This window comes from Schistocerca americana, chromosome 5 (genome assembly GCF_021461395.2).
Source record: "Schistocerca americana isolate TAMUIC-IGC-003095 chromosome 5, iqSchAmer2.1, whole genome shotgun sequence".
Classification (NCBI taxonomy): domain Eukaryota; kingdom Metazoa; phylum Arthropoda; class Insecta; order Orthoptera; family Acrididae; genus Schistocerca; species Schistocerca americana.
Window position 1 is genome coordinate 319,274,585 of NC_060123.1, and position 72,089 is coordinate 319,346,673.

Genomic DNA, 72,089 nt, shown 5'->3' on the forward strand with positions numbered 1-72,089 from the left:
TTCTATGAAAAATATATACTCTACTTACGATGATATTGCCGTTGTTGAGTTACCGCCACTGCTGCAAATGTAGCGACTGTTGCCGCTGTTGCTGCTGGTGCCACTGCTGTTGCTGTTTCTGCAGCTGTTGCCTATCGGCCTCTTCAATTACCGGCTGGATATATACTGAAACAATACGAAATTCTTAGTGACAAAAGAGCAGTCACCGATTATGATCCCTAGAAATCATCTACAGACTCTCTGGTCACGCCATTACTCCAAAGATGGAATATTTACCTACAATGGTGCCGATGTTGCTGCTGCTGCTGGCACTGACTCTGCTGTTGCGGCACAGTATTCATTTCATCCACGATTTGGTGTTGGTTAATACGCGCTATAAAACGAAATGTGTTCAATACTACGAAAGTCTTAGTGGAAGAGAAAAGTTACAGTTACCGATCTGAATCTGTACTTACCAGGTTATTCCCCATCCAGCTCTAACGTCTCTGCCGTTTGCCATCACTCACACTACCGATGGTGGTTGATCCAGCTGAACACTTCATCTTTCACTTAAATTGGTAATACGCATCCAAAAAAGGAGCAAACTGACGATTAATGCACAAAAACGAGAGCAAGACAATAGGTCTCACACTGCGGTTGTTGAAGGCGAAATGAGGGCGACAGAGGGTGGAGTAGCCTTCATATGTCCTCTGGCCCTCCACCTACGACTTCCCCCAGTGAGTCAATAGAACGGCAGAATCCTATTCCAACTGCAGATAAATGCTGGTCTGAGCGCGCTGGTCATTTCGGTGCCAGTCTGCGAGCACTGCCTGTGTCCTGCTGGTTATGGGGTTTTTGCTGTTCAACAAAACAGAACGTAAGGTTAAATGTAGCTAACGCGCGCCCCCATTTCGCGGTAACTACACGTTCAGCTTTCTATCTATCTAGGGTTGCCATAATTTCTGTCCGAGGAACCGGGATATTTCTCTTAAACTGGCTAAAAATGGACGTAATTTGAGAAAGAGAAATCGGGCCAAAGCGGGCTACTTCTCTTAAGCTTAAAAAAGTGAAAGTTGTTAGCAAATGAAGCTTTTAGCTGTGAACAGCTGCAGCTATAGCAAAAGTAACGGAACTTTGAAAGAACATTGTGTATTTCTTTGACCGTGTCGGGCGCTAACAGGTATTTCACAATTGCTGTTGATTTTGTTGTACCCAGAGTCACATTTTCTTCTTTTTTTCTGCAGCTACGGGTACATTCAAAAGTTTCGAGCTTAGCGTGAAACTATAGTTCACCGAATTCACACATTGATAATTTCGCTGCTTTTACTAACTGATCCTGTTTGAATGAATGAAACAAAGTAAGTGTCTCTTTCTTTAGGTCCTTCCAGAGTGTACGACTGATTCGTGCTTTACGTCAGCTAAATGATCCTTAATATTTGCTCTTCCCCCATCTACAGTAATATCGTAACACTTACAAATTACACATTCTGCATCATAGCCATGCCTCCCTCGTTTTATGAAGAATTATTCACCTGAACATTTTTCTTCGAATGAAAACTTCCTCTTCTGCATTTTGAGTTCACTGGAAACAATCAAAAACATTCAGTACTAATTAACCACGATACGAGTCAGAAAAACAGAATCACGTCGCTGGAAATCTTAAATTTAAATGAGATACGGGGCATTGATGGTGGCCTATCAATGTGCCATCCCACTTGGACTCATAGTGATTAATGAAGGGCTCACTCTTTGAAATGAGTTCATCTCTATTAAAAACGTGAGGTAGTAAATAAAATCTGTGCGTTATATATCACTTACAAATAGCACAGGTTGTGTAGGGAACGTTGTAGGCATTAACAGTCCCTTTTCCCAGCGAATTTGTGGTTCTCGAGGCTAATTGTTGAGGAAGTAAGAGCTATAAAATATTTATTATGACACGAGGCTAGAGCTCTGTCCTTGAATATGCAGAGTTTTGCAGATACTACCCCTCTTTAACAGTCATAACTAAAGCATAACCATACTTTGCACAATACACTAACTACCATTCCTCATATTCACTATTAGAACTACAGTGTCACCTTATTCACAGACATCCTGTGCACACTTGAAGTTGAATAACCGAATAACAATGGATTCATAGTGGTTATTCATTTAGATGCAGCTGGTGCGTTGAAAGGGACAAACAGAAATCTATTGTACTCTTGGAATAAAGCATTTTTGCGTTCAAGCCTACAGGAGGTATCTGCACTACATGGAATGCCTTTTTGAAAATTCAGCTTCCGCACACAAAGGTTATAGCGTCCAAACAGGTATGTCTCTATAAGTCGCCTCTTCTCGAACGTGTAACAAACAAAATCTTTGTATGGCGCTCTAACAGACTCTTTTGGTTTTCCATGGCAAACTCAATTTTGTCGGCTACAACAACAGATACATCTATCGGAGATCCTTCTCCTGCTGCAAAGTGATTAACAGGTACGGTGCTTAGCAACAGGAACTTTAAAAGTGCGTAGGCTCGATACACAGCAGCTTTGCGGTTTCGCCACCCGTCTGCTTAGTCTCTGTAAATTAACTCCAAATGGAAGCACTCTAATATATATTGCACTCGCAATGAGCTCTCAGTCAGGGGAAATTTGTGTGATCTGGGTGGTGGCAGACAGGTCTACATTACCTATGCATGGAATGCACTGACATAATCTCCGAAATGGCGGTCTAAATATTCAGTGTGTCCCATTTATCTTGACCACCATAAATAACTGTTTGCCCAGATGCAAATTACAAAATGCTAAAAGCAAATGTTCTTATCCGTCAGGGGACCACAAATCAGCATGATTGCCTTCGTTGTAGCTTTGTTTTTTACAAAGATATGAACAGTGGTATGACTCTTTCAATTGGCACCCTGTATTTTTTATTCGGTAATTCATTTCCTCTCCTAAAGACCTATTCAAAAATGTATCACAGTGTACTATACACTGAAACACAACGTTATTAATTACATAACACAACACTGACTTTGAGCCCGGGATCACAAATTCGTCAACTTGCTGAAGCTGTCAGAAAACAAATGAAAACCAAGTGAAACATAACACAAAATTGACTTTGACTCTTCAGTACCATTGCCCAAGAGTAGAACATTCGAAGGTGCTCAAAGTGGTGATCTTGGACACTGATACACTGGTGAACTCGTTGAATGAAAGAATTATTTACTGCTTCCAGTGTTGCCTGCTGATGAGAATTAGTAACGTTCTCTTGCAGCACGCATTCATACTGCTTTCTGAAATGTGTATGTTGCAGTGTAAAGTTAATGTGGCTTATGTTTCAGCAAGTGCAAACAAAATGGTTTTGTCCGTTCATAATGGAGGTACATATTCAACACATCGATAGCCGTAAGGGTATGAGAAAGATTTTACGTGGAAAAATATGTATGGCATAGATATTGGGACTCGTTCCAGAACCACAGCTGTCGAGAGGAGACATTTCTAGTACATCTCCGGTGTCAGACTGCAGCAGCAATCATAACATTTCATTTTTATTACACTGATAATATATGTGCCTATTACCAATATTCTTGTGAGTGTGGAGACTGCCATAGAAAGCGTAGCAGCAATCAAGCAGGCCGAAACTGGAATCAGTACCTCAGCAGACACCTTTATTCCTGGCTGAGGCTTGCCCATCCTTTGTACACCAGCTCTGAAGTCTGATAAAGCTTCTGATTTGCCGAGGCTATTGACCATACGGCTTACAGCTCCACCTGGACAGTGAATAGTGAACTAATACCCAGATTGCGATGAATTGCCTTCGGGACCATGTGTATCGCGTATATACTCCATGGAAATTTGAGAAACTTCAGTATTATGAGTGTTTGCGCTGAGAGTACCGGTCGCATTCGAACTCCTTCTACCCAGGTCCTCCTGACGTGCGGATCCTCCACGGCCTCTCTGTGGCTGCACGCCCTTCTGTAGCTGTGCCCATAGGCTGCGTTTATGGTGGTAGTTTCCTCTGGCCTCTGAGCGCTGGCGCTGTACTGCGGCACGGTGCTGTAGGCATCTGGAAGATGAGTACGTGGGATGTTGTTTCCAACTATCTCAGTCAGATAGCCGTGAGTGGACCATGTTTCTTAATACATCACAGTGATATCTGTTATCGTTACTATCCTGTGATGCGGTAGACCCTTTCCCCCTCCTTCTTCATCCTGGTGGAGCTGAGAGAACAACTCTTAGGAATTCTGAAGTATCTTTACAAACGAAAAATACACTTACCAGACTTGTAGTGGACGGGAACCCTATAATCATGATGGTATAAATTCACGTCGAAATTTTAAATTCCAACTACTGTTTCATACATCACCGCATCCATTCGTGGTGTCAAATAATAATAACGTTCATTATGTAATGAAATTTCTCGTCAAAAACATAACAATATTGTTTATGCATGCAAACTACAGCACAGTGTCGATCTTTATTTATTTAGAGTAGTTTTAAACTGTATGAAGCAAATTTTTCAAACGTCTATATTAACGATTTAATTAATATTTCCTGTGGCATATCTGCTAAAGCACCATTTATGACAGCTTCAAGATGTGGCACTCTGCACCAGATTTAATAGCTCCTGAAGCAGTTTCTGAAGTGTACCGCAAGAAAAGTGAACCAGGAAGCCTGGGGCAATTTAAAGTCACTGATAGAATGAGATATCTCATGCTAGTCCCTATGTCATTGAAATGCCTGCGCTAGCTGGTCAGAGCTGGTTAGGTTGTGGAAAGGGGCCAAAGTAGATTACTGTCAGTTGCACTCAGCATACAAACTTGATTAGCAACACACAGTACTATAATAACAAACATGCAAAACACTCAAAACTTCAATCGATCTCCTGGACTAAACTTAGATCGGCTGAAGGCCACATTTAAAATGGAAGACACAAGGCCTAAGCAAAAATTGAAATACAAGGTTCTTCTAGAGGTTTCACCCAAGAATATTTTATAAATCTTCAATCTAATGGGCTGAAGGCCTTAGCAATTTAATTTTAATGGAGCTTGGCTGGAGGTCACACATTAAGCAATAAGAAGAGTTTCATTCAAAAGTCAGAAGGCCTTATCTTAAGACATTGAATGCAAAATTCGGCTGAAAGCTCACACAAAAGCATCACAATCTTATGCCTTAAGGGCAAGACCAGAACATTAATTTGAGAGATATTAAAACTCAGCTGAAGGCCACACATCAACACAATAATTTAACGGCTTAAGATTTGATGTAAAATTCGGCTAAAAGCCCCATATAAGGAATAACAATCTTATACCTAAAGGGAAAGAGAAGAACATTAATTCAGGATATATAAAAACTCGGCTGGAGGCCACACATCAGCTAAATAACTGAAACTCAAACAGGGAAGTTACTATGTGACAGACACAGAACGGCGCTCAGAATTTCCAAGGGTCGGCCTGGAATTGTAACACTAACGCCTGTACAGAGGAGACAGGCAGCCTGACGAAGAATCTCTTAATCGGCAGGCAACTCAACCGAGAGATAGGTGACCGACATATCAACCAAATCACTACCGCTCCACACAACCAGCAAAACGACCACAATATTTCAATACAACGACATACAGAATATTGGCGCCCACAACGACCAACAACACCTGAGCTGTCGAATTGCAATCTGCACTGGGCAGCAACAACACGACGAGGAAAATACACTGTCGAAAATTACGTCAACGATCAGGGCAGGTAACCTGAACGTCAACGGCCACAAGGCAGAAGATACCGGTGGTGAACTTCAATAACAGGGAATAAATTAAGTTAAATTCCACAGGAAGGCAGCTGGAATCCTAGCCGACTTAAATACACACACGTTGTTGCACGCCGGAATGTCCCAAAAGCGACAACCAGAATCAAACGAAGAAATGTAAACAGTTGAGGCTCGAAACTAAGTTAAGTGAAGACTCAAACTTCATGTGCAAGATCGGTGGGCGACGAACTTCGTTGCACTTGCAAGCAGCACCTCACACTCCAACCGCACGTGCACGCCGCCAGCGGCTCCAGCCCCACTCCACGCGACGGGGGTTTGCTTGCTGCTCCACACCAACCGACCGACTAGACTGTTGGTCCGTCCACGACTGCTGCTCTGTGCCTGAACGCTCTGCTGGTGCGCCTCTAACTCACTGACTTCCTTCGGATGGACGACGTCCTGGAGACACCGGCTCGGACCCAACCATGCAGAGCGAACACAACCGACATCTCTGAACAGGAAGGAACCGACCCAAATACAAGACGTTGATGAGACGACCGACCGAACGATCAACCAAAGGTCGTCCCCACGGGAATTGGCTCTGTAGATCTCACTGGGGCTCCGTCCCCGACTGTACTTGTGCAGCGTTCAAACTCCATCTGATTTCCAGACACACGACGATCTAGACATTCCATCAATTGCCCAGAGATAGTACGAAAGTGAAGTTATCGATAAGCGCTGCTGCTGTCACTCACAGGCAGGCAAGACAGCAATTCAGTGACATCAGTAATGTAAATTAAAAGGACGAGGCGGCCATACGGTAAAAACAAGAGGTTAAATACGGATGGTATGAACATGAGCCACTCAGGGCTCAGTCATCTGAAAAGCAAAATACGTTTTCTTCTTCTCTCTCTGTAGCTCTCTGTGTATGCAACGATCATTTTTTAAAGTGTATTTCGAGTCAGCCTACTTCTGGTTTTGTGACATCGCAATTTGTATGTGTGAAATAGCTACCACATCCTCATTTGAAATAACTTCCTGGAATTCAGCCAGGTAACACTCTCAGCGACCGCCGATATTTCAGCGGGAGAACGCCCCGGCATTTTCAAGGCAAACTGCAACGGACAGGCGACGTACATTCAAATTTAAAACCTCGGTTCTCGGACTGCTGCAGGAAAGATAACAAACACACACTGAACCCTAGTGCCACCAAAGGTGACCAAAGTCAGAGCCATCGGTAGTGAGACTACGAACTCGGTCCGGAGCTCGTCGTCGTGCGGTAGCGTTCTCGCTTCCCGCGCCAGCGTTCCCGAGTTCGATTCCCGGAGGGGTCAGGGATTTTCTTTGCCCCGTGATGACTGGGTGTCGTGTGATGTCCTTAGGTTAGTTAGGTTTAAGTAGTTCTAAGTTCTAGGGGACTGATGACCATAGATGTTAAGTCCAATAGTGCTCAGAGCTATTTGAACCATAAACTGACTCTTTACCTCTGTTTTTTGACAAGGGAGAGAGCCGGATTCCAATTAAACAAAAACCTCCATCCCTGTTAACGAGGTTGCTCGCTAATTTAATCTCAACTGCCTCCTTAATAACACTGTCCCAATAGCTGGACGTGCATGCCAATATCTCGGTGTTATTATATAACATGGGGGGAGCAGTATCCAAGGAAAGTGCGGCAATAGAAGATCTACTTGGCTGCTGTAATCGTATGTGCCGTTTATGCTCAGTACATCGGTCGCCCACGGTCCTGATAGTTTAACCAATATATGCCCTGCCGTAGCTACAAGGAATGCGATAGACACCAGCCTTACGAATACCAAGATCATCCTTAACATAACTCAAAAGACCTCTGATTTTAGATGGAGGTCGGAAAATACATTTCACATCGTATCTCCGTAAAATACGAACGATCCTGTTGGAAGTGTTTCCTACATAAGGCAAAAAGGCAGTAGGCTTATGTGTCGACTCAGAATTATCATCAATAACCCGACGTACAGTTGGTCGATAGCGCAACGCATGTTCAGTCTGTCTATCACTATAACCATTTTGACGAAACGTAACTTCAAGATGGGACAGATCAGCTGACAAAGTCTCAGCGTCGGAAACGACATGTGTCCTGTGTACCAAGGTACGCAGTACCGCTTCACGCAGAGCCTGATGGTGACACGCCGGCCGCGGTGGCCGTGCGGTTCTAGGCGCTTCAGTCCGGAATCGCGCGACTGCTACTGTCGCAGGTTCGAATCCTGCCTCGGGCATGGATGTGTGTGATGTCCTTAGGTTAGTTAGGTTTAACTAGTTCTAAGTTCTAGCGGACTGATGACCTCAGATGTTGTCCCATAGTGTTCAGAGCCATTTGAACCATTTGAACCTGATGGTGACAACTATTAGCCTGTAAGTACAAATCGATGTGAGTATGTTTCCTGTAGACTGCTTGTCCCAATGATCCATCATCCTATCCAACACGTCAAGAAAGGGAAGGCAACCATCCTCTTCCACCTCCATCGTAAAACGAATGTTGGGGTGGATGGAGTTCAGATGTTCTAGAAAGGCATTCAAATTCTCTTTACCATGCCAAACAACAAAGGTATCGTCAACATATGTAAAGAAACAGGCGGGTTTCAAAGGAGCCGACTCCAATGCACGTTTCTCGAAGTTTTCCATAAACAAATTTGCGATCACAGGAGACAATGGACTACCAATCGCTACTCCATCTGTCTGCTCGTAATACTGGTCACTGAATAAAAAGTAAGTGGATGTCAACACAGACAGAAAGAGGTTAGTTAATTCAGCACCGAACCTAGCCTCAATGAATCGCAACAAATCAGACAGAGGAACACGAGTGAAGTGAGAGACGACATCGAAACTCACTAAAATATCAGAGTCATTCAACCTCAGTCCCTCCAAAAGACGTAAAATATCTGCTGAGTTCCTGATATGATGTTTACACCGACCTACTTGTGGACTCAATAGAGAAACAAGATACTTGGCTACACGATATGTCGGAGCACCGATGTTACTCACTATAGCACGGAAAGTAACCCATTCCTTGTGAACCTTCGGAAGGCCATATAACCTAGGCGGAACAGCACTATAAGTGATAAGACTCTTGATAGTGTCCTGCGACTAACCACTTTTCTTCAGGAGGTTGCTGGTCTTTCAGCATTTTTTGTGGGGTCAGCATCGATTCAACGGTACGCTGAATCAGACAGTAAACGTTGCATCTTCTGTACATAATCCTGTTTTTTAAAAACAACAGTGGCATTGCTCATGTCCGCTGGTAAAATAACAATATCAGTATCAACTTTGAGAGAGCGTGAAGCAGCCCACTCTGCTGCTGTTTCATTACTCTTGGGTGGACGAGCTCTGGTCAACACACGGCATGTCTCCCTCCTAACCTACTCTGCAGCGTCAGGAGGTAGTTTGCAAACTGTCTGTTCAATTGAACTATCTTTGGTGGCACTAGCGTTCAGTGTGTGTGTTATCTTCCCTAATCAGTTCGAGAACCGAGGGTTTAAATTTGGATGTACGTCGCCTGTGCGTTGCAGTTTGCCTTGAAAATGGCGGGGTGTTCTCCCGCCGAAATATCGGCGGTCACTGAAAGTGTTAGCTGCCTGAATTTCCAGAATTTATTTGAAAGTTGTATACGCCAGGAGAAATTCAGGTCTCACATCCTCCTTATATCCCCCCTTATATGTGACTGGAAATTAATTATTTACTGACTTCAGCAGCTTTTCTGGAGCGATTCCCTGTCAGGTATTAGCTTTGGAAGGAAGGCATATCGTGTACGCCGGTATCCGACCGGTTGGTTCATGCGTACCGACCACGTGAGATGGCTGTGGCCACCGACAGGAAGTGTGCTTAGGATTAGCTCATGCCCGAGTGCATCTCTACTTCTCAGGTCCTCACCAGTGAGGCACAACCTGGCAGTCGACTCGGGTCCAGGGCAGCCTGCGTGGGTGGCGAGACACGAGAAGTTTTTCAGATATGTTGCATGGGGGCTTAATTATAAATTTAATGCAAATTTTTATTTTATTTTTTAGTAGCTGTCTGTCCGATTACGAAGTCTCATTATTTAAGACATTGAAATAATGAAAAAAAGGGAATTTTTTTACCTTCATATATATTGACGAAAAGCACTCTGATCATTACAGTATCTCCATTCGAACAACATCTGCTGTATAGCCCATCAAACAACTGCATAAAACATGGAACAAGCACTGACTACTGCCACATCTCGACAAGCACTCTCCACCACGACTTCTCGACAAGAACCGCCAGTGGAGGCGGCGGAATAAAACTCTTTGGCGTAATCTCTGGCGCTGTGGCTCAGTGTAGCCACCTTTCAATGTTTGGATCTGTCAAGAAATGGTTCTAAGTGAAAAGTTAATATTAGTAAAGGGGACACATATCTGTGCTTATAACTACCCCTCCTGCGTGGAAGGGGTCAGCTTTGTATTTTCAGATGGGAACACTTCTTTTTCACTGCATATTCGGATTCTACGCCAAAAAGTACGTATAGTTCAATCAAACCATTGTTTTCCATCCGTGTTAGACGGTACTGTTTCGGGAAATATCAAATGTGCCTGTTTTTGCAATTGAGAACTGACGCATTTTTGTCTGTGGTTCATTAACGATATAAATGTAAGCTTTTGTGTTCTAACCGTTGATATTTTGTGTTCGCAAATTTGTTTGTAAAGTATAATATAGTTTCCTTACACGATTGGAATGTAAAGGGAGCCGCAATTGCTTAAATATTCCACATATTTCAATCGATTTCCTGCCAAATTCTTTAAATAAACTATATTTCATACACAGCTTGTATTCTATTAATTTTCTTAAGTAAACAATATTACACACATTGTCCAAATTATGTGAAAAATATTCCGTACATTGCGATCGATCAATCACTATTTACGGAAGGCGAGGAGGGCAAGGAAAACTAAAGGATATCGATTTAATTAATAAATTAATTAATCAATCAAATTGTTACAGTGGGGGGTGAGGTATTCGAATAATCAGAGGGAGCTCATGAATACTGAAAGTGGCACAATTGAAGTATTTTCCAGCATTTTTTCAATCCATTTAATGAATTAGTCAATTAATTTGATATCAGAAGTGATACCAGGTTTCTGAGAGAGTGAGAAGAGTTGAAGGGGGGGGGGGGGGGTGACATGGAAAATTACTTAACCAAACAATAGGTTTAGGATGCATTATCCCCAGGTGGTCATAATCCTCTTATTAGAGCAATAGGTTCAGGGCTTGTCAACCAAAAGAGAACAATAGGTTTGCCCCTGAATATATGCTTGCCCGTGAATATATGCTTGCCGCTGAATATAGTCAAACCGCACCAACAAACTGCACTGGTGTCAGCTTTGTCTTTCTTCTAGGGTGGTAATAGTTGCAAACAAAAATGCATCATGTCATATAAATTATAAAGACAAAGCAACGATCTAAGGATATTACAATGCAGAAATATAGCAAATAATCAGAATCAGAGTTCGTTACACTTATTTTGTTATAATAATTCTAAATTTATTCCTTTTAACATTTAAAACCATCTTAAAAATAAAATGGGAGGCACTGTATTTTTAATATATTGTTTAACCTACAATTAGTGAGGCCAGCCATATGGCGTGTTCGTATTTTTGAAATATTCCAATCAAAATGTGCATGTAATAATATCCAGGCAGCATAAAACCTCGACCACCATACTCTGTTGTTTTGTACCTTGGTGTAATTAAGCAAACAAAACGGAACTACAAAGGAAAGTAAGTGTTCCACTCATAACTGCGACTAACACGTCATTACAAGTACAGCGACCATACAGTGAAATCACTTAAGTGGCTTTATACAAATCACAATATTTAGGATATAAACATTTAGCTCAATGTTTGAACACTTGCATGGTGCTCGAGGTCTTGGTGTGAAAGACATAATGACAGGATCATAGGAAAAAAACTGCTTATTCCTTAAACCTGCTGTGCAATGCAACGAAAATAAACTTGCTATATAATATAATCAATTATTCTACTCACAAAAACCACCAAAAAGTCTTTACAGTCATAACAGCTGTACAAATATGGTTATGTAGCTTGCTATACAGAAATCACACTATATTAAGCTATTAGCCTATAGCCTGAGGTTTAGGTATTAGCATAGTGCTCGATGTCTAAGTGTGAAATGGGCAGTGACACGTACAAACTGAACGGATAACTTAGTCCCAAATACTTCGGAAACCAACTGATTGATTATTCACACTTATTCATGTCATCCACTGCTTTGCAACACGGCTTATTTTAATACAGTGTTATACAGAATATTAAGGTTACCATTGGATATCAGAAGCGTAGAATAGAACAGGATTTGGCAGTATTAATGCATACCGTTGTAGCTAATGGCTATTCTGAGGGCATATCGAAGATCGTTATGGCACGCTAAAAAGAAGTTAAGCAAAAGTTATAATGGTGGTGATGTTTCAGGTCAATGCAAAAAGCTAAAACCCAAAGGACAAAACTGAACTGCACTTCTGGAATTCAAATGTTATTCCTGAATTTAAAACTTCCAATACACTACATTTAAGACAAAAAACTGACATGAGTGATAACAAGTATAACGAAACGCTTGTTTACACATTAAACTGTGGCTGGTGCAGTGGTTTTTATGTTGCGCAAGGGTAGGTCATTTTCTACGTGATTTAAGGAGTACACTAAAACATACTAAAACCACTTTTGGTGATCATCTCAGAGACAGAAAGCATACATTACTGATATTCGTCGTAACATAGCAGTCTTCAATAACGTACCCAAGTACCCAAAGGGAAAAGATTAGATATCTTAGAAAACCTATGAATTTATACTAACAAGGAAAAGGGTCCAAATAATTTATTCAGTGACCAGTTAGAATCTAATGAGAATTTTTTTTACCATTTTTATGATCTTTTGCCAGGATGACGTGCTTTCATAATTTTACGGAAGGTGAAGTCTCCTTGTTGTTCGATTTTTATTCCCTTTCGCTCAGTCGTGGGAATTGTGGACAGTCCACACAGGACTGACATTGTTTTCTCTTTTGGTTTGACTATATTCATTAACACTTCGGACTCCAGAATATGTTAGCGGCGGGCCACGGATTGCAGGTGACCTGCTATCTCCACACGTGCGTTAGTAAAGACATAACTTTGAAGCTCTGAACTGAAATTATCGGAACTGTCGATCTGGCTCTCAAGCTGGGCGCACAAGTGTGGGTTTCTGCGGCAACGGTCCAGGCCTCGTTCAGAAAGTCCGTGAATGTCTCTGCAGTTTCCACCAGACAACAAATCCCAGCTGCTTGCAATATGGCGAACGAGTGGACCAGTGACCACATAAAAAAAATTGTTCCGCAAAAGTCTTTGTTTGTGGAAAATGACCAAGGAAAATTACACGAAGAAGAGTATAAGAACTAAGATGTACGAAGAGAGTTTTGAAGCATTTGTAGACGATCTGCATCTACATCTACATCCATACTTCGCAAGGCACCTGACGGTGTGTGGCGGAGGCTACCTTGAGTACCTCTATCGGTTCTCCCTTCTATTCCAGTCTCGTATTGTTCGTGGAAGGATAGATTGACGATATGCCTCTGTGTGGGCTCTAGTCTCTCTCATTTTATCCTCATGGTCTCTTCGCGAGATATCGTAGGGGGGAGCAATATACTGCTTGACTCCTCAGTGAAGGTATGTTCTCGAAACTTCAACAAAATCCGTACCGAGCTACTGACCGTCTCTCTTGCAGAGTATTCCACTGGGGTTTACCAATCATATCCGTAACGCTTTCGCTATTACTAAATGATCCTGTAACGAAGGGCGCTGCTCTCCGTTGGATCTTCTCTATCTCTTCTATCAACTCTATCTGGTACGGATCCCACACTGGTGAGCAGTATTCAAGCAGTGGGCGAACGAGTGTACTGTAACCTACTTCCTTTGTTTTCGGACTGCATTTCCTTAGGGTTCTTCCTATGAATCTCAGTCTGGCATCTGTTTTACCGACGATTAATTTTATATGGCCATTCCATTTTAGATCACTCCTAATGCTTACTCCCAGATAATTTATGAAATTAACTGCTTCCATTTGCTGACCTGCTATATTGTAGCTAAATTATAAAGGATCTTTCTTCGTGTGTATTCGCAGCACATTAAACTTGTCTACATCGAGATTCAATAGACATTCCCTGCACCACGCGTAAATTCGTTGCAGATCCTCCTGCATTTCAGTACAATTTCCCATTGCTACAACCTCTCGATATTCTACAGCATCATCCGCAAAAAGCCTCAGTGAACTTACGATGTTATCCACAAGGTCATTTATATATATTGTGAGTAACTGCGGTCCTACGACACTCCCCTGCGGCACACCTGAAATCACTCGTACTTCGGAAGACTTTTCACCATTGAGAATGACATGCTGCGTTCTGTTATCTAGGAACTCTTCAATCCAATCACACAATTGGTCTGATAGTCCATATGCTCTTAATTTGTTCATTAAACGACTGTGGGGAACTTTATCAAACGCCGTGCGGAAGTCATGAAACACGACATATACCTGTGAACCCGTGTCTATGGCCCTCTGAGTCTCGTGGACGAATAGCGCGAGCTGGGTTTCACACGATCGTCTTTTTCGAAACCCATGCTCATTCCAACAGAGTAGGTTTCTAGTCTCCAGAAAAGTCATTATACTCGAACATAATGCGTGTTACAAAATTCTACAACTGATCGAAGTTAGAGATATAGGTCTATAGTTTGGCACAGCTGTTTATTTATTTTATTTATTTAAATGTCAAATTCCGTGGGACCAAATTGAGGAACAAATCTCCAAGGTCATGGAACGTGTCAGTACATGAACCTACAACATAAAAAGTGATAACAGATAAAAATAAATGTTCATGAACCTGAAACAAAATCAGTCCATAAGTTTAAGCAAACGCTATCAGTAATACAATGAGAATCATCTTAATTTTTCAAAGAACTCGACAGAATAGAAAGAGTGACCCATGAGAAAACTCTCCAGTTTCGATTTGAAAGCGTGTGGATTACTGCTAAGATTTTTTAATTCGAGTGGCAGCTTACTGAAAATGGATGCAGCAGTATACTGCACACCTTTTTGCACAAGAGTTAAGGAAGTCCGATCCAAATGGAGGTTTGATTTCTGCCGATTATTAACCGAGTGAAAGCTGATTATTGTTGGAAACAAACTAATATTGGTAACAAGAAACGACAATAAGGAATATACATATTGACAGGCCAATGTCAAAGTACCCAGACTTGTGGAAAGAGGTCGACAAGAGGTTCGTGAACTCACACCACTTATTGCCCGAACCGCCCGTTTCTGAGCCAAAAACATCCTTCTAGAATGGGAAGAGTTACCCCAAAACATAACACCATACGACATAAGTGAATGAAAATAAGCAAAGTAGACTAATTTACGTGGCGAAATATCACTCACTTACGATACCGTTCGAATAGTGAAAATGGCAGTATTAAGTCTTTGAACAAGATCCTGAACGTGGGCTTTCCACGACAGCTTACTATCTATCTGAACACCTAGGAATTTGAAATGTTCAATTTCACTAATCATACGCCCTTCTGTGAGATTAAAACGTCAGGTTTTGTTGAATTGTGTGTTAGGAACTGTAAAAACTGAGTCTTACTGTGATTTAACGTTAGTTTATTTTCTACAAGCCATGAACTGAAGTCATGTACTGCTGTTCGACGGCCCTTCTTGAAAATGGGGATGACCTGTGCTCTTTTCCAATCGTTGGGAACGCTACGCTCTTCTACAGACCTATGGTACACCCCTGCAAGAAGGATCGCGGGGGGTGGGAGGGGGGTGGGGGTGGGGGAGGGGAGGCGGGAAGTTCCTTCGCGTACTCTGTGTAAAATCGAACTGGTATGCCATCAGGTCGAGCGGCCTTTCCTCTTTTGAGCGATTTTAATTAGTTCGACTAATTATTTCAACTTTAGACCAAAGTTTAATAAAAATCTAATTACAAGATTTGAGATCAAATTTCATGAAAGAGCTCAGAAAGGTCGAAGCTTTAGAGATAAGCGGAAAAGTTGACTTGTGTAAACCAATGTTGTTCGTACTACGATCATTATGGTGTTACGTGTTACTGTGTTTCATCCATTATTTTACAGTAGCTGGGGTACCAGACTTCGCTCATGGAGTTGATATGAGATTGTGTGGCAGTTGGAAAAAATGGTTAAACTTTAAAGTATAAGAGGTAAAATCATTTTATTGAAAACATATTTACAATAACTGTTTATAAATAACATTTTTTAATTTTTTATCCGGTGTATGTACAAATTTTTCCAATTCCCTAGTCAAGGACAAGCTACTATAATTGAACCGTGAGAGAAGCAGAAGCTCATAGGACACCGGTTTTATGTATCAGACATGATTATGGAACATATTAACGAAATATTGAGGAAACTTTCTTTTTCCTATGGCGGCCGCATGAGAGTATTGGCATTAATCAACGATGCGAGATGAAAATTTGTGCCGCACTGCGACTCGAACCCGACTGATCTACTTCTCTAGACTGAGTGCCTGAACCGCCTCAGCGTCCGGACACTATTTCTGGCAGCTCCAGATTCCTGTGTCATCATATGCTAATGCGGCATCCCTGACCATCTCCGACAGGACAGACATTTTACTATATAGTATTTCTATAAGCTTAACACCCAAATATGTTTCTTTCAGTGCGGTTGTACATCAGATTACGTTTACTCTCGCAGGAATACAGCTCGCGCTACGAGCAAGAGGTACAGAACAAAGGCATGGAATGCCGCAGCGGTGTTTGATGAGGCAGGAATTTGGGTCGGCCCCAGAGCGTGTCTGAATGGTCGAAGCCAAAAAGGCAAACGTTCTAAAGAAACGGAACATCAGGGTTTGAGTCCCGGTCCCGCACAAATTCTGAACTCACATCACTGATTAATTTCAGTGCCGTAATGCAGTTGCCGTCGGGAAAATTTACCTGAATATTGACATTCAGGAACTGCTGAATCACAATAGTGTGTGGTCTCTAAGACAGAACAGACGTCATACACATGTGCATGTAATATTAACGAAGGCTTATTGTCATATACAGGTAAAATTGACATTAACTCTTTGCTAACATTTGAAAACCTATTTTTATGTCTGCGGAATTGCACTCATTTAAATAATTTTTATAATAGCCATAAGAGTGGCTAACCTTGTGAATGTCTAAAGGTACTCTTATAAATCATGTTTTGTAGTGTGACTTGGTAAGTTTTTACCTAGTTGTAAAGAATGTCGGCCATCGTATAAGGAAGAACTAAAAGCACACAAGTGTCACATCTCGGCCGGAACAAGTATCTTTGCAAAACATTTTGAGCCAACTTGACAGCTGATGCCTTGCTAAGACATAGGTTTCTACTAACTATAAACAAAAGTTGTTTTCAACTTCTAAGATTCTGTGAGTAAACTGTTAAAACTTTTAACGTTTTAAGGTTTCGTCCTTTGTAGACCGATACTGTGTAAAGAACACCTCTCATTTTCATGTTCCTTTAATCTTCGTGACAGAGCTGATGGCCGCATTAACTGAAGCGTCATTATAAATAAAGTAATATATTTATCTAGGCTGTTTTAATCTCATAAAACTTTCAAATCTAGCCCGTGTCACGTATCCTGACATAGATTCCAGTGTCTTCGTACTCTGAGACAAAGAAACCGTTGCATTTCTAAATTTATGACTAGCTAATTTTCGATATGGAACGTTTTCTGGACAGCAGAAATGCAGACTTCTGCAGCAAAGGTCTCCATCACGTCGTCCGTCAATAAAACACTGAGTCGCATTATACAGATAATCTAGCACCCTCATCCAGTTTCATAACAAAGTTGAATTTTTCAGAGGTGACATTAGTATTTTCTTTTTTTTAACTGCCATGATAGCAGGTATTTTTAGTTGAAACGAAATATTTGTTCTTTCGCAACTGAGGAACAGAATAAGAAGATCCGCTTTACTTGCCAATAATTTCTTATTTATAGCACGACCGGTTTCGAAGCCCAGAGCTTCAACTTCTGGTGCTACCAAATAACTATGGAAAATTAAATGTGCTGTGGTCAGGCCAGCGAATGATTTGCGGCAAGGGGGAGGCGGGTACACCCACGCCAAACAACCCCCCAGGGTATTGGAAGACTGGTGAACGCAGCACCTGCCTCGACAACTCGACAAGGAACCACCATGACTCGCCTGACAGTCAAACTTTTATTTTTCCAGATTCCAAATGAAGGAGGTGCGTTAGGAAAAGGCCGGGACATATGGAAAGATTCCAGTTAGATTACATCATCGTCAGGCAAAGATTCCCAAGCCAGATATTGGATTTTAAGGCACACCCAGAAGCAGATATAGACTAAGATCACAATTCAGTAATGGTGAAGAGTAGGTTGACGTTTAAGAGACTATTCAGGAGGAATCAGTACGCAGAGAAAGGGGATACGGAAATACTAAGGAATCATGAGATACACATGAAATTCACTGATGCTACATATACTATGATAACGAATAGCGCAGTAGGCAGTTCAATTAAAAAGGAGTAGACATATGCAACAAGGGCCATCGCAGAAGTTGGAAAGAAAGACATAGGTACGGGGAAAGTAACTACAAAGAAACCATGGGTAACAGAGGAAATGCTTCAGTTGATCAATGAAGGAAGTACAAAAATGTCCACGGAAATTCAGGAACGCAGCAATGCAAGTCACTTACGTATGAAATAAACAGGAAGTGCAGGGAAGCTAAGACGAAAGGGCTGCGTGGAAGACGTGAAGAAACAGAAAAGTAAATTATTTTCGGAAGGACTGACCCAGCATATAGAAAGGTCAAAATAACCTTCAGTGAAATTAAAAGCAAGGGCGGTAACATGAAGAGTACAGTGGAAGTTCCACTGTTAAATGGAGAGGAGAGAGCTGATAGGTGGAAAGAGTACACTGAAGGCCTCTGTGAGTGGAAGGACATGTCTGATGTGACAGAAGAAGAAACTGAAGTCGATAGAGAAGAGAGAGTGGATCCAGTATTAGAAGCACAATTTAGAAGAGCTTTGCAAGACAAAATGAAATAAAGCAGACCGGATAGATAACATTCCATTGTCGTTTCTAAACTCGTTGGGGGAAATGGGAACAAAACGACTACTCACGTCAGTGTGTAGAGTATATGAGAAAGGTGATACACCATCAGACGTTCAGCAAAAATATCCACGCAGTTCTGGAGATTGAAAGGGCCGACAAGTACGAAAATTATCGCATTATCAGCTTAAAAGCTTCAGCAACAAAATCTCTGACGAGAATAACATGAAGAAGAATGGACAACAAAATTGAGGGTCTGCTACATGAAGATCAGATTGGCTTTAGAAATGTAAAGGCACCTGTGGTTGATAATGGAAGCAAGACTGAAGACAAAGTGAAATATGTTCATAGAATTTTTCGACCTGAAAAAAGCGTTATACAATGTAAAATGAAGCAAAATGTTTCCAATTCTGAGAAAAATCGAGTAACTAAAGAAAAATGCGGGTAATATACAGTATGTACAAGAATCAAGAGGGAACAATAGGAGTGAGAGACCAAGAATAAAGTGCTCCGATTCATAAGGATTTTAACATAGAGATGTAATTTTTCGTCTGTGCTACTTAATCTATATATCTAAGAAGCAAATTATGGGAATAAAAGAAAGTTTCACGACTGGCATTACAGTCAGCGGTGAAAGGTCAGTGACAAGTTACGCTAATGACATTGGCATTCACTATGAAAGTGAGGAAGAACTGCAGGATCTGTTGAATGGAATGAATGAGTCTACACAACATGGACGGAGAGTAAATCCAATAAAGACGAAAGTAATGGGAAGCAGCAGAAATGACAACAACGACACACATAACACCAGAATTAGTGATCACGAAGTAGAAGAAGGAATTCTGCTACCTATCAGCAAATTAATCCATGATGGACGGAGCAAGGAGGAAATCAAAAGCAGACTAGCACTGGCAGAAAGAGCATTCCAGGACAAGAGAAGTCTGCTAGTATCAAACACAGGTCTTAATTTGAGCAGGAAATTTCTAGGGATGCATGTAAGGGGCATAGATTTGTATAGTAGTGAGACATAGACTGTGGGAAACGGAAACAAAAGAGCATTGAAGCGTTTCAAATGTGGTGCTACAGAAGAATGTGGAAAATTAAGTGGACTGAAATATAATCAATGAGGAGGTTCTTTGTAGAATCAGTGACGAAAGGAATATATTGCTAACACTGAAAAAAGTAGGGACATGATGATAGGACATCTGATAAGACGTCAGGAAATAACTTCCGCGGTACTATAGAGAACGGTAAAGGGTAAAAGCTGGAGAAGATGACAAAGATTGGGACACATTCAGCAAATAATTAAGAATGTAGGTTGCAGGTACTACTCTGAGATGAAAATGTTGGCACAGGAGGGGAATTCTTGGTGTGACGCATCAAACCAGTTAGAAGAATGAACACTCAAAAAAAAAAAAAAAAACCATTTGGTGGCACCTGAAGATGATACCGTAGTCTTCTAAACAGTTCGTGCAACACAAATGAAGCTTCGCGGGATTAGCCGAGGGGTCTAGGGCGCTGCAGTCATGGACTGTGCGGCTGGTCCCGGCCGAGTCCTCCCTCGGGCATGGGTGAGTGTGTTTGTCCTTAGGATAATTTAGGATAAGTAGTGTGTAAGCTTAGGGACTGATGACCCTAGCAGTTACTTCTCAGAGGATTTCACACAAATTTGAACATTTTTGAACACAAATGAATGTCCTTGGAGCAGAATCGGATTTTTTGTTCTATATGCTAATTTTTAATTAATGTTATTCTTTTAATTGTTAGTGAAATAGTGAGATGGTTCAGTTCTTTTTCATGCGGTTTGGTCTCAAACCATCACTATTTTTAATCGGCTAGGTGAACGTGGAAATTTGTTTTGGCATCTGAATAACAATAATTCTTGCTACACAATGATAACGGAACTTTCTTTTACACCAAGGACCGCTGCGGTGTTAATGTCGGAAAATCGGATAGATTTACTGGACTGTTCTGTTCAAAGCTTCGACGTGAATTCTATAGAATGTATTTGGTATGAACGTCAGTTTTTGATGTGATGCGGAGTAATTTGTCAAAAGGACAGGCAACAGCTCTCAGTGATACTTCAACAATATTAGAATATTAGAATATTGAATGTAACGGTTAGTTTCTTGAGAGTGCACAACAATCAGTGGTCATGAGGGAGTGAGTTAGATGTAAATCAGGCGCAAAATTATCTCTAACATGTTAGAATCTGAACACAAGGCCACCTTTTTGAGGATTGTTTTCCACAGAGGAGGGAATCCACGTCCTCTTCAATGTTTTAAATTTAGATAATATGTGTATGTATATCTTAAGTCAGCATTTTGCTTCAAAGGATTTTTCCGGATCTGAAAGTTGTGAGAAAAATGTGGGTGGACTCAAAAGACACAGACAAGCCCTCCAAAATAACAAATGTTTGAATACAAATGCCGATTTGATACGCAGCTGTGAATGAAATGTATTGCTTAAGGAGACTAGTATAGGAACTAATCAGATAATATCTTAGTGTTGCAGCTTGCTCGATAAGCTAAGACCTTTAGTTTAACTTTTTCCTATCATTCTATCACGGGCCGCGAAAATCTTCTCCACACAACGTTTTGTATTCTGGACACCTACAGTTTCCTAAGTATGGCTCCCGCTCACTGCGTCCTGATCCCAGGGCACATTACGTAAACGGGCTACGAGCCAAGAGAGTAAATGCGGTTCAAAAATATTTAACAAGAACGAACTACATCAGAAGCGTTTCAGGTGATTACGGGACCAGCTGCTCGATGAGCCGGTTACAGCTAAAAATGGGAAATACCGAGAAAATGGGTTCATTCTGGATAAGTGAGAGAGGTTTTAACATGGCAGTGGTGTTCCGGATATGAAGGTGCTCCGTCGTAACGGTAAGTGTCTCCCCATCTCGTTACAAAGTTCTGTGTGTGTGTGTGTGTGTGTGTGTGTGTGTGTGTGCGTGTGTGTACGATGTTCAACTGGCTCTTAAGGTGATTTGCGTAGGAACACACTGCACAGCTGTGTTTCTCAGAATTTAGCGTCTTGAGTTGCACGTTTCGCTTAGGAAACAAAACCTTTCGTAGCGTAACAGCAAATTACGTGCATAGTATTGAAAATCACGTGCATGGTATTGCTAAAAAGAAATAATATCAGGGGCCTCTCACAACCAGAAACATCAGCTATTTGTACCCGAGAAGACTGGAGATGATGGAATAAAAATTCACCTAAGTGCTGCTGCGACTACAATTTGAACACCGGCAGCAGTCGTGATTTCCGCGTTACTGGACTTTCATATGATTCCGCCCCCCTTGACATTGTGTTCAATTGGTTTTCGCATTTATGTAGTAATTTTTGTTATTGTATATTTTAGCTGTTCTGACTTCATGGGAATCCGGTAACAGATACATCATATTATGGACTCAGTATTAAAAGAAAAATTTTAATTGACAGATGCGTAGTAATTATGACGTGCGGCTTGGTTGATACCATAACAATGACGTCACAAACCACCATATGGCTATACTCAACAATACGTTGGAAAGCCGGGAGCGGCTGATGGAGTTACACACTACAAAAAGTTTGTACAATAATATAAATAACATGTCTTGAAATGCGTAACACATCACAATAACTTTAGCAGATCGCTGCTAACAGCATCTCAACAAAATACTTTAATCTCTAAACTTGCGCTCAGGTAACTAACAGTCTAAGGTCTAAAAGTCTCGTAAACGAAAACAAGAGGGAACGCTTCAACAATTTTAATAACAAGACTCACAAGCAATTTAACAACATCAGAAAATAAGTAGCTTAACAACTGTCGAAACATCATTTTTTTTAAAACGATTATATTTATAAATGAAAGCTTAACGATAGCAAAACCAGTATTTCAAACAGTAATACAATGATTACAGCAGCTGGAACGTATATAACACAATCTTATGAATCAAACAGAACGCTACCTTCCCTACTCTAATAAACTTCAGTGGCTGTGGGCTTGGATCCCAGATGATATTGCTCAAACCTGGCTGTTATTAAACATCCATCTGTTTCCAATACACATACAGACTAGGCAAAGTTGGGGCAAAGTTAAACTTTTCTTCATGGTGGTTTGAAACTGGCCTGCAGCCTTTAACATAACATGTAATAATGCAGTTTTCATGTTACATGACGCAAGTTACTGTACTGTTTCGCGTTCATGTATCTGGTCTGTTACTATACTGATTAATAATTTGACGCATCTAGTCATTCCTTGATAACACGTTGTCCTGGTTCATATTTCTCTAAGGCATATGTTAACCACAGTGGCTGCCGTAGTAAAGAAAACCTTAATTTTGTCCATTAGTTGCGTACACTAGTTATAACAGGCACAATATAAAGACGGAAGCCTGCCATCCCGCAGCATTTAGATGTCCCTTGCGGATCGCAGGTGTGCTGACTGCATAACGCGAGCCTCTCAGCGACCCATGCTTGGACAACACAACAAAGGTATCCCTGCACAGGCAAGAACAGACAACTAGGATGGGAGACTGACGTAAGACCAAAAGAGGTACAAGGAAAAACTCGCGTTAAGCAAAGAGATGTGTAGCCCAGATATGAACTACAGTATAAATATTAAATTTTCCTTAGCAATACCTTGCACCAAGTCATTATACTTAAGACTGACACAAATGTAAGCAATCACCCGAAATACCTGAGTTGTTTGCTGGATGTATTCCAACCTCTGTCTTCCTCTACAGTTGATGCCCTCTACAGTACCATGGAAGTCATTCACTGATGTCTTCACAGATGTCCTATCATCCTGTCCCTTCTCCTGTTTTCGACATGTTCCTTTCCTCTCCGATTCTGCGCAGAATCCTTATCAGTCCACCTAATTTTCAACATTCATTTGTAGTACCACATCTCAAATACTTCGATTCTCTTCTGTTCTGGTTTTCCCACAGTCCATGGTTCACTACCATACGACGTTGTGCTCCAAAGGTATATTCTCATAAAATTTTTCCTCAAATTAGGACCTACGTTTGATATTAGTAGACTTCTCATGACCAGGAATGCCCTTTTTTTGCCAGCACTAGTCACCTTTTGATGACCTTCCTGCTCCGTCAGTCATTGGTTATTTTACTGCCTCGGTAGTAGAATTCCTTAATTTCATCTACTTCGTAACTAAAAATCCTGGTGTTAAGTTTCTTGCTGTTCTCATTTCTGTTACTTCTCGTTAGTTTCGCCTTTCTTCAATTTACTTTGAAGCCATATTCTGCACTCGTTAGACTGTTCATTCCATTCAGAATATCATGTAATTCTTCTTCACTTTCGTTGAGGATAGCAATACCATCAGCGAATCGTATCATTGTTATCGTTTTACCTAGAATTTCGGCTGAAAATGGTTCAAATGGCTCTGAGAACTATGCGACTTAACTTCTGAGGTCATCAGTCGCCTAGAACTTAGAACTACTTAAACCTAACTAACCTAAGGACATCACACACATCCATACCCGTGGCAGGATTCGAACCTACGACCGTAGCGGTCGCTTGGCTCCAGACTGTAGGGCCTAGAACTGCACGGCCACTCCTGCCGGCTACCTAGAATTTTAATTCCACGCCAAAATCTTTCTTTTATTTCCATAATTACTACTTCTATGTACAGACTGAACTACAGCATACTACACATAAATTTCAACACATAAAACACGGCAAATTAAGGCTCAATATCTTACAGTTTACCGCAGTTTGAGCAGTGAGCTGACGAGTAAGTAACAGGTGCAGCAAAATAACCATCCAGTGACGTGACCGTTGTTTGAGCTCAGCATTCTAAGTGAGCAATACTAGGACACATCAATATTTCCGTCAATTTCAACAGAAATAAATCCATGGATTTAAAATTAATCGTCCACGTGCAAACTCAACGATGTCACACTGCCCATAGCTGGAGCCAAAGAAGGCGAAGGCAATCTTTTAAAATACAATATCGGGCCAGCGCTCAGTCGCGATGACCGTACATATGCAGCAGCAAACGCAGTGTTTGTGTTCAGAGTTTTGGACAGTAAAACTTTCGCTTCCAGAAGACCGGCTACATTCTCCGCAGATATGACTTTAATGTGCAAACGGAAGGCCTCCCAAATCAGTTTTACCCGTAGGCCAATGTGCAACCAATATGCAGCACGACCAAGAGGGTAGTCTACACTTCACAAAGCTGCCACTCCCCAAGGAGCTATCACCGGCGTGCAACAGCGCCCAACAGCGTGCACTTCCCTGTAAACGATCTCACCAGGCTCAGTGCATTCACCGTTACAATTCCTCCGTGGAGCGCCACCCAGCAGCGGTGTTCGACACCGAACCAAAGACACGCGAGCCGCGGTGAATGGACTGGAGACGAGCCTCACGGCTCACTTTGATGTAGCACCTTCTTGCAGTTTCTGAACGGCCTATATACTCAAAGCTTTATCAGTTATAGCTGATCATTGTATGTTGTTGACCTTGGAAATGATAGTTTTGGTCTAGCATGCCACACAGAATTGTGTGAACAATTGTGTACTTTTGGTTTACGCCGGCCGGAGTGGCCGTGCGGTTCTAGGCGCTACAGTCTGGAGCCGGGCGACCGTTACGGTCGCAGGTTCGAATCCTGCCTCGGGAATGGATATGTGTGATATCCTTAGGTTAGTTAGGTTTAATTAGTTCTAAGTTCTAGGCGACTGATGACCTCAGAAGTTACGTCGCATAGTGCTCAGAGCCATTTGAACCATTTGAACTTATGGTTTACACTTGACACGTGCGCTAGCACTTATTCCCTCGAGATGCTGCAATCTACACGTTCCTGTAAAATGCTTCAGGCAACACTTCAGAAACTCTGCTATTCGTAGTCCTTTATAATTTCTATGTCTTTCGATACAGAAGTTACATGCTCCTCAGTAACACAACTAGCCTTTCATATACATTCTCTAATGAAAAGTATCCCGAGACATCTTTGAAATGAGACATTGACCACTAGATATCACGAAAGACCGACCCACCATTTTAAAAGGAGCCTGGGAGTACTGAGTTGTCAGCAGAGTAACAGCAGATTGGTGCAGTGAGGAAAGCACAGTGACTAATCATTGATTACACCAGAGTAATAAATCCATCAGTGAGATTTAAACCTTTCTAAAGCTCCCTGAGTCGACTGTTGGTGTAAGGTGGCATGGTCTCCTTACCTTCATTTCTTACATATTCCGACATCACCATCGTATTCTGCGTATCGAGACGTTTCATTCGAGACAGTTTTACATATTTCCATTTAATCAATATGCAAATCTAATAAATAAATCGCAAGTGCACAATCATTTAAGACATGACAGCCACAGGAGATTTTGTTTGGTGGAGGCAACCAGCCCTCTGGAAAGTCTGTAGGAGGGTGGGTTAGCACGCAGCTGCGCTGGCAGCTGACTGCCCACGGACCAAAATAGTTTTTGCCAGAGGAATGGGATAGTGGACTGCGTGTTCACCTTAATAGCAAAACCCACTATATTGTTTGGGAGAGATGCAGCATATGCATCTTTTGACGGACGTAGTTCGCAGTTTCATAGTTCTCACAAGTGGACAGTAAACGCCTAATGCAGATGCTATATATTTCTGGATTGGTGGACTCAGCCATTCTCCCGTTTATAAGAGTAACGCTGATTGGTGGACTATTTCTGACGCAGTGAACCAGAGAAGTGAGGGAAAGACAGCAGATGATATACCCTTTCGCTTTTTGCATGGAGGGAGGTCGTTTCGGTGACGCTATTGTAGCGGGAACATGTAGTGGGAGCGAGTGCGCTCCTGCGTGTATGCAGAGAGCAAGGAACAAAGTCTCTACTCAGTACTGCACTGAGAGAGCACCTCTGTCGCTAGCGATTAAGCTTTTGTTCACTGTGTTGGCGGCGACACTTATTGTGCGGTGTGAACACAGACAGAGTATTAGTTAGCGCCTGCAGGCGAACATTGAGTGGCATCACGGTGGACTGTGTACCACGCCAATAGTTAAACTAGGGTCAGATGGGAATCCTTGACTTTATCGCAGCATAGTGAGAGTTCGATTGGCAAAGGTCAATCCAGATAGAAAGAGATAGTTTTGTTATTTTTCTGCGGCGAACGACGCAGGGAGCAGTCGTTGCAGCTCACAGTATTGTGCGCTACAGCGTAGGTGAGCCCCATCTTTGCTCCATTAGAAATAACATACCTCATTCACATCATCCCATTACGTTTCTCACGCGACAGCCTCGACCATACTTAGAAAAATTGAATTGGATAATTATTCAAGTTGAGCAGGAGCGGCTCTCAGCCATTCTGCTAAGTAAATAACATTATTAAAGAAAAGGGATAAATGAGCTTTCCCACACTTTCTATGTAAATGTCATTAACAGGATTCCTATCCATAAGAGGTAATGAGAAAAGAACCCGAACATTTGTGTATCAGTTTATAAATAAAAGTTTCATTTCATTTTTCTTAAATTTTGCAATAAATAATATTTTCCGTTCGTTTAATGTTTTTCTTACACTAACTAGCAATACTCTAGTACCCACGTATCCCACTAGTTTCGTAATGGAATAGAATATTTAGTGTCTCTTCCTTACAGTGGACCACTCCAGAAGATATTTATTGCTGAAAGTTTTTCAAGCATTTCTTTCTGATACGTTAGGAGCGCCTGTCTGACGTCTGTAGTATGTGGGGTGGAAATTGCTTCTTGCAGTAGCCAAAGGGTACTTGTCAGATCAATCCGTTGCCCAACTCATCAACATAACAACCACACACTGACACTGGTGATGTTGCTGCGAAGTGGAAACATGAAGAAATAACCACAGCTAAACGAAAACCAGGAGGACCTCATATACTGATGGACAGGGAGTGTTGAGCATTGCGAGGGCGGTTGTAAAGCAGAAGGAAACGCTCATGATTTACAAAATACTCCCGGCAGCCCAGCTAGAACAGTGACTTCATGTATGGAGTTAAGAAGAATGGAGTATAATATTCGAGCAGCTCTTCAAAGCCAAACATTTCTGCAGTGAATGCTAGGCGACGCTAGAGGTTCTGTAAAGAGTGGATGTCTGGAAACGATTAATTTGGAATGCTCAATCATGATATATCGTGTGGCAATCCTATGGAATGCTTTGTGGCTGGCGAATGGCTGGAGAACGTCGCTTGCCATCATGTGCAGTGCCGACAGTGAAGTATGGAGGAAGTGGATCCCGTCATATAGCAGAATCTGTGCACATTAACATTTCTGCAGTGAACTGGTCTGTCCAGAGTCCCTAACTTAACCTACTGCACCATGTACGGGATGAGTTAGAAAGTCTAATTTCTCCAGTCCGACATCACTACCTTACCTGATTTCCGCTCTTCAGGAAGAATTGACTACCATTTCTAGAGAAGCTGAGACAAGTCCTCAAAATGTCCCTAGCAAGCCGTCGTAATGTCAGAGGGTGGACACACCCCTTATTGATAAGGGTCTTCAAACTGTTGATCAGATAGTCTATGACCAATGTAGCATGTCTTTTACTGACACCATTCTCAGTGACTACAACGATTTTCCTTACCCTGCCAGTCATATAAATTTTGCAAGTTTACATCAAAACATCATTACACTCCAAGAAATAAAAAAAAAAAACTTCGCACCACGGAGTTGAAACTACCTTGCAGATTAAAACTGGGTGCCAGACCGAGACTCGAACTCGGGACCTTTGCCTTTCGCGGGCAAGTGCTCTACCATCTGAGCTACCCAAGCACGACTCACGCCCGCTCCACACAGCTATACTTCTGCCAGTAAGGTCCCGAGTTCGAGTCTCGGTCCGGCACACAGTTTTAATCTGCCAGGAAGTTTCATATGAGAGCACACTTCGCTGCAGAGTGAAAATCTCATTCTGGAAACATCCCCCAGGCTGTGGCTAAGCCATGTCTCCGCAATTCCCTTCCTTTCAGGAGTGATAGTTCTGCAAGGTTCGCAGGAGAGCTTCTGAAAAGTTTGGAACGTAGGAGACGAGATACTGGAAGAAGTAAAGCTGTGAGGAAGGGGCGTAGGTAGTGTTTGGGTACTTCAGATGGTAGAGCACTTGCCTGCGAAAATGCAAATGTCCCGAGTTCGAGCTTCGGTCCGACACACAGTTTTAATCTGCCAGGAAGTTTCATATCAGCGCACACTCCGATGCAGAGTGAAAATCTCATTCTGGCACGAAGGAATTATCCGAATGGGACGCAAATCGGTAGATATGATGTGCATGTACAAACAAATGATTACAATTTCATAAGAACCGAACGATTTACTCAAGAGAAAGAGTTTCACGAATTGAGCAAATCAACAACGCGTTGGTCCACCTCTGTCCGTCATGAAAGCAGCTACTCTGCTTGAATTAATTAACAGAGTTGTTGGCGTTCCTGAAGGATATCGCGCCAAATTCTTGTGCAATTAGCGCATAAGATAGTCAATATCCAGAACTGTTTGGAGGGGACTGCTCATAATGCTCCGAAGTGGTCAGTTCGTGAGGAATCCGGCGACCTTTCTGGCCAAGGTAAGGTTTGATAAGCATGAAACCAGGCAGTAGAAACTCTCGCCATGTGCGGGTGAGCGTTATCTTGTTGAAATATAAGTTCAGACAGTTTGCCATGAAAGGCAACAAAACGGAGCGTAGGATATCGTCGACGTGCCGATGTGCTATAAGGGTGCCTCGGATGACAACCAAAGGGGTCCTGCTCTGAAATGAAATGAGATTCCTAACCATCATGCCTGGTTGTCGCAACGTACGGCAGGCGACTGATCTACCGATTTCCGCCCCATTTGGAGAACTGCTCCTTGGTACGTCGTTTTTCTGTCTTAGAGTGTATGTGGTCGATGCAAAAAGAATCTAGAACATAGTTACCAAATACCCTGCTGAAATTTGTCAGTCAATACCGGTCACTATTAAAATAGGGAGGAGTTAGAGCACTGCTGACTAAGAACAGCAGAAGACATCAGCCGCTGTACTGTTATGGTTAGAATACTCGTAGTCTCAGGAAGAGCGAACTTGAGAGGGCAGCAGTGGTACTTGAGTTCTTTTCAAATAAGTGCATTGTAGTTTCCACCATTGTCATCTCTCTCGGTTTCCTGTTCCTGTGGTGGACACACAGCTAAGGAAGAATGTTTATCAAAAACGGGAATGTATGACGTTCTCATATCTCAGTAGTTGTATGTCAGTTGGAGTTAATAACTATCTGCAGAGTGACTTCCACTGCCAGTGGCATAGAATTATGGCTGATCGCGATTAACCGATAAAGGGACCATCTCCTCTCTTTCGCCGTTGTGTTTAGTGTGTATGCTGGTTCCCAGTTGCCTAAACAAAAGTGACCACGTTTATGGAATATTGTGTGGGTGATACTTATTCTTGTGTTTTCCTGGCGTTTGATCTTTTGCAAACGACGTGGATTTTATCGGTATTACGTTTCACCGGCTTGTGGCGCAGCTTATAGCGACCCGCAGTTTCAACGCTTTTCAAATTACTCAGATGTAATGGCTTATTCCGAACAAGCACCGAAGTGTGTTAACAAATTAGTATTTGAACAATATAAAAGTGGTACAACATAATTTGTTTGAAGTTTGAGAGACTTAAGCGACTGTTGCAGCCAAGACTTGAAAACCAAAACTTAACTTTTTTCTATTGCAGCTGTAGATTCAGTAACAGCCTTAGTCTTTCCCATAACAGAGCACGTCGTGACTCAGCCTTGGATCGGTTAGTCGCTAGTGTAATTCCCCGCGATAGGTACAGAGTTTGCATTTACCAGAAGGAAAATCCAGCGAAAGTTGTTACCACTTAGACAACATCCCACTGCAACAGCGACGAGTTCAACCTAAGATCCTAAGCATAGACTTACGCAATTTAACTGGCGAAGGAAACTTGGGCGCCAGATATCATCCCTTCAGTCTCAAGGTGAATGCAAATAAATTGTGAAAAAAGAGAGACCTGACACAAAGCTTTGCTGTCATCTCAGCGTGGCTCGTGTGCTGTTACTGTTCGCGGGGGTTGTGGCTCCTATGTGCTGGATAATATGTAAGTATTCATGCTGTTAGTTTGGTACAGACTATTGTCCAGGGTCCGTCTGTACTATATTTTTTTATTATTGCTTGTTTATTCTACCCCTCTTTTACGGAGGATGATGCCCCATCATTCAGCCTCTTTTATAAGTGACTGCATTTGGAGGACTATTCGCCAGTGAAAGTTTGGTCTCCCTTCTTTCCTACATCGATGTCTTTAGTGACTTAAAGCATTCAAAGTAAGTTAAGTGATTGTCAGTATTATGGTCTTGTGACTGTGTTATGAGTCCGCTGGACCCTACGGGCGGTTATTAATATAAATGATTCACCTCGATAGGCAACGAATCCACAACTTCCAGTGCGACCTTCGGCGGGAATTTAAATTAGCGAGCACAGAGGATATGGACGGGGGCTGCAGATTGGTGGCTCTCATTAGAAGTGTGGGTTGGTGGGGAGCGTGCCGAAATAGTCCACGCATATCCGCAAATCAGTGTGTGTGGATGGCGCAGTGGTTAACGCAACTGTCTATGATCAGCATACCCTGGGTTAGAATCCTCGTATGGTATACATTTTCACTCGTCGCCGCCGATTCTGCATAAAGTCCCGACTCAGCTCATGTCATCGGATCCTCCTCTTTCTTTTCATTTCTCTTCCTTCCACATAATACAGATGACTTCTGTTTAGATGTTAACTAAGATTGTGGCCATAAAACCGGTCACGTCCCTCTAAAGATTATCATACAGCTGTATACCATGTTATTTGTTGTTGTTGTGCTCTTCAGTCCAGACACTGGTTTGATGCAGCTCTCCATGCTACTCTATCCTGTGCAAGCTTCTTTATCTCCCAGTACCTACTGCAACCTACATCCTTCTGAATCTGCTTAGTGTATTCATCTCTTGATCTCCCTGTACGATTTTTACCCTCCATGCTCCCCTCCAAACTAAACTGGTGATCCCTTGACGCCTCAGAACAAGTCCTACCAACCGATCCCTTCATCTAGTCAAGTTGTGCCACAAACTCCTCTTCTCCCCAATTCTATTCAGTGCCTCCTCATTAGTTATGTGATCTACTCATCTGATCTTCAGCATTATTCTGTAGCACCACATTTCGAAAGCTTCTATTCTCTTCTTGTCCAAACTATTTATTGTCCATGTTTCACTTCCATACATGGCTACACTCAATACAAATACTTTCAGAAACGACTTCCTGACACTTATATCTATACTCAATGTTAAAAAATCTTCTCTTCTTCAGAAATTCCTTCCTTGCCATTGCCAGTATACATTTTATATGCACTCTACTTCGACCATTATCAGTTATTTTGCTCCCCAAATAGGAATAGCGTCTCATTTCCTAATCTAATTCTCTCAGCATCACCCGATCTAATTCCACTACAATCCATTATCCTCGTTTTGCTTTTGTTGATGTTCATCTTATATCCTTCTTTCAAGACACTGTCCATTCCGTTCAACTGCTCTTCCACGTTCTTTGTTGTCTCTGACAGAATTACAATATCATCGGCGAACCTCAAAGTTTTTATTTCTTCCTCATGGATTTTAATTCCTCCTCTGAATTTTTCTTTTCATTCCTTTACTGCTTGCTCAATATACAGGTTTAATAACGTCGGGGATAGGCTACAACCCTGTCTCACTCCCTTCCCAACCACTGGTTCCCTTTCATGCCCATCGACTCTTATAATTGCCATCTGGTTTCTGTACAAACTGTAAATAGCCTTTTGCTTCCTGTATTTTACCCCTGCCACCTTCAGAATTTGAAAGAGAGTTTTTCAGTCAACATTGTCAAAAGCTTTCTCTAAGTCTAAATATGCTAGAAACGTAGGTTTGCCTTTCCGTAATCTATCTTCGAAGGTAAGTCGTAGGGTCAGCATTGCCTCACATATTCCACACTGATCTTGCCCGAGGTCGGCTTCTACCAGTTTTTCCACTCGTCTGTAAAGAATTCGCGTCAGTATTTTGCAGCCGTGAGTTATTAAACTGATAGTACGGTAATTTTCACATCTGTCAACACGTGCTTTCTTTGGCATTGGAATTATTGGTTCAAACGGCTCTGAGCACTATGGGACTTAACATCTGAGGTCATCAGTCCCATAGAACTTAAAACTACTTAAACCTAACTAACCTAAGGACATTACACACATTCATGCCCGAGGCAGGATTCGAACCTGCGACCGTAGTAGTCGCGCGGAGGAATTACTGTATTCTTCTTGAAGTCTAAGGGTATTTCACCTGTCTTATACGTCTTGCGCACCAGATGGTAGAGTTTTGTCAGCGCTGGGTCTCCCAAGGCTATCAGAAGTTCTAATGGAATGTTGTCTACTCCCAGGTCCTTGTTTCGACTTCCAAGATATATTGGAGAGTACATAAAGTATCGCAGTAAATGAATGTTTGTTCCACATCTGGTTAGTTACATGGTTCCTGGCACAAGAAGAGTTACAAGACTCTGATACAGGAAATGTATTATTCAGTTATCCAACGAAAGGCGTCTTCAATATTCTTATGCGGACGGAAATGTTGGCGCAATAAAACTCCTTTTACACATATTATGGGGCGTCCTATTATGTGAAAATCTAAACAATTTCATTCATTTTGTTTTGATCTTTCCAGTGTAGTAAAATCACGCTAAGATTTTTGAACTGAAGCTGGTTCTACATTGCATGAAATGGCTATTTTTCGTGGGCAACAAATTCAAAACGTTCTAAAATCCTCAAAAACGTCAAATTCAGCTAGCAAACTTTCTAAGCCAACTAACAATAGATGTTAACTTAACTAAGTTAATGAAAACACGCATGTGTTAATTTCGTTACCCAATCTACTTTCATGAATGAATGAGCTCCTGCGTTGCGAATGCCACTTAAAGTGTGCTTACATGTGTCACAAAGCGGATTAGCTTACATCTCATTGTGGAATAAGTGAACTATGTAGTCTTCTACTCACCATGCTATTACTTAAAAACTACACAAATTCACAAAAAAATCTATTAACCACAGTAGTCATAGAATAAGAAACTATGAGTACGGCGCCACTGTAGGCGGCGAAAGTCTTCAATAGTAAAACTGCCGTAGAGACAAAATACGAACAACAAAAATGAAGAACTAGCACTAAAATCTACATGACAGAGTAAGTCATCATTGCAAAGTACGCTAACTTTTTCGTCAAAATTAGTAACACTGCTAAAACAGAAAAATACACAGTTATAGTTCATTTATTCTCAGACGCACGTAAGTGAACTACTAAACGACGTACGAAATGTGCTCAAAAATGTGTTTTGTTTTTTCAGAAAAAAATATTCATACATGTATGTTATCCCCTGTAAAATACTCCCCATTACACAGGTTGAACATTAATAAAACCGACATACTGTATGGACGGATTCCTGACTGGAAATCGAAGAAAAATAGGTCTTGTGAACAAGTGTCAGGAAAGCATCGTGCCATTCAAATAGCGCTGAAGAAAGACACTTCCTTCCTTGTGTGTTTCAGGCTGTGTGATTGACGTAGCTTACTGTAATCAGCAGAATGATCCGTTATTCATGTCGGTAACAAGCCGAGATGGTGTTTGTGTGCGGCTAAGCAGATGAAAACGGTCGAGAGGCAGCACGGCTAGGGTACAGATGGCTATTCCGCCCACGGGGCTAGTCCGCCTGAAATAGGAATTATTGGAACAGTGCGCTGCTTCCTCACAATGACAAGGCTGTTTTGCATGCAGTTTGCGCCAGTAGCTCCGTGTCACCACATGAGATTGTAGTAAGGCTGTTTTCTGTTACCGTACTGACAAGACAGCAGAACAAATTTTAGAGGTAAGCGTATTGTGATGTGTTATTGCTGTAGTTGAAGAATACAGCCTAACAATTTAAGGTGTACCTTGCACAATAACGTGAAATTTATAACCCTTTATGTTACTTGTATAAAAATACAGATTATACCATGTGTGTGTGTGTGTGTGTGGGCGGGGGGGGGGGGGGGGGTGTCTCAACAAATATTTCTTGATTTTTACACAAAGGTCTGATTTAGCCCGTCTTTCGAAATGCCTACAAATGGGGCTATTTTGCCCTGCACACATGGGACTATTTCTACACGGTCAGATTATTAGTTTAATCGATGTTTAATGTGAAACTCTAGGGAACATGTTTTCTTGGTTTCTTTTAAGACGGTCCGTATATACAGAAGGAAACGACCAAGCGCTTCATGGCCCGAGGAAGAAATGAACCAGGCAGTAACAAAAGTTATAGCCGGAGACGTTAGTCTGAGAGGAGCTGCTACGTTGTTCGTAATTCCTTATTCGACACTTAAAGATCGGGTAACTATTTCAAAACGTGATTCGGTAACGGTAGAGAAGAAACCTCATGGATCAGCCTGTTATCCGACTGTTCTCAGCCCACAAGACGGGATTGATTTACGTTCTAGGTTGAAGGACTTAGCTGCAGTGATTTTGGCTGCACTCCTCAGCATATTCGAAGAGCAGCATTCAGGCATTCAACGACGTATAGCATCAGGCATCCGTGTGGCACGGAACACATGATTTCCGGTAAAGACTGGTTTACTGTGTTTATGAAGAGGGATAGTGATTTATCGCTCCGAAACCACAAAGAATGTCAAAAGCTAGAGCGAAGGGGATGAATAAGTAGGCTGTGATTGCATTTTCTGATGTGTATCGCAATTTGTCTGAGCAGACTGGAGTTTGTGATAAGCCTCATCTCATCTTCAATGCTGACGAGACGTGTTTGCCCTTAATATTCTCCCACCTAAGTGCTAGTGCTAGTGGCGTTTTTGTTCCTCCTTTTGCTATCCTCTAAGGTGTTGGATTTAGAGAGGTGTCCAAACATCCCCTACCAATGGCTCCAGAAGTCATCACGTCTGATTCTGAGTATGCGAACGAAGCCCACTTTGAGATGCACCGCTCACTTGGAAAGTGTCTTCTAATTTTGGATGGGCATAGCTCTCATTGTTCTCTCCAGTGTCTGGAGTACTGTCATCAGAATGACTGCCTTCCACCTCACACCACACATGCTCTTCAGCTTCTGGAGAGATCAGTATTTAATACGCTGAAAGTTTTATACCATCATGCTGCAACAAATTACATGCATTCGAAACTAGGAGGTGCAATTAAAAAGTTTAACTTCGGAGAATTGTTTTCCACAACCTGGTATATAGCCGCCACCGTTGGAAATGGTGTTAAACTATTTAAATGCACTGGATTGGTCCCCTTAAATCCGTTAGTCATTTCCGAAGACAAATTTATCTCCTCAGTTCATTTCCAGGCAGACATTTCCAATGTGCCATCATGTTCCCTTCCGGATATTCCTCAATGTTTTCCGCTGCAATTTGACTTCCCGTTGCCAGGACAGGCTTCCTTCGTTCATCAGAAGACTTCTCCTTTGAAAGCAATCATTTCCAGCCCAGCAAAAAGAATACGCCAATGGACGACAAAAAAGGTAGGACCAAGGCATTTGACCTTAAACACAAAATACGAAGCAACGAATGCTAAGAGCAGACTAAGACTGGAGAATGAAAGCAAAGGTAACGCAAAGAACAATCGTCGCCATCAGCAGAGTGAGTCGGATTAAGACTATCAGCTAATTACAATTGAAAACGATCACTAGATCACTCCTTGTAGCTTTTGCGGTCTGAAATATTATTCGTCAGAACCGGTCAACAAGGAAGACTGGATACAGTGCCAGCAATGTGATACATTGTTGCATGAAGTGTGTGTGGGTGCAAGAGGACGAGAAATGTTTACCTGTGATAAATGCTTTAGATTTGAACATTGAATTATGCTGGGCGGAACAGCCTCGTGACTGGTCGGAATACCTTACCATTTTAGTATATTGTGACTTTTGACTCCTTCAGATGTTTGTTTAGTATTTTGTTCTTGTAAACGAATTTACATCCTTTACATACTGGAATGTGTTAAATTGCCATACTGTATCAAATACATTTTTTTTTAATGTTGCATGTCGTTTTACCTACGGCTTGCCGTTAAAAGCAGCAGAATAACCCCGCTGTGTCCCATACCAAAAGAAATTCCCTTACAGACACCAACCACACAACGCAACATTTCAAGCGCTTTTAGGGCATTTGTGTGATCATGAGTCTTTTCAGGCAAACGAACGAGCAGGGAGGTGGTAGACTGTGCATACACCAGATTCAGAGGACTGAATCCTACAGGATCATGAAAATAAAACAAAACAGTACAAGCCATCGTGTTCCCTTTTGGAGATTCCTCAATGTTTCCAGCTGCGACCTGAGTCCCCTTGCTCTATTATAAGCTCCAGGCAAGTGGCCCGCCAACATGGTGCACGCCAAAGTACGATTCCCTGTAACCTGCATGATAACTGCTGCTATCGCTGCCAACTGCAACGAGTGCATGGATTAACAGCAGCGAATTTTCCTCTACGGGAATGGATTTTGACGATGGTTCTTCCTCCAGATCAACAAAATTGCGGAATTAATGTTATCGGCCCTCTGTACGAACGAAGCAATCTTTACGAGAACTGGCCTGCATAACAGTCATCTACGGGCTACAGACAATCCTCGGGGAATAATTGAGGTGTCTCATCAGCATCTGTTCAGCATCAACGTGTGGGCAGGGATCTTTGGTGATCTCATACTTGGACCAGCTATTATTTCACAACGCCTCAGCAGAGGAACGACATGTATTTCCAGCGGAATGCTTTGCCTGGGCTGCTTGAGACCGTGCCTTTGGCAACACGACAGGTTATGTGGTTTCTGCATTACGGAACACCACCCCACTTCTGCATTACAGTTCTACGACACCTCTATAAAATCTTTTCCAGATGTTGGAGAGAACGAGGAGGCCCTGTAGCATGGCCTGCCAGATCACTGAGATTATACTTTTTGGACGTCTACCTCTAGAGACATCCGGAAAGCGTTGTGTATGTTGATCCAGTTCCTGATGTACAGACTCTTCAACAGCGTGTTCACAACGCCTGAGACAATTTTTGGAGAGAAGCCGGAAGGCAGAAAAGAGTGTGGCAGTCCATGATGTTATGTGTCAACGCGTCCATTCCAGCCCAGAGTGGCCACTTTGAATGTCTGTTGTGCTATACTGTTCGGGGACGATTTGTTGTCATTGCATGCACATCATCCATTTCCACATACACGGTCATACGATCTTTTTTTCTCCGTTTCCAGTCAGGAATCTGGCCCTGTAATTTGTCGGTTTTATTGTTGTTCACCTGCCAGCGCTTTCTCTAATCCCCGAAACATCTGTGGAATTTGATCATCGGGTGAAACTCCCTCTCTGCAGTGCCCTGTTATCTCCTCGATGCTTGTAAAGCGACGGTTCTTAAAAAATTCGTATATAGATATGTCTCGAAAATCTGGCTGTGGAATCATTAAAGTCTTGCTTTCTACCAAAAATTCACAAACAGTCGACGAAGTGTAAGTACGTGTATACAGCACGGTAGAAAGATAATGAAAGTTAACCTTGTGCGACTGTTATATAAAATGATTGAGAATTTATGCAAAATTTAGTTTACTAGCAACATTTATTTTCCCATAACAAAGACAGACATTAATTAGGTAACGATTGAATACCGTAAACAACTAACAGGAGTTTTAAGACCACAATGGACAGGGATCCTGGGTGGCAGAAGTGAGTCAAGTACTCTGGCCCTAAAAATGTGGATAACACAATCTGAATTGAACTGCCGCTGAGCAAACTTTGATTGTTCCACCTACAGAGGTTTCTTTATATAGGTGCAGCTGAGAGCAAGTAGCGATTGAGATCTGTACGTCCTGACAATGTCGAAGCAATAGTACGTTACCCTGTTTGCTTCGTGCGACGATGTAACTTGCAAGCTGGCGAGGTGTGGAGATGTGTGCGGTGGAGGCGAGACGTAAGGCTGCACCTTTGAATGGATCGTGGCCACAAACGAAATGCAAAATCTCATGGTCTAGCGATCAGGCAGACGGATCGCAATTTACTCTCTACCAGAGCCCTGAAATCACGGTAGATTTCAGTGTGTGACACACCAATTTGTTGGTCGTACCAAGGACCCATTTACCTCACTTATACCATAGAGCACACAAGGATACCAAACGTCAAGACTGGTAAACCAAAAACGAATAATTGTCCCCTAATAATTGTCCCCTCAGCAAATGAGTAGTCTGAGACGTTTGAAGTCACAATTTTGGTGCAATAAGAACTTCACCACAGGCTCCCCAGCCAAAAGTAGTCGCAAGTGAAGTCAGTCTCAGGACAGATCCCACGCACCAGCCACACATGCCATAGCATCGACCTCAAGGTCTCCTACCAGAACAATGTCCAGCACCCCAGTGCTTCACACCTCCTCAGAAAAAAAAAAAAAAATCCGTTTTCCCACAAAGTGCACAATCGACACCACCTTCACGCCTTCTTCATCCAATCGAAGGGCTCTAGTGGTTCTAAATCTCCACTCCCACATGACAGCACAAACTCATGTCGAACCAGGGCAAGAGTTACGAAACCTGCATCTCTGGAAAAAAGGGGAACCTCCAATTTCTGACTTCTTTTTTAAGTTTTCTTTGAGGGGAAGGTGTTTTTCTCCAAAGTAGCATTGATTCCCATGGCAACAAGTGAACAGATACAATATTCAAGATCTTTATCTAAATCACCTGCGCGTTGGAACTTGTTAGTCCTTGTTCGTCAGGATAGAAGTCAGGAGCGGAGGGCGTTGTAAAATGAAAATTAATTGAGTGGAATGGACCCAGTTTATTCTTGTAATGATGGTACAGTGGTGCCTACGTAGGGCTGAGCAGCCCCAAGAGGGGTTGCCGTCTGCTCATCAGAGAGGCAGAGACTAGAGGAGCGACTACTCGGGGCCGAGGTCAGAAGCTAAGAGAGCGCGGAGCTGTTTCCAAGCCGCCCTCGCCGCTCTCGGCCGCGTCCCCACGTGATCACACGATTAGTCTCTGATTGGAGGATTGATTCCGCCAACGCGCCTTGCTAGTAGCGTGCCCCCGTCAGCGCAACCAACCCGTGGGACTTGAGTCTGACCGAGGAGCACGTGGCAGGAATGTGCCGACCATGGTCTTCCGGCCAGCACCTTCCACCACAGTATGCCCACGCCTTCTACGGCCGAACATTATGCATTGAAAATTTATTTAAATAAAATTTTGTCGGCAATGATCCCTCTTGGGGGTCTCCTCCCTGCACATCCTTTCCCCTTCTGAAGAAGGCTCTCTGGATGAAAATGAATGAGATTATTCTAATCGATTATTCCATTTAAAAAATATATGATCATTATGAAGGGTCCCATAACATAGTGATATTAATATGTGCAAATGTTACAAAGTGGCCTGAAGGGCCTGAAGGAAGGCTCTTGAATAACAAACTTGTGAAGTTGGTGCGACGGCAGTGGGGCGGCGCCATGCTGTGAATGTGTGTCGGCGGTATCAGTGGTGGTGGGTACCCAGGCGTTGATGAGGGGCACCGGAGCACAGCACACTGAAACACTCCACCCTCGTGGGGGTGAGAGAATGCTCCCAGGCCTAATAGTCACAAGGGGGTTTTTCCCCGTAATATTATTTTGATTTCTTAAATCTAGGATTACAATGGTAATTGCCCAAGTGGGTGAACGAGAACATTACAGAATGACAAAAATTTAAAGAGAAAACAAAATAACTTACATGAGGGTTAAAACTCGACAGTTAAATTGTGATTCCATAGACTTTACATAGAAATACAAATCCATTACAAAATTAGTTCATTGACCTGACACCTAGACTACAACTTAATTCTAAGGGGGGGGGGTCATGCCTGATCGCATGCACCAAGGTTGGCAGGTAGTTTCAGGTGTGATATTCACCTTCAGGTTGTGGGGGTGGTACTACTTCTCGGAAGGAAGTGAAACATTTGCAAAACCCTCTTTTACAGAATATCCAGGATACTATAATCAGAATTATTACAGTGATGATTACCGAACCAGCGCTGGGTAATACAACGGTGGTTAATCGCTTGGTTTGGTGCCAATCAGCAATGTGTCAGGCCACTCGGTCAAGAGCAACTTGGTTGTGTTCCTGGGTAAGGAGATGATTGTTCGATTGGAGTAGATCTGAATCATTGGTATTCGGTAAATTCTTCAGCTTCTCATGGTGATGGATTTTAAAAGAGAGTTCAGGAAGGTATAAGGTAAATGTGGGAATGGTGACATGAAAGGTGGAGTGCAATTGAGCTGATATCCTCATAGAAGCAGCGTATACGTCACATCTTGAACTATTATACACTAGGCCACTATTATTCAGTGTTATCCGGTACGATTCAGTCTCTGACATTGAACGGTGGCACACCAGGGTGGCGGTGACAGTCTGTGGAACAGCGAACAGAAAACTGTTGCCAACAGGCTGAATTATTGGTTGACGAAGTGAGACTAGAACACGAGGACATGGAGGGGTAGTAGTTTCAGCTAAAAACAGTGACATCTCGCACTCAGTAGTGTTAGTGTGTAAAATTAGCGTGGAGCATAAGTAATGTGTTGTATGGAAGCAACTGGATAGTTTAGCGCGAGTGAGAGTGGCGTGAGTTTGTCGATCCCGACTAACTATTAAAAATTCTTGAGTCTGCCAAACAACATGGTGATAAAGGGTAGCCCAAGAGACTGGAAAAGTGTATATTTGATAGCACTCGTATTCGCAATTTGCGCACGTGATTGGCAACCTCATTCGCATCCGAATACCGTCAGAATTACGGGTAAGTCGGACCTCCAGCGCAGCATAGTAAAAGGGGAGGTTGCTTTCAGCTTCCAATGTTGATAACGGTCGACTGTGAGAGAAAGTATTAGTGCCCCTAGAAGTAAAAATTTCCTGGCTTACTTGATGAGTAATTCAGAGATGACGGAGGGGGTACAACGTTGTAGCAATAATTACCTGGCAAGTAGCGACGATGGACCCGTTCAGTCACGCTTACTGATGAAGAAGGCCACGAAGTAGAATCACGGCAGGCAACCAACAGTTTGGCAGCCGTGGGGGTAGCAAGGCGGCAAGACAATGGTGTAATTCGACACCGAGTATCCGCTGATCAATCACGCGTCAGCAAAAAAGACGCTGAACGCGGAGGCAGTACTACGCAGCGCAGACTAAGCGTAACTCGCTGGAAAAATTTTCTACCTGCTATGGGACGAAGGCCAAGTGTCGTCAATTAATTTGAGCTTTCTACGAAGAAAGTTTTTTTTTTTTTTTTTAATGAATAAAATGAGAAGGATTCCTGTGATCGCGGTGTAAACCTGCACAGCCTAGGCACCTCCCACGCATTGGCCACTACGCAGGGGCACCCACCCCGCTAAGGTTCGACACGGCGAGACAGGTGAAGTACTTCATAAATTTCAGAAATAATATTGAGTGGTTTTTCAGCTGTAGAAAACCCGAATGAGGGTAGGACAACTTAAGTTAACTCAATAATCAAAGGATCTTTACTTACAGAAGTGGCCAATAGAAGTCGGAAATGAATGTTAGCGAGAGCGAGTCTGTTGCTCGTGAATACAGAGGCTGGGTGTGAAGCAGTGGAGGCGACGCAGCGCAGCTTATCAGCGCTGAGCCGGCAGAGTGCTGAGCTCAGATAACAGCGTCAGAGAGCGCTAGTGGCTCTGCGTCCGAGACTAAGACATTGTAAGTGCAACTTAAAAGTAACAGTTTATTGCAAAGCAATAATACACAAATAGCTGATGTCACAAAGACGTTTGATTCCATTTTAACAGAACAACTTAAGTGTTCAACAGGTAAATTGACTACGTTGTTGATTAAAAGAAACTGCTACTGAACATGACGTACATATGTACGTACTTCCCTTTCCCCTTCCGAAGAGCGGAGGGCATAAACCATAAAAGCCTTGTTCATGTACTTAGTATATGACAATAGAGGTCCGGTAACATCAACAAGTTACACCAAGGTAGTGTGGATATGAACAGTGTGAGTATGTTGTAAGTTGTTATTGGGCGTATGAAGTGTTGTGTAAATGTGTGACTAATGGTAGCTGATGGCGGATACGAATTGAAGGCCAATAGGTGCTATCAGAGATACTTCCAGTCCAGAAACAATGAAAGTTAAAAGGGAATACCGAATATGACACAAAAATAGCGTATAACCATAAAGTGTACTAACATTAATCATAACTGTAAATTGATAACAATAAAACATGACATTGAAGTAATAACAATTGACAAGAAATAAAATAAAGGAAATATTTCCCGAACATAAACTTCCGAATCGGATACGAAATCCGCCAGGGGAAGTTGTATTTTTTTTTTTTTTTTTTTTTTTTTTAAAAAAATCGGTTGACGAAGTGCATAAGGGACTACGTCAGTAAAATCCGACAGTGTGTGTATATAACAACATTGTTCTTAAAAGTGCAGTTTGCACTGTCAGATGGTGAAAAGCAACTAATCCGTTCAGCAACGGAAAAGGCTGCCATCTGGGGAACGGTATCTGAATCTTTGGCAGAATCCGATGATTTTGCAATGGAATTGCCATCTAGAAGAAGGTGGCTTTGTATAAAATGTAATAAAAGAGCGTCTGGGGCTCAGTTCATTTGTGGTTGAGTGCCAAAGGCGTAGTGTGAGTGCAAATTGTCTCACGGAAATTGATGTGTGAATTGTTTTGTGGTCAACCGAGGAGCCTAGGATTCGGTGACGTGTAAGTACAAGTTCGCAGTGCGTATGAGCTACCTGCGAGTGACTCGACTATTAAGTTCAGCAGGCCATTAGTGCAATCTGCAGACTTGGACTGATGATTATATAATTTGCAGGGCAATGGGGCAACCTGCGGACAGTGCTAAGGCAACCTGTCTGATAATTGAGGGGTAGGCAGTGCATTGGAGCTATCTGCGATACCGTGGTTCAGCGGGCCTAAGGGCGTCCGTAATAAAAGTATCAGCGGCGTTATTAGCGACCTGCTGTACTAGGGAAATGTCGACTGTTCAAGCAATAAAAATAGCTCTGAAGCTAGAATAGCATACATGCATAAATAGCGTCACTTTTTGAGCGCGCAGTACATAACACTACATAAAATGAAAATCATGAACTATAAATCACTAGTGCTAGCATAATGACATAATTAAACACAATGACATATATTGATAGGAAAATAAAAACACAATGATGTATAATAATAATGCTGCAAGTAGTCGGAACGCTCAACATTAACATGCAACACTGGCCACTTGGGGCTGGCTGCTAGGCTGCGTGTGTGTTAGTTTTAAAACTGATGATAACAAATTGAACTGAAAGGACAACTAGGCACAGTTCCCGTAGCGCTTACATCACCGGCTAATTAGAGGCAAAGTACGTATCTCACAATGGATCATTGGCCGATATTTTGGGGCAAGACTGCAACAAGGGAGAGCAATATCTCGGTGTAAACGGTGGTAAGACTAAAAGACCGGTACTGTCGGAAGAGGGTACCTAACATGTTGTAGGGGCCTCCTCATCGACAGAAGAAGGAAAACAGGATAGAACAATGACCACGGCGGTAGAGTAAAATAAATGGGGAGGGCAAAAATAACTGCGTAGCAACCAAGGAACAATCGTCCACCGATATACGGCAGCCCGGACGATTGGTCGTTTGTGCCTCGTCAGTAGCGTGAAAAACCCGTGGCATTGCATTGGTTTGCCCATATCTGGCCTTGTCCAAGGCAGATAACGTTAAATGTCATCATAGTTCGATGTGTAAGAGGGTTAGGGCTGTAGTTTGTAGCTTATACAATGAATCAAAGCAGTAGTGAAACTTCACTTATAGGATTGGCAGACTAAGGTATGCAGAATAATGTAAATCGTTAAGAACTTCGTGTGATTTATCCAGCTAATGTGAAACAAAACGAGGAAAAGAATTTAAACAATGAATCACATCTATTTAACATTTATGTTAAGATTTATTGGGATGCTTGAATGAATTTTGTTTGCCGTGTCTTCCGGATGCATGAAAGAAACGAGCTTGGAGCTGTTAGCGAGCGCGCAGCGCACGCGTATGTGCGGAGTAGGCAACGGCACGTCAGCGGTTATGTGAGACGGCGTGTAGCCGCGAGAGACCGGCCGCTACTGCAGCGACAAATATCACGCGCTTAGCGTGTACCAGAAATAACGATGAATTAGAAATTGCTAATTATCTAGAATAAGAGTTTTTTTTGTTAAAAAAAAAGGGTGTTAGTTATATAAACTGATGGTAAGTGCATTGTAGTCTGTCATACACGGAGGATAGGGCAGTAATTTGCGGTTTGTGTTTGTAACTACTAGGACGCTCCGCGTGTTGAGACGCTGGAGGCGGCAGCGCACGTGGTGATAAGATACGTCATCGCGCGGAGCGCTGTTACTGGCTGAGAAGGAATGATGGCCGCTGGCCAGTTCTTGGCGAGGAGAAGGGACAGCGCTGAAGAGGAGGGGAGGCGACAGCTGATGTTATGCCCCGCCAACAGCTGGTCCCGTAAACAAAGCGTACGAGGCGTATGCATTTCAAGTCCTGGCTTTATCTGTTCCGATTACTTACGATTAGCTGCAGCAAATACAGAACTAGGACATATAGTACAATACACTAGACGTCAACGTAACAAGTATTAAGAAAAGCTCGGAGTAAAAATACTCCACATGTACTGGTTTGCCAAATAGATGGCAATAGAGGACATTGAAGAATATTATTCGGAGTTAGCAGCCGCGGTTCTGCCAACACCAAGTGTAATGGTTGCATTTGAAGCAAGTCAGTTGCGTGACGTCTAATGCGTGGCATTGCTTGCAAAACATAAAACATAATCATACATATAAAAATGAGCAAAAATACATGACAGGACTGGAAACTGACAATTGAGAATGGCTGGGAACTCCGTGGTGGCCAGGCACGTCTTGCTTCCAAGTCCCTGGAGAAAATGACTTAAACTAAGCTGCAATAAAACATAACATAAAACTCTAACTAGGCGTTATTAATCACGCGACCTCAACCCATAAGGGTGTCGATTCCGCAAAGGGTATCTACAACCCTGTGGAGGTAATCTCCTCCGTTTTTCCTTTCGTTTTTGTTCTACTTGAGGTGGAGGTGACACAGGCGGATCGGGGGCTGCGACCTGTTGTGGTGACACAGCCCTACCGTGGTAAGGTTGCAGGCGGTCAAAGTGCACTATCACCGTACGATCGGTTAATTGCAGTTCTGCATTGACTGGTGAGGTCAACCGTACAATCCGATACGGGCCTTCAAAGCGGGGAGAGAACTTTTTAGTTCTTCCCTTTTTGATTGCCGGGTTTCGTAGTAACACTAAATCACCTGTCTGATAAGTCGGTAAAACAGCATTTTTGTTCTGCCTGTGCAACAGTTTATTAGTAGCTTTGATATTATTCCTCTTTACCTTATACCAGATCGCTTTTAGCCGGCGGGCTAAACCTTTTACTTCCTTTATTTCTACACCTTGAGGTAGTTTGTCTATTTCGAACGGCGAATTCATCGGCCGTCCAAACACAGCTTCGTAAGGGGTATACCCTGTGGATTCATGTATTCGGGTGTTGTATGCAGAAGAAATATACGGTACATATCTGTCCCAATCAGCGTGCGTTTTTGCAACATAATAGGATAACATTTTACAAATTGTACGGTGTACGCGTTCAACGCGACCGTTAGCTTTAGGATGGAAGGGAGTTGTACGCCATTTTTTGATTCTTAACAATTTACAAACTTGTACAAATAAAGCAGACATGAAATTGGTTCCTTGATCGGTTAAAATGGCATCAGGACTTCCAAAAGGTAGTATCACACGATTTACAAACTCTCTCGCCACAGTTTCAGCTGTCATGTCGGGGAGGGGAACCAAAATTAGATAACGTGAAAAGTGATCAATAACAGACAAAATGTATTTGTTACCTTGTTGCGACTGTGGAAAAGGACCTTGGAAATCTAAAGCAAGAATTTCGAAGGGTGAAGATGCCTGAGGAAGTGTTTGCAGCGGCACTCGCGGATGCCTATTTTGTGCTCGTTGTGCACACGGCAGGCAAGATCTTACATACCTGTCCACATCACGTTGTCGGTATTGCCACCAATAACGTGTCGCAATTCGAGCGTTTGTAGCGCGTTTTCCGCTGTGACATGCTTGGATGGTATCATGGCATTGCCGTATTATACGTTGCTGCAAGCATTCCGGTATTACCAAACGATTCCCATGTGGAGTTCTGCGATACAAAAGGTTGTCTATTACTTCAAATTCTGGGAAGGTGGCGTATCTTTGACATTGAACGTCCACCTGCTGTGCTTCTTTTAACTCTTCAATTGATACCTCATCTGATTCAATGACACGCACTTTTCTGCTTAACGCATCAGCATTTTGATGCAACCGACCAGGCTTGTGCCGAACTTCAAAATCATATTCTGACAGTTTCATGGCCCAGCGCATAAGTTTGCTGCTAGGGTCTTTAAGATTCAATAACCACTGCAGAGCAGAGTGATCGGTAAGAACTGTAAACTTGCGACCATAGAGGTAACATCTAAAATAATTAATTCCAAAAAGAAGGGCAAGCAATTCCTTTTCTGTAGTACTGTAATTAGTTTCTGCTTTATTCAGTTGACGAGAGGCATACCCAACGGGTTTTTCCTCACCATCTTGCACTTGGCTTAGGACACATCCTACAGCAAAATCAGATGCGTCACAAGATAAAATAAAAGGTTCAGCGAAGTCTGGGTAAACAAGTAGAGGTGAACTAGTTAAAATAGTTTTCACTGTTTGAAAGGCGGTCGAACATTCATCCGTCCAAACAAAAGGAGTATCCTTTTTCAACAATTTAGTAAGTGGTTTGGTAATAGTAGCATAATCTTTAACAAAACGGCGGTAATAATTTGCAAGGCCAAGGAAGGATTGTAATTCCTTTAAATTTGTTGGAATAGAAAAAGTGTCTACTGCTTCAGTTAATCGTGGATCTGGTTTGACTCCGCTGGAACTGATGACATGACCTAAATACTGCACTTGTGATTGAGCAAAAGAACATTTTTCTAATTTTAAGCTTAAATTAGCATTTTGCAAGCGCAACAGTACACTGCGTAGATGTTCAGCATGTTCAGCAATGGATTTTGAAAATATAATTATATCATCAAGATACACAAGGCACATAGTAGGTTTCAACCCACGTAATAGCAGATCTGCAAATCGCTGAAAGGTTGCTGGTGCGTTGCAAAGCCCGAAAGGCATCCTTAAGAATTCATATAAGCCGCCAGGAACTACAAAAGCTGTCTTAGCTCGATCTTCAGGAGCAATTGGAATTTGATGATACCCACTGCGCATGTCTAATGTTGTGAAGTACCGGCAATTGCCCAGACGATCGAGTGTTTCATCGATCCGGGGTAATGGATAATGATCTGGAGTAGTAACTTTGTTTACTGCTCGCATGTCTACACAGAGGCGATAGGATTTTTCTCCGTCTATAGATTTCTTTGGAACGACTACAATTGGGCTAGACCACGCACTAGAAGAGGATTGTATTATTCCTGCTTCTAGTTGCTGTTGTATAGTTTCCTCTACCACTGACTGAAGATGGTAGGGAATTCGGTACCCTTTTTGAGCTATTGGCCTAGCATTTCCGGTTGGAATCTCATGTTGGATTAGATCTGTTGCTGGTAAATATTTCCTGTCTTCAAACAACCATGAATACTCATTCAACACTTCATTTATTAGCTTTTGATCATGCAATGGGAGATGACTAAGCTTAGCTTTAAACTTATCTGTCAGATGTGACGTGATTGTCAAAAGGTGTTGAGAGGCGGCAGCAGTCTTTTTCTTTTTCAGAGAAGGGGTTCTCTTTGACAACTTATCTTCTGGGATAACCTGTAAGCTAGCTAATACTGTACCACGCGGTATGAAAGCTTGCTTGTAACTAAAATTGTCTAAACACACGGGTACGCAATTTTCTTTCTGTACTTGCTGTGCTTTGCACAGGCTACGTTTTACGTGGACCTGCATCTGGTCAAGAGTTTCATTCTGGCAGAGTGGATCTACCAAGAAATGAACCTCTTCGGATTCCCGTATCCCGACAGGCACCCAAAGGATCTTTCCTGTGCCTTCTGGTATCTCCACGGGATTATCGGCTTTTAGCATCGTTACGGGAGACTCTGAAACTTGGGAAACGGATCCTTTTTTCCCAGCTCCGCTCGCCCGCAACGTGCAGTCACGTCCAAAACAGTGCACGTTGTCGCCGAATTGGACGGTATTCAACCTATAGTCAATAACCCCCTGGAAATGACGCAGAAAGTCACTTCCTAGGATGATGTCGTAATCCGTGCGCCTGTTTCGTACAACCTCCATCGTAAAAGCATATTCTGTGGAGTCCAACGTGAACTCAACGCAACAGCTGCCATCAGGTTTCACTATGCCGGGACCAATACCACTGATATGGTACCGCGGCGGTTGCAATGTTCTTTTATCTCTCTTCGATAAAAATGCCAAGCTGATCTGTGCGCCTGTGTCAATTAGCACGCGTATTGGTTTGCGGCCTCTAACACCATCGACAACCACGCTTTCCACCTGCGTGATTCCTTTATCAACTAGGGGGGTCACTATTTTTAACGGGGACCGGGAGGGGTGGCACTTCCTGCCCCGCGGCCGTTTCCCGAATTCTGTGATTGGTTTGCATTTCGCCTGGAATTTGCAGGCGGTTGTGGCCTACTATTTGGACAATGCACGCTTTGGTGGCCCATGTTCCTGCACTGATGACAATATGGCACGCGACATTGCTCTGCCACATGTCCTTGTCTATTACAGCGCCCACACTTAGTATCGTTCGAAAAGACACGTCGGGGCTCACTTTGCCGCGCGGAGACGGCCACAAATCGGCTCGCCTCCTCTCTCAAGAGTGCTAATCGCACGGCTTCATGTAAGGTGCGGGGGGAAGCTACCTTGATTTCGCCCCCTATTTGAGGGTTTATGCCACGAATAAACACGTCTATCGCACGACATTCTGATTCTTCCAGCAGAACTTCGTTACGAGCAGAACTGGCACTTAGTGCGTACGTGTGGCATGCGACGCTTCGAATCCTGTCCGCGAATGCTTCTAAATCTTCACCCGTTTTTTGCTTAAGGGTGGAAAACAAGTCGCGATAGTAACTAGTACCACGTTTGTCTGTATACCTTTCAATCAACCCTGTTGCAAGGGACTGGAAGGTAGGGGCATTTTTCAAGCTCTCGACCGACTGCACGTAGTTCCGCGCTTCGCCGGTGAGTTTCATTTTCATCACGTTTAAGAGAAATTCATCTGGCCAACCGCAAAGCTTTCCGATGTCCTGGATATTCTGGACAAGCGTTTGAATATCCTCGTGCGGCTTTCCAGTGAACGCCGGAATAAACGCTACTGCTGGGAAGCTCTGCACCAAAGTAGAGGTGGCTACTGCCACAGGTGATTCTGCACTAGTGAGTGGTGGAATCACCTGCTTCGGCTGTTCTTCCACTAGCACTGGCTTAGCAACACTAGATTGTGGAGAAGCCATTTTAAGATCATCTATCTGTTGCTTAAGCTCCGCGTTAGTCAGAATTAATTGATTTAACTGGGACTGCAGCGCCAAGAGGGGATCTTCATCCGCTCCGGCTGCTCCTGCCTCCGATTGCTGCCTGGTGATCGGCATGTTACAATAGTATGGCCACTACTCCACCGTAGCGTCGCTAGCGACTTACATTATTTGGTGGCGTGCAAACGACGGACGGCGGCGGTGTCGACGAGCGGCGGTAGGCGCGTTGATCACTCGTGGGCGCAGCAGGCGGCGGGCGACAGCATGGACAGCTGCGACGGCGAGGCGGCGCGAGGGCCGCACCCCGGACCCTGGCGCAGGCGGTGGCCCGTGGCAGCTACGGACAGCGGCGGCGGCGGCGGCGGCGGCGAGCGTGACTGCATCGCGGACCCTCCTCGGCTCGCGTCCGGCGGCGAACTGCGTCACGCTTGTGGCGCGCTAGTGCGCGGCCACGCACATTCTGCAACGCAGGCGTCCGGCTGGCACGTGCATGGCGCGCTGCAGCCTCGCCACGTTCGGTCTAGTTTCCCTTAATTGCTCAAACTCGGCCCCTTCATAGTACTCATACTCAACTGATGAGTTGATTTTACAACCGTAAGGTAGGTCGCATCCCACTTCTGACACCATTTGTTCGTCAGGATAGAAGTCAGGAGCGGAGGGCGTTGTAAAATGAAAATTAATTGAGTGGAATGGACCCAGTTTATTCTTGTAATTATGGTACAGTGGTGCCTACGTAGGGCTGAGCAGCCCCAAGAGGGGTTGCCGTCTGCTCATCAGAGAGGCAGAGACTAGAGGAGCGACTACTCGGGGCCGAGGTCAGAAGCTAAGAGAGCGCGGAGCTGTTTCCAAGCCGCCCTCGCCGCTCTCGGCCGCGTCCCCACGTGATCACACGATTAGTCTCTGATTGGAGGATTGATTCCGCCAACGCGCCTTGCTAGTAGCGTGCCCCCGTCAGCGCAACCAACCCGTGGGACTTGAGTCTGACCGAGGAGCACGTGGCAGGAATGTGCCGACCATGGTCTTCCGGCCAGCACCTTCCACCACAGTATGCCCACGCCTTCTACGGCCGAACATTATGCATTGAAAATTTATTTAAATAAAATTTTGTCGGCAATGATCCCTCTTGGGGGTCTCCTCCCTGCACATCCTTTCCCCTTCTGAAGAAGGCTCTCTGGATGAAAATGAATGAGATTATTCTAATCGATTATTCCATTTAAAAAATATATGATCATTATGAAGGGTCCCATAACATAGTGATATTAATATGTGCAAATGTTACAAAGTGGCCTGAAGGGCCTGAAGGAAGGCTCTTGAATAACAAACTTGTGAAGTTGGTGCGACGGCAGTGGGGCGGCGCCATGCTGTGAATGTGTGTCGGCGGTATCAGTGGTGGTGGGTACCCAGGCGTTGATGAGGGGCACCGGAGCACAGCACACTGAAACACTCCACCCTCGTGGGGGTGAGAGAATGCTCCCAGGCCTAATAGTCACAAGGGGGTTTTTCCCCGTAATATTATTTTGATTTCTTAAATCTAGGATTACAATGGTAATTGCCCAAGTGGGTGAACGAGAACATTACAGAATGACAAAAATTTAAAGAGAAAACAAAATAACTTACATGAGGGTTAAAACTCGACAGTTAAATTGTGATTCCATAGACTTTACATAGAAATACAAATCCATTACAAAATTAGTTCATTGACCTGACACCTAGACTACAACTTAATTCTAAGGGGGGGGGGTCATGCCTGATCGCATGCACCAAGGTTGGCAGGTAGTTTCAGGTGTGATATTCACCTTCAGGTTGTGGGGGTGGTACTACTTCTCGGAAGGAAGTGAAACATTTGCAAAACCCTCTTTTACAGAATATCCAGGATACTATAATCAGAATTATTACAGTGATGATTACCGAACCAGCGCTGGGTAATACAACGGTGGTTAATCGCTTGGTTTGGTGCCAATCAGCAATATGTCAGGCCACTCGGTCAAGAGCAACTTGGTTGTGTTCCTGGGTAAGGAGATGATTGTTCGATTGGAGTAGATCTGAATCATTGGTATTCGGTAAATTCTTCAGCTTCTCATGGTGATGGATTTTAAAAGAGAGTTCAGGAAGGTATAAGGTAAATGTGGGAATGGTGACATGAAAGGTGGAGTGCAATTGAGCTGATATCCTCATAGAAGCAGCGTATACGTCACATCTTGAACTATTATACACTAGGCCACTATTATTCAGTGTTATCCGGTACGATTCAGTCTCTGACATTGAACGGTGGCACACCAGGGTGGCGGTGACAGTCTGTGGAACAGCGAACAGAAAACTGTTGCCAACAGGCTGAATTATTGGTTGACGAAGTGAGACTAGAACACGAGGACATGGAGGGGTAGTAGTTTCAGCTAAAAACAGTGACATCTCGCACTCAGTAGTGTTAGTGTGTAAAATTAGCGTGGAGCATAAGTAATGTGTTGTATGGAAGCAACTGGATAGTTTAGCGCGAGTGAGAGTGGCGTGAGTTTGTCGATCCCGACTAACTATTAAAAATTCTTGAGTCTGCCAAACAACATGGTGATAAAGGGTAGCCCAAGAGACTGGAAAAGTGTATATTTGATAGCACTCGTATTCGCAATTTGCGCACGTGATTGGCAACCTCATTCGCATCCGAATACCGTCAGAATTACGGGTAAGTCGGACCTCCAGCGCAGCATAGTAAAAGGGGAGGTTGCTTTCAGCTTCCAATGTTGATAACGGTCGACTGTGAGAGAAAGTATTAGTGCCCCTAGAAGTAAAAATTTCCTGGCTTACTTGATGAGTAATTCAGAGATGACGGAGGGGGTACAACGTTGTAGCAATAATTACCTGGCAAGTAGCGACGATGGACCCGTTCAGTCACGCTTACTGATGAAGAAGGCCACGAAGTAGAATCACGGCAGGCAACCAACAGTTTGGCAGCCGTGGGGGTAGCAAGGCGGCAAGACAATGGTGTAATTCGACACCGAGTATCCGCTGATCAATCACGCGTCAGCAAAAAAGACGCTGAACGCGGAGGCAGTACTACGCAGCGCAGACTAAGCGTAACTCGCTGGAAAAATTTTCTACCTGCTATGGGACGAAGGCCAAGTGTCGTCAATTAATTTGAGCTTTCTACGAAGAAAGTTTTTTTTTTTTTTTTTAATGAATAAAATGAGAAGGATTCCTGTGATCGCGGTGTAAACCTGCACAGCCTAGGCACCTCCCACGCATTGGCCACTACGCAGGGGCACCCACCCCGCTAAGGTTCGACACGGCGAGACAGGTGAAGTACTTCATAAATTTCAGAAATAATATTGAGTGGTTTTTCAGCTGTAGAAAACCCGAATGAGGGTAGGACAACTTAAGTTAACTCAATAATCAAAGGATCTTTACTTACAGAAGTGGCCAATAGAAGTCGGAAATGAATGTTAGCGAGAGCGAGTCTGTTGCTCGTGAATACAGAGGCTGGGTGTGAAGCAGTGGAGGCGACGCAGCGCAGCTTATCAGCGCTGAGCCGGCAGAGTGCTGAGCTCAGATAACAGCGTCAGAGAGCGCTAGTGGCTCTGCGTCCGAGACTAAGACATTGTAAGTGCAACTTAAAAGTAACAGTTTATTGCAAAGCAATAATACACAAATAGCTGATGTCACAAAGACGTTTGATTCCATTTTAACAGAACAACTTAAGTGTTCAACAGGTAAATTGACTACGTTGTTGATTAAAAGAAACTGCTACTGAACATGACGTACATATGTACGTACTTCCCTTTCCCCTTCCGAAGAGCGGAGGGCATAAACCATAAAAGCCTTGTTCATGTACTTAGTATATGACAATAGAGGTCCGGTAACATCAACAAGTTACACCAAGGTAGTGTGGATATGAACAGTGTGAGTATGTTGTAAGTTGTTATTGGGCGTATGAAGTGTTGTGTAAATGTGTGACTAATGGTAGCTGATGGCGGATACGAATTGAAGGCCAATAGGTGCTATCAGAGATACTTCCAGTCCAGAAACAATGAAAGTTAAAAGGGAATACCGAATATGACACAAAAATAGCGTATAACCATAAAGTGTACTAACATTAATCATAACTGTAAATTGATAACAATAAAACATGACATTGAAGTAATAACAATTGACAAGAAATAAAATAAAGGAAATATTTCCCGAACATAAACTTCCGAATCGGATACGAAATCCGCCAGGGGAAGTTGTATTTTTTTTTTTTTTTTTTTTTTTTTAAAAAATCGGTTGACGAAGTGCATAAGGGACTACGTCAGTAAAATCCGACAGTGTGTGTATATAACAACATTGTTCTTAAAAGTGCAGTTTGCACTGTCAGATGGTGAAAAGCAACTAATCCGTTCAGCAACGGAAAAGGCTGCCATCTGGGGAACGGTATCTGAATCTTTGGCAGAATCCGATGATTTTGCAATGGAATTGCCATCTAGAAGAAGGTGGCTTTGTATAAAATGTAATAAAAGAGCGTCTGGGGCTCAGTTCATTTGTGGTTGAGTGCCAAAGGCGTAGTGTGAGTGCAAATTGTCTCACGGAAATTGATGTGTGAATTGTTTTGTGGTCAACCGAGGAGCCTAGGATTCGGTGACGTGTAAGTACAAGTTCGCAGTGCGTATGAGCTACCTGCGAGTGACTCGACTATTAAGTTCAGCAGGCCATTAGTGCAATCTGCAGACTTGGACTGATGATTATATAATTTGCAGGGCAATGGGGCAACCTGCGGACAGTGCTAAGGCAACCTGTCTGATAATTGAGGGGTAGGCAGTGCATTGGAGCTATCTGCGATACCGTGGTTCAGCGGGCCTAAGGGCGTCCGTAATAAAAGTATCAGCGGCGTTATTAGCGACCTGCTGTACTAGGGAAATGTCGACTGTTCAAGCAATAAAAATAGCTCTGAAGCTAGAATAGCATACATGCATAAATAGCGTCACTTTTTGAGCGCGCAGTACATAACACTACATAAAATGAAAATCATGAACTATAAATCACTAGTGCTAGCATAATGACATAATTAAACACAATGACATATATTGATAGGAAAATAAAAACACAATGATGTATAATAATAATGCTGCAAGTAGTCGGAACGCTCAACATTAACATGCAACACTGGCCACTTGGGGCTGGCTGCTAGGCTGCGTGTGTGTTAGTTTTAAAACTGATGATAACAAATTGAACTGAAAGGACAACTAGGCACAGTTCCCGTAGCGCTTACATCACCGGCTAATTAGAGGCAAAGTACGTATCTCACAATGGATCATTGGCCGATATTTTGGGGCAAGACTGCAACAAGGGAGAGCAATATCTCGGTGTAAACGGTGGTAAGACTAAAAGACCGGTACTGTCGGAAGAGGGTACCTAACATGTTGTAGGGGCCTCCTCATCGACAGAAGAAGGAAAACAGGATAGAACAATGACCACGGCGGTAGAGTAAAATAAATGGGGAGGGCAAAAATAACTGCGTAGCAACCAAGGAACAATCGTCCACCGATATACGGCAGCCCGGACGATTGGTCGTTTGTGCCTCGTCAGTAGCGTGAAAAACCCGTGGCATTGCATTGGTTTGCCCATATCTGGCCTTGTCCAAGGCAGATAACGTTAAATGTCATCATAGTTCGATGTGTAAGAGGGTTAGGGCTGTAGTTTGTAGCTTATACAATGAATCAAAGCAGTAGTGAAACTTCACTTATAGGATTGGCAGACTAAGGTATGCAGAATAATGTAAATCGTTAAGAACTTCGTGTGATTTATCCAGCTAATGTGAAACAAAACGAGGAAAAGAATTTAAACAATGAATCACATCTATTTAACATTTATGTTAAGATTTATTGGGATGCTTGAATGAATTTTGTTTGCCGTGTCTTCCGGATGCATGAAAGAAACGAGCTTGGAGCTGTTAGCGAGCGCGCAGCGCACGCGTATGTGCGGAGTAGGCAACGGCACGTCAGCGGTTATGTGAGACGGCGTGTAGCCGCGAGAGACCGGCCGCTACTGCAGCGACAAATATCACGCGCTTAGCGTGTACCAGAAATAACGATGAATTAGAAATTGCTAATTATCTAGAATAAGAGTTTTTTTTGTTAAAAAAAAAGGGTGTTAGTTATATAAACTGATGGTAAGTGCATTGTAGTCTGTCATACACGGAGGATAGGGCAGTAATTTGCGGTTTGTGTTTGTAACTACTAGGACGCTCCGCGTGTTGAGACGCTGGAGGCGGCAGCGCACGTGGTGATAAGATACGTCATCGCGCGGAGCGCTGTTACTGGCTGAGAAGGAATGATGGCCGCTGGCCAGTTCTTGGCGAGGAGAAGGGACAGCGCTGAAGAGGAGGGGAGGCGACAGCTGATGTTATGCCCCGCCAACAGCTGGTCCCGTAAACAAAGCGTACGAGGCGTATGCATTTCAAGTCCTGGCTTTATCTGTTCCGATTACTTACGATTAGCTGCAGCAAATACAGAACTAGGACATATAGTACAATACACTAGACGTCAACGTAACAAGTATTAAGAAAAGCTCGGAGTAAAAATACTCCACATGTACTGGTTTGCCAAATAGATGGCAATAGAGGACATTGAAGAATATTATTCGGAGTTAGCAGCCGCGGTTCTGCCAACACCAAGTGTAATGGTTGCATTTGAAGCAAGTCAGTTGCGTGACGTCTAATGCGTGGCATTGCTTGCAAAACATAAAACATAATCATACATATAAAAATGAGCAAAAATACATGACAGGACTGGAAACTGACAATTGAGAATGGCTGGGAACTCCGTGGTGGCCAGGCACGTCTTGCTTCCAAGTCCCTGGAGAAAATGACTTAAACTAAGCTGCAATAAAACATAACATAAAACTCTAACTAGGCGTTATTAATCACGCGACCTCAACCCATAAGGGTGTCGATTCCGCAAAGGGTATCTACAACCCTGTGGAGGTAATCTCCTCCGTTTTTCCTTTCGTTTTTGTTCTACTTGAGGTGGAGGTGACACAGGCGGATCGGGGGCTGCGACCTGTTGTGGTGACACAGCCCTACCGTGGTAAGGTTGCAGGCGGTCAAAGTGCACTATCACCGTACGATCGGTTAATTGCAGTTCTGCATTGACTGGTGAGGTCAACCGTACAATCCGATACGGGCCTTCAAAGCGGGGAGAGAACTTTTTAGTTCTTCCCTTTTTGATTGCCGGGTTTCGTAGTAACACTAAATCACCTGTCTGATAAGTCGGTAAAACAGCATTTTTGTTCTGCCTGTGCAACAGTTTATTAGTAGCTTTGATATTATTCCTCTTTACCTTATACCAGATCGCTTTTAGCCGGCGGGCTAAACCTTTTACTTCCTTTATTTCTACACCTTGAGGTAGTTTGTCTATTTCGAACGGCGAATTCATCGGCCGTCCAAACACAGCTTCGTAAGGGGTATACCCTGTGGATTCATGTATTCGGGTGTTGTATGCAGAAGAAATATACGGTACATATCTGTCCCAATCAGCGTGCGTTTTTGCAACATAATAGGATAACATTTTACAAATTGTACGGTGTACGCGTTCAACGCGACCGTTAGCTTTAGGATGGAAGGGAGTTGTACGCCATTTTTTGATTCTTAACAATTTACAAACTTGTACAAATAAAGCAGACATGAAATTGGTTCCTTGATCGGTTAAAATGGCATCAGGACTTCCAAAAGGTAGTATCACACGATTTACAAACTCTCTCGCCACAGTTTCAGCTGTCATGTCGGGGAGGGGAACCAAAATTAGATAACGTGAAAAGTGATCAATAACAGACAAAATGTATTTGTTACCTTGTTGCGACTGTGGAAAAGGACCTTGGAAATCTAAAGCAAGAATTTCGAAGGGTGAAGATGCCTGAGGAAGTGTTTGCAGCGGCACTCGCGGATGCCTATTTTGTGCTCGTTGTGCACACGGCAGGCAAGATCTTACATACCTGTCCACATCACGTTGTCGGTATTGCCACCAATAACGTGTCGCAATTCGAGCGTTTGTAGCGCGTTTTCCGCTGTGACATGCTTGGATGGTATCATGGCATTGCCGTATTATACGTTGCTGCAAGCATTCCGGTATTACCAAACGATTCCCATGTGGAGTTCTGCGATACAAAAGGTTGTCTATTACTTCAAATTCTGGGAAGGTGGCGTATCTTTGACATTGAACGTCCACCTGCTGTGCTTCTTTTAACTCTTCAATTGATACCTCATCTGATTCAATGACACGCACTTTTCTGCTTAACGCATCAGCATTTTGATGCAACCGACCAGGCTTGTGCCGAACTTCAAAATCATATTCTGACAGTTTCATGGCCCAGCGCATAAGTTTGCTGCTAGGGTCTTTAAGATTCAATAACCACTGCAGAGCAGAGTGATCGGTAAGAACTGTAAACTTGCGACCATAGAGGTAACATCTAAAATAATTAATTCCAAAAAGAAGGGCAAGCAATTCCTTTTCTGTAGTACTGTAATTAGTTTCTGCTTTATTCAGTTGACGAGAGGCATACCCAACGGGTTTTTCCTCACCATCTTGCACTTGGCTTAGGACACATCCTACAGCAAAATCAGATGCGTCACAAGATAAAATAAAAGGTTCAGCGAAGTCTGGGTAAACAAGTAGAGGTGAACTAGTTAAAATAGTTTTCACTGTTTGAAAGGCGGTCGAACATTCATCCGTCCAAACAAAAGGAGTATCCTTTTTCAACAATTTAGTAAGTGGTTTGGTAATAGTAGCATAATCTTTAACAAAACGGCGGTAATAATTTGCAAGGCCAAGGAAGGATTGTAATTCCTTTAAATTTGTTGGAATAGAAAAAGTGTCTACTGCTTCAGTTAATCGTGGATCTGGTTTGACTCCGCTGGAACTGATGACATGACCTAAATACTGCACTTGTGATTGAGCAAAAGAACATTTTTCTAATTTTAAGCTTAAATTAGCATTTTGCAAGCGCAACAGTACACTGCGTAGATGTTCAGCATGTTCAGCAATGGATTTTGAAAATATAATTATATCATCAAGATACACAAGGCACATAGTAGGTTTCAACCCACGTAATAGCAGATCTGCAAATCGCTGAAAGGTTGCTGGTGCGTTGCGAAGCCCGAAAGGCATCCTTAAGAATTCATATAAGCCGCCAGGAACTACAAAAGCTGTCTTAGCTCGATCTTCAGGAGCAATTGGAATTTGATGATACCCACTGCGCATGTCTAATGTTGTGAAGTACCGGCAATTGCCCAGACGATCGAGTGTTTCATCGATCCGGGGTAATGGATAATGATCTGGAGTAGTAACTTTGTTTACTGCTCGCATGTCTACACAGAGGCGATAGGATTTTTCTCCGTCTATAGATTTCTTTGGAACGACTACAATTGGGCTAGACCACGCACTAGAAGAGGATTGTATTATTCCTGCTTCTAGTTGCTGTTGTATAGTTTCCTCTACCACTGACTGAAGATGGTAGGGAATTCGGTACCCTTTTTGAGCTATTGGCCTAGCATTTCCGGTTGGAATCTCATGTTGGATTAGATCTGTTGCTGGTAAATATTTCCTGTCTTCAAACAACCATGAATACTCATTCAACACTTCATTTATTAGCTTTTGATCATGCAATGGGAGATGACTAAGCTTAGCTTTAAACTTATCTGTCAGATGTGACGTGATTGTCAAAAGGTGTTGAGAGGCGGCAGCAGTCTTTTTCTTTTTCAGAGAAGGGGTTCTCTTTGACAACTTATCTTCTGGGATAACCTGTAAGCTAGCTAATACTGTACCACGCGGTATGAAAGCTTGCTTGTAACTAAAATTGTCTAAACACACGGGTACGCAATTTTCTTTCTGTACTTGCTGTGCTTTGCACAGGCTACGTTTTACGTGGACCTGCATCTGGTCAAGAGTTTCATTCTGGCAGAGTGGATCTACCAAGAAATGAACCTCTTCGGATTCCCGTATCCCGACAGGCACCCAAAGGATCTTTCCTGTGCCTTCTGGTATCTCCACGGGATTATCGGCTTTTAGCATCGTTACGGGAGACTCTGAAACTTGGGAAACGGATCCTTTTTTCCCAGCTCCGCTCGCCCGCAACGTGCAGTCACGTCCAAAACAGTGCACGTTGTCGCCGAATTGGACGGTATTCAACCTATAGTCAATAACCCCCTGGAAATGACGCAGAAAGTCACTTCCTAGGATGATGTCGTAATCCGTGCGCCTGTTTCGTACAACCTCCATCGTAAAAGCATATTCTGTGGAGTCCAACGTGAACTCAACGCAACAGCTGCCATCAGGTTTCACTATGCCGGGACCAATACCACTGATATGGTACCGCGGCGGTTGCAATGTTCTTTTATCTCTCTTCGATAAAAATGCCAAGCTGATCTGTGCGCCTGTGTCAATTAGCACGCGTATTGGTTTGCGGCCTCTAACACCATCGACAACCACGCTTTCCACCTGCGTGATTCCTTTATCAACTAGGGGGGTCACTATTTTTAACGGGGACCGGGAGGGGTGGCACTTCCTGCCCCGCGGCCGTTTCCCGAATTCTGTGATTGGTTTGCATTTCGCCTGGAATTTGCAGGCGGTTGTGGCCTACTATTTGGACAATGCACGCTTTGGTGGCCCATGTTCCTGCACTGATGACAATATGGCACGCGACATTGCTCTGCCACATGTCCTTGTCTATTACAGCGCCCACACTTAGTATCGTTCGAAAAGACACGTCGGGGCTCACTTTGCCGCGCGGAGACGGCCACAAATCGGCTCGCCTCCTCTCTCAAGAGTGCTAATCGCACGGCTTCATGTAAGGTGCGGGGGGAAGCTACCTTGATTTCGCCCCCTATTTGAGGGTTTATGCCACGAATAAACACGTCTATCGCACGACATTCTGATTCTTCCAGCAGAACTTCGTTACGAGCAGAACTGGCACTTAGTGCGTACGTGTGGCATGCGACGCTTCGAATCCTGTCCGCGAATGCTTCTAAATCTTCACCCGTTTTTTGCTTAAGGGTGGAAAACAAGTCGCGATAGTAACTAGTACCACGTTTGTCTGTATACCTTTCAATCAACCCTGTTGCAAGGGACTGGAAGGTAGGGGCATTTTTCAAGCTCTCGACCGACTGCACGTAGTTCCGCGCTTCGCCGGTGAGTTTCATTTTCATCACGTTTAAGAGAAATTCATCTGGCCAACCGCAAAGCTTTCCGATGTCCTGGATATTCTGGACAAGCGTTTGAATATCCTCGTGCGGCTTTCCAGTGAACGCCGGAATAAACGCTACTGCTGGGAAGCTCTGCACCAAAGTAGAGGTGGCTACTGCCACAGGTGATTCTGCACTAGTGAGTGGTGGAATCACCTGCTTCGGCTGTTCTTCCACTAGCACTGGCTTAGCAACACTAGATTGTGGAGAAGCCATTTTAAGATCATCTATCTGTTGCTTAAGCTCCGCGTTAGTCAGAATTAATTGATTTAACTGGGACTGCAGCGCCAAGAGGGGATCTTCATCCGCTCCGGCTGCTCCTGCCTCCGATTGCTGCCTGGTGATCGGCATGTTACAATAGTATGGCCACTACTCCACCGTAGCGTCGCTAGCGACTTACATTATTTGGTGGCGTGCAAACGACGGACGGCGGCGGTGTCGACGAGCGGCGGTAGGCGCGTTGATCACTCGTGGGCGCAGCAGGCGGCGGGCGACAGCATGGACAGCTGCGACGGCGAGGCGGCGCGAGGGCCGCACCCCGGACCCTGGCGCAGGCGGTGGCCCGTGGCAGCTACGGACAGCGGCGGCGGCGGCGGCGGCGGCGAGCGTGACTGCATCGCGGACCCTCCTCGGCTCGCGTCCGGCGGCGAACTGCGTCACGCTTGTGGCGCGCTAGTGCGCGGCCACGCACATTCTGCAACGCAGGCGTCCGGCTGGCACGTGCATGGCGCGCTGCAGCCTCGCCACGTTCGGTCTAGTTTCCCTTAATTGCTCAAACTCGGCCCCTTCATAGTACTCATACTCAACTGATGAGTTGATTTTACAACCGTAAGGTAGGTCGCATCCCACTTCTGACACCATTTGTTCGTCAGGATAGAAGTCAGGAGCGGAGGGCGTTGTAAAATGAAAATTAATTGAGTGGAATGGACCCAGTTTATTCTTGTAATTATGGTACAGTGGTGCCTACGTAGGGCTGAGCAGCCCCAAGAGGGGTTGCCGTCTGCTCATCAGAGAGGCAGAGACTAGAGGAGCGACTACTCGGGGCCGAGGTCAGAAGCTAAGAGAGCGCGGAGCTGTTTCCAAGCCGCCCTCGCCGCTCTCGGCCGCGTCCCCACGTGATCACACGATTAGTCTCTGATTGGAGGATTGATTCCGCCAACGCGCCTTGCTAGTAGCGTGCCCCCGTCAGCGCAACCAACCCGTGGGACTTGAGTCTGACCGAGGAGCACGTGGCAGGAATGTGCCGACCATGGTCTTCCGGCCAGCACCTTCCACCACAGTATGCCCACGCCTTCTACGGCCGAACATTATGCATTGAAAATTTATTTAAATAAAATTTTGTCGGCAATGATCCCTCTTGGGGGTCTCCTCCCTGCACATCCTAGATTCTATCTCTAAACGTTTCTCCGACGCCGGAGTTTTTTATACAACCGAGGTGGCCAATGGAAGTGAGTCACAGGCCTGTTTGTAGTATCAGTGAACACAAAAACATGTGAATTTTTATTACTTGTGGCTCTGCACACATTGCCCAGTTACGATTCCACTGTGTAGATGCATCCCTTCACTCAATCACCCTCAGCCCAGGCCTTGGTTGGCGCCAGTGCATGTATCGTGGCATGGATCTGCTGGAGACCTGTCTCGGCGAGGGGCTGCTCTGTCTGACCTGTATGTCTGTAGGCCTGTCCAGCAAGATTTACTGAGGAATGAGCTCGTTGCCAGTTACTCCCAACATGCCGTTTCTATGAGTTAAGAACCATATAAATACCTAATGCTTATAGCGGCTTCCTGGTTCCTTCAACATCTGCTCAGGCCATTTACTTACTAGAGTCTCGCTCAAGGTGCGTCAGGTTATTAAATTTTACGTATACGAAAAATAGGTGAAATGGTAACTTGTCCTCTCTCACTGCCCACTACCTGCTGTCGTTTTCTGCAGGGTCATTGTCGCTCTTCATTATTGTTTAGTGTGACACGAACCAGACGAAATGATTGAAAATAGTAGGAGCACCTCATCCTTATAACCAATATATATGTGAAAAAGGAAACTTTGCGAATCAGGATTGGCTATGGCTAAAACACATCCTAGCTTTACCTCATTCTTTCCAGGGGTCATTTACTCACATGAAGCTGCAAGGCAACAAGAGTGTATATAAACATTGCTGTGAGTAATATGAATTATGCTAGACCCAGGGGTCATTACTACATCACAAACTTCCAATAAACATTTGATAGGCGGTTAAATGGCCTTGCAGCAAAGAAATATACCCATTCACACCGTATCCTGAGGTCAGAGGTGTCTAATGTCCCTAATCATTTACAATGTCCTGGAGTATGAACGGTTTCTACTTATTAATTTACTCCTGCTCTATCACTCATTTAGTCTCAATCATCAACCACACACATTCTAAAAGTCTCAATGAACAAGGAGATCACACGTGTAATCTGTTTGTATGTTTAACTAAGATGTGTGACTTTATGCATAATTTTCTACGCCATGAAAACAAACACAGCCACATAATAAGAGCATTAATAAATGTGCAGACAAATATATATCTCACAATCAAGACTGTTCAATTGATACATACAAAAACACAAAAAGATATTACATAATGGAATTACAGAAAGGTATTCTGTCGCTTCCTTCATAAGGGTCCCTGGGGAGAAAAATTTACAATTGAAAATGTCACACCAATTGAGAACATGGCACTAATGTACTCGCACAAGCTGTGGCTGGTAGGACTGAAGAACATCAATCTATGCTAGAAACGAATGGCCTCTCACTCAGCACACAACGTGGCAGAAGTATCGGCAGACATCTTTGGCGTTCCCTCCCATCTGAAGGCACCAACTGGTGACTGGCAGCATCTTGGGCAGACTATGGACCACAGGTGTACCCTTTGCGCCATCCTGGTCAGGATGCAGTCAGCCATCAGCAACTTATATTTGACTTGCGACCCAGCCCCTGGCGAAGAAATCTGTTCAGCATTAGTGGGATGTGGGGCAGCCCTGCTCTTCCTGTTCACCTCTCCATCGGAACACGCCTGTCAGCACAGGACATCGGATTAGTTCGCCTGTTGTTGATGGGACAAGTCACTCTCAGCACCCTGCTAAGTCAGCTAGGCTCATCATGTGTGCCGACTGGGTGTCACATGACTCATTTGCCCCTCGATTAGCTGCCTGGCGGGTCGTCGGCTGCTAGTGGTTGCTGCTGGCAGATGGTGGCATCCCACTGTCTGAGTGGGCTTCAGAGATGTGCCGCCTGTAATGGTAGACAACCGGGCTGCGTGACATAGGCACGTCAGCTGGTAGGCCAGTTCAGGCACAGCGGGCAGTCCAGTCCCCTGCACCTGGGCTGCCACAGCTGCCTGATGACGGCTCTCTGCTGAATGCGCCCCTCACTGGCTGGTGTGGGCCGTGACGTCCAGTCTGCCGTGTTGGTTCCAGAGTCTGCACAGTCCTCAAGTGTGGTCAAGTGGCATATTCTTTCACAAATACCTTTACATTGATGTAACCCATTTACATGTAACAAGAACAAAAGGATGAATACAGTTTTCTTCTTCACTTAATATATTTATTATTTTATTACTAAGGACGCAAATCCAAAAATAAATTTAATGACTGCAGGGTTGTGTTAACGTTATACAGACGTAAGTTATGTGGTTTTAAGTGCCTTTGTTTGTGTGTGCACCTGTTTTTGTTAGTTTTTGGTTAGTTCTACTCCTGTCATGCACTCTAATTTTACGCTGGCGCTACCTCTATACCTCCACCAAACATTCAGAATTCTCCCAGTACTAAGCTGAGTTGTCTGCTGTTACTGAAGTGGTAAGGAAGTGCGTCTACTCACTCAGGTGATTTACCAGAAACCTTTGTAGTGGCATTTCCGATTATGCATACGAAATTTTTTATTGTACAAGGATGCCTCCTGTGTCCTCAGTCAAGGTCTCTGCTGCTGAAACGAAACAAAAGCATACTGAATTATATATAGATAAATATTTTTGTCTAATGTAAGTCTCCATGGTCCATCATTTCGTTTCTGCTTCCTATTTCCGGGTCAGCGGTAAGCCACTCTACCGTGACTTGCACTTGTCCGTGCTGATTCCCCATACACAATATTTCACCGACGGCGCTCATAAGGGTCGGACAAAATTTCACCTCGAGACAAGCTACATCCACGACAGGTGATGTCTCATATCACACAAAGTCTCGGCGTCGACATGCGCCCAAAGTGTGGACTGCAACACCATACGAAACACATCCGAAGGTCGAGACGCACATGCTCAATGGCACGATTTACCGTCTTACCACCACGACATCTTGACATATATCTGTCCCTTAGGCGGTGTACAAGAAACCACGGAATGGAAACAGAAACAATTTCATGGTTATAATTGTGAAGGCTCTTGTACTCGAATTCTATGACGGAGACGAAGTTCGATAGCGGAAAGAGGACAAAAACTGTGAGGTCCAAAGAAATAATAGCAGTACTAAGTTGTTCGGAGTACTCAGCATTGCAACATGCCTGGTTTGGTATGCCACAAGAGGTGCCAATTAGTTAGTGGTGACATATAACTGGCAACGGAATTTGAATTCAATCTGCAACCTGCCAGCGAATGTTGGCATGAAGATGTCGTAAATACGCAAATGATTTGACCACGTCCCACAAGGACTCATGCTGAAAACTAATGGAAATGACAAACAAACAAAATAACACTAAAATACAACCAATAGAAAATTACGCTAAGCAACACTGCACCTTCTCTGATCTGTAAATCTACTATGTACACTTATTCAACGAATGGCTTGACATGACAGACATGGTGGATGCCAAGGGATTTCCTTGATTTCAAGGTCTCTCTCTAGCTCCAGAGAGTTCAAGTGAGCGATTCTCCGGACACGGACAGGTCCATAATAGATGGGACAAAATTTGTCCTACATCTGTTTCTATTTGTTAGATACACAGAAACTTCTAACGAGCACTTTTTGGCCAATTCGGTACTCTCTCGCGCTTGATTTTCTATACTAACTCTCTTCCCGTTTCTCTCCTGCCTCAGGCAATATTCTGAGCGCAAGGTCAACTGCTTGTTGGTGTTGTTCTCGATTTACAACTTCATGGATGAGATCTGTGGGTTGCCTGTTCTTGAGAACTGTTATTGGTGCTATTTTGCTGACACCGTGTAGCAACTCGTTCATCACGAGCTGGAAGTCACGCAGGAATATATGCCATGTGGCGTGTCGTTTCGTGCAGTAGATACAGCAGAGGTTTTCCAGACTTTTCATCACTCTCTCTGCTGGCGGCGATTGTGGATGTCGTATGGAAGCGAATATGGGTTTCATTCTGTGTTTCCGCAACATCTCTTTCCACTTCTCTGACCTGAACTGAGGTCCATTGCCGGAGACGATCGTGTCGCTATGGCCGACTTGCGTGAGGAAATCCTTACAGAATACTCTACATACTGACTGCGGAGTTCCTTTCTTGAGCAGCGTTAAATTGACATATTTGGATGTCAGCTCTACTACCACAAGGGTGTAACAGTATCCTCTATTTGTACGCATCTGCTGCTGCAAGATGCTTCAACTTTGATGGGATGATGGGATATAGAGGTGCTTGCGTTTCCACAGTGACGTGCTTTGATTTCTGACACGCTTTGCAGACAGTCAAAACCCTCCTGATTCTTCCGTCCTATTCTTGAAATAGCACAGTGTGCGTAATTTTAAGTAGCACTTCCTGGATCCAAAATGTGCGTAACTCAGGTGCGTTTGCTAGATGAACTTGTTCACCAGTTCATCTGGAATGCAAACGTGCCAGGGCGCTACTTCTCCCTCGCTTCGAAAGAACACAATGCTTTTTCGTACTCAGTAAAACTGCCTCAGTTTTGATTCCCTCTTGTCTTTCACCCTCTGTTGTAGAGCACAGGGGCCTGGATTCTTGTCCTACTCTTTGCTGAAGTCCTTGAGGTTACATAATTCTCAAATGCAACCTTCTTCATATAGAACAAGCTGTAGTGTTCATCTTCGAGTGGGTTAGCCTTACTTGTTTCTAGCCTCACAGGTGAATGTGACAGCGCATTCGCAATGATGTTCTCCTTCCCTGGTATGTGTGTGGTCGAAAAGTCATACTGCTGGAGCAGTAGTGCCCATCTCGTTAGACGTTTGTTCCAGAGTTTCGTTGGGATTAGGAACTCCAAGGCTTTGTGGTCGGTGTATACTCTTGTTATTCTCACATACAAGATAAAACGAAATGTCTCGAAGCAGAAAACAACCACCAAAACTCCTAACTCAGTGACCGAATAATTTCTTTCAAGCTTGCTGAGGACATGGCTTCCAAAAGCAATAGTCTAGTGATATTTCCCCCTTGCTGATATTGTTGGAAAATCCGCCAAGCAAAAGTCCTCCTCCGGGCTGATGTGCGAAAGAATTGGCACATTAATCAGCGAGGTTTTTATGCAATGGAATTCATCTTCTGCCACGTCTTCCCAATCCCACTGCGTCTTTTTTCTTGTGTGCTGGCATAGCCGCGATGTCGGTAATTTCTTCACATGGACGAATCGTTTATAGAAATTTACGATGCCACGTAGTTGTTTCTTGGTTGTTGGCAAATCTCGTAAGTGCCTCTATTTTGTCCGGGTCTGGCATCATTCCTTCCGCGGTAATGATATATCTGAGGGATTTTACTCGTGAGGTTTCTATGCATGATCTCGTGATGTTGGCAGTTACCCATGATTCTTTGAAGGTCTGTAGGATTTCTCTGAGAATCGCATTGTGTCCTCTCAACGTCTGTTCCGCTATCAAGAGGTCGTCCATGTAGGTAGTGGTCCTTCGCGTAATGGAATCCTTTAAGATGCTATCGAATCCTCTGATGAAGGCAGATGAAGACACTTCTAGCCCGAATGGTAGACGTTTAAATGCATGTCCCAAATGCAAGGAACACTGTGTACTTCTTGCAGTCCGGGTGGAGCATAATTTGCCAGAAACTGGATGGCAAGTTAAGAGATGAAAAAACTGTATTACCATGGAAATTTTGCAGGATTCACTGCAGCTTTTCCGGACGAGCTGCCTCTGGCTCAACTATTGTATTGATCTGGCGCGAATCCACCACGAAACGGTTCGAGCCGTCAGCCTTCTCTACCACTGTGAGTGGGTTGTTGATGTGGATCTTGTTAGTTCAATGATATATTCGTCAAGCATCCTCTTGATCTAGAAAGAAACCTTCTGTCTGTAGGCGTGTGGGATTTGGTATGGAGGCACAAAGAGTGTGTTCCTGCACCCGAAACGCATACATGAAATTTCAGATTGCTCCGGTCTTCGGTAGAAAGGCATCCGCGTTTTCTTTTAATATTCCCTCTAGCTCTTCTTTTTCGTGCTTCAGGATATTTACGAAAAGCCCCAGGATGTGGTCAATAGCATCGCGCACCTCTAGTAAAATTTACTCAACATGTTGAGTGTTGTGGCTACACTCATGGTGCCATGATTGATTTTCTCTTCCCATCTTTTTCTGCATAGTTTAGATAGACGCATTCGGCAGGGATTTGCACACGTATTGCGTGGTCTGTAAAGGAAATCTTCATGGCGCAGTCATTACTGTTGAGTGGTTCATTAAGATAGGTAAATAAATTAGTAAAATCAATGTGAAGTAGAAATTAGAAAATAAATGAAAAACTTAGTTTAGTTTAGAAGAATTACACACTGGCAAACAGTGGGCAGAGCAGTAGTGGCAACGTCCGGTGCTTGCAAGTCAGCACGTTCAAGAGAAGCCATCACCCTCCCCACATAAGCGGACGCTGTCGATTCAGCCGTCAGAGCATCGCCCAACCGGCTCACGTGTTTCTCAATTATCACATGTGATCAAAGGCCCTAGCCAACATTCCAAGAGCCAATGACCGACGTTAAAAAGATTCTTTGAGAAGCTTTTCAACGTGACAGAAGAGGCAATGACCGTAAAGTCGTTCACCTCCAGTGAACTGAAGTGAATAAATACGCGAGACATGGTGGGCCCGATGGGAGTAGTAGTTTTTCAGTTCAGTTTCGGTGCTGAAGAACGCTATGCAGGAAGAGACTACACCGTACACAGAAGCACCAAGTCCGCCGCTGTGATGGAATAGCAAGCAGCAGCCTCGCCGCCAGAAGACAGAAGTTAGAAGGTATTTGAAGACTGATTTTTACGTACCCGGGTGACTCGTGAGGACGGGAAGGAGACGGCCTCACATCAGCAGTCACCTGTGAACTGGGATGAAGATCTGACAGCCGAAGACTGGCTAGCTGGAGTCCGTTGTTCGAGTACGGAACACTGGCCTTCCCCTGCCGCGCCGCTCCGCTGACCGACGCACGACACACGCGGCCACTTTGAAAAGAGAAACACTGGGACGCCACATCCAAGGTATCACCATCCGATTCACGACTTCGTTCTCAATAATTAAACGGGCCACAGCACGATGCGCGTTTCCAGTCAACTGGGCGAAACGGCGACATGAGATACACACCGCCAGGCGTAACCAGACGGCGCTGCTCACGCAGCATGAAGTCTTCGCAAACGACTGCGTCTGCGTAACGTTTTTCAGAGACTCAGAAAAACTAAATTAACATTAAATATGGAAAAATGTAGTTTTGCATTGACAGAGGTTACATACCTAGGGCATGTCATTAGTGAAGAAGGAATTAAAACAGATCCTCGATTAATTTCGGCAGTTAAGGACTTCCCAACACCACAACACTTTAAGGAAGTACAAAGTTTCATTGGTCTCGCATCGTATTACAGAAAATATGTTCAAAATTTTGTTAAAATTGCCCGACCCTTAACCCAATTATTAAAAAAAGGTGCAAAATTTCATTGGTCTGAAGATTGTGAATCAGCATTTCAAACCCTTAAAGATAAGTTAACACACAGTCCAGTATTAGCCTACCCAGATTATAATAAAGAATTTATTTTATCCTGTGACGCAAGTGGTCATTCAGTAGGAGTTGTTTTGAGTCACAATATTAATGACGTGGAACACCCCATAGCCAACACTTCGAGACAACTAACAATGGCAGAAAGAAATTATTCCAAAACGGAGATAGAATTTTTAAGTGCTATTCATGGCATCAAATACTTTAAATGCTACTTGTATGGTAAGAAATTCAAGGTTATTACAGACCACGCAGCTTTGAAGTGGTTGCTTGGGTTAAAGGATCCATCTAGTCGTCTCACCCAATGGGCCCTATGTCTTTCCGAAATGGATTTCGAAGTTATCCGTAAACCAGGCAAAAAACACACGAATGCAGATTGCCTAAGTCAGAAAATAGCACTTTTGGAAGCAATAGGCAGATATACCGAGGACTGGAGAAAGGCACAAGATGAGGATACAGAATGCAAAAAGTACGCAACTCAAAAACAATTTTACTTTGAAAATGGTGTATTATGCCGCAAAACAAAACTTGGAGCGCGAATTGTTGTTCCCTAACACCTTAGACAAGAAATAATGGCAAAGGTCCATGATCATAACCTTGCAGGACACGGTGGACACTGGACAACCGAAAGACGCATAGCAGAGTGATTTTGGTGGCAAACCAGAAAGCAGGATGTTGCACAGTACGCTCGTAATTGGATTGCGTGCGCACAACGAGCTGAAATTTCTCGTTTAAAAATACCCTTACAGAGGCTCCCCGAGGCTTCATGCCCATTTCAAATCTGTGGAATGTTCTTACGATTATAGATCACTTTTCACTTTTCACGCTATCTAGCTATGGTGAGTCTCCCAGATCAGCAAGCAAATACAGTTGCCCAAGCTTTAGTTAACAACTGGATACTTAAATTTGGCGTACCTGAAGCTATTATCACAGAAGGAGTTCATCGGACAATTGGCAAGAGGCTTAGTTATTATATTGACGAACAACATTCTAATTTTGATACGGATTTACCAATAATCATGTCGGTATCCAACGCCAAAACGCATGAAGCAACTGGCATGTCACCTTATGAAGCGGTCTATGGGAGAAAAATTCTGTCCCCTTTTGATGTAACCAGGAAGAAAAACCGAAAAGTCGGAGAAACAGTAAAAGATTTCTGTCGAATGATGAAGGATGTATGGAAAAAGGTTCAAAAAACTAATACAAAGGCTTTGGAACGACAGGAAATATCCAAATTATAAAATTGGTCAGTGGGTGATACTGTCAACCCCATACATTGCGAAAGGAAAAATGTAGAAATTTGTAACAAAGTACATAGGTCCTTATCAAATTACTGAGATCACGTCACCAGTCAACATTAAACTGCAACTGCCCACCCGAACTACTATTGTCTATGTAAGTCGTTTAAAACATTTTAAGGGCGCTCCAGATGTAATTCCTTCAACAATAGTGTCTGCTTTTCCGAAGGGTGGAGGAAGTGCCCGAAAAGGAAAAAGAGTAGCCACGCCAGCACAACATACAGACATGGCACCATAGAATCTTCGACCAAGGGTGCAAATGTCCTAGTTGAACCATAGAAGACTGTGGGTAGTATACAAATGTAAATAATTAATAAATGATAATGTTCTTTTTTTTTAAAGTTGAACATAGAAACATGACAATCTTGTAGTTACCAATGTGTTCCTTCTTTTCTTTGTTTTTGTTTTTGCTAGGTTGGTAGGTCCATAA